General features: G+C 45.0%; 1 protein-coding gene across 1 annotated transcript; it reads left to right on the top strand.

The window, feature by feature from the left end:
- The first annotated feature begins 25,271 nt into the window (after window positions 1-25,271).
- Window positions 25,272-70,354, top strand: LOC8030129 (mediator of RNA polymerase II transcription subunit 16). Its single transcript, XM_029993326.4, has 22 exons — window positions 25,272-25,493; window positions 26,253-26,399; window positions 26,477-26,582; window positions 28,279-28,371; window positions 28,542-28,676; window positions 28,818-28,923; window positions 29,718-29,801; window positions 29,892-29,972; window positions 30,089-30,160; window positions 30,326-30,432; window positions 31,436-31,578; window positions 36,602-36,666; window positions 38,392-38,520; window positions 46,912-47,007; window positions 50,119-50,230; window positions 53,894-54,033; window positions 55,042-55,232; window positions 60,055-60,169; window positions 62,878-62,964; window positions 64,641-64,706; window positions 65,099-65,288; window positions 69,988-70,354. The coding sequence occupies exons 1-22, from the start codon at window positions 25,432-25,434 to the stop codon at window positions 70,100-70,102; spliced, it is 2,442 nt and encodes an 813-aa protein (XP_029849186.1). The 5' UTR covers window positions 25,272-25,431; the 3' UTR covers window positions 70,103-70,354.
- Window positions 70,355-72,089: the final 1,735 nt, after the last annotated feature.

Genomic DNA, 72,089 nt, shown 5'->3' with positions numbered 1-72,089 from the left:
AAGTTATGGCGACGTCACGCATGTACCGAACGCTTGGTGAGTTCGGTAAACCGGGAATAAGTCCACGCCCGCGACTTTGACGTTACCACGCCTCATGTGACATCACGAGTTTTGAAAGTGTTTGGTTCAGGATTAAAATGCCTACTGTTCACATGCTCGTCAGTGCATGTTATAAACCTCCTGACCTGTCTGATGTTTCGCAATTACTTCATGAGTGTTGTGGGAACCCATCGTGTTCCTTCCCACCAGATCGTGCGCTGCTGACGCCATGTGGCGATAGCATCGAAGGGGCGTCGCCGAAGTGGACAATCTCGTGCCCACAGCGGCCCTGCCTGAGGATGACGAGGCTAGAAAAGGGACGGAGAGACGACTGTTACGGCTCTCGGCTGTGCGGGACGAACGAGGACGGCTGCCTGACTTCTTGAGCGCGGGGCTTTGGTTGCCGCCGCTAGCCGGCGACCTGCACGCACCTGCGCCCCCCCCCCCCCCCCCCCCCCCCCGGCTTCTAGACTGCGGGCTTGGATTGCCGCCGCAAGCCGGGGACCTTCCCGGAGCCCCTGGATGAGTGCCCGTCGAAACCAACGTGGCCACTTGCCCGGAACCACAGGTTCCGATGGACGACGTTTGAGCGCCTGCAGACCATCGGGAAGCCGACCCCGGGCGTCGTTTGCGCGCTGCCCGCCGAGCGCCCGGACATTGACGTGAGGCTTGCCTCGTAAACATTGTTGGGTTAATAAACAGCTAACCTAAAGCGTGTGTCTGTCCACCCGAGGAAGGGGCGTTAAAGAACCGCCCACACTGTTTAGAAAACCTTGCATATTCGTATGCAAATGATATCTATGTAAATACAGGAGACTTTAATCGGATAGCATGGCCGGTTTTTCCGAATCTGATATCCTTTGACACGTGGTATAACCTTTCCAAACAAAGTCGCGACTTCGTCGACGTGATAAGTGCATTTTTTCTTTCCCAAGTGGTTGACCAGCCAACCCGGAACTCGGCTACTTCTAAACCTGATTCTGTAGTTTCAGTTAGTATTATGGAACCATTTAGTGATCATGTATCTATAAACGTTAAATTAGCTATCCCAATAAAAAAAGCACAGTTTACTGATAAAATGTATCTACAATTACTCAAGGGCGAATCTACAGGACATGTGTTAATGCCTAGAAGGATTTTCAAGAGCATACAGGGTAGACTTTGACTCTAGAACAGTGGAAGAAAATTAGAAATTAGTTAAAGATAAGATGCTAGAGTTACGCGATCAATTCATTCCAAAAGTTAATATTCGGTCCTCTGCTGAAAAACCATGGTTCTCAAGCCATATTAAAAAACTCCTCAATAAAAAGGAGAGACAATTTCGACAGGCTAAAATATCGCGTTCTTTGATTACATTTGCAAAGTATGACGAAATCCACCAAATGTGTGTAAATCAAATAAAGAAAGCGAAAAATAAGTTCCTTAATGAAGACCGACGCGGTCTTATAAAAACTAACCCGAAAAAAATTTGGAATGCAGTTAACCCCAAGCACGCTTCCAATCCCTTTCACTTTACTTATTCTTCGGGAGACGAGCTGGATGCTGTTGACGTGTGTGAACGATTTGGCAATTTCTGCATTGAAATGTTTTTTGATGAGGGCTTTCCCTTGCCAGATATTTTACCTGAAGATAGTATACTAACTCAAATGGCTCCAATTACTATGTGTGCCACTGGTATTCAGAAACTAATAGAAAATCTTCCAACAAATTCAGCTCCAGGCCATCATAATATTTCAAAGAAACTGCTTAAGCTCTGCGAACATGAAGCTTCCACCTCTTCTGTGTTTACTTTTCCAACAATCCTTACGTACTGGTAAAATTCCTTCCAATTGGAAAGAAGCAAAAGTCACCTCAATATTTAAGAGCGGTCAAAGGAATGAGTTGACGAATTATAGACAAATCTTTCTGACAATTGTACCTAGTAAGCTGATAGAGCATGCAATTTTCTCAAATATTATGGATAATTTCTCGGTCAACAACTTGCTCTTTGTAAACCAGCACGGTTTTCGGCGGTATCATTCTTGCGAAACCCAGCTCTTTGAATTTGTCACAGACCTCCATCAGAACCTTCGCTCTAAAACGGAAACCGATGCAATGTTTATCGACTTTCAAAAAGCATTTGACAAAGTACGACATCAACGACTTCTTAAATACGCGCTTTGCAAATTTAACCATCTATCATACAGTGGATATCGAACTCCCTAGTCGACCGCTCGCAAAGTGTCTGCTATGAAAGCGAATCCTCATGTCATCAGAAAGTAAAATCAGGAGTACCACTGGGAACCGTGCTGGGCCCACTACTTTTTTCTTTTGTACGTAAACGACTTGTCCGCTACTATCCAGTCCACCATCCGTTTGTATGCCCATGATTGTGTGATTTATAGAAAAATATCTCGCATTCATGATTGTATTGAACTTCAGAACGACTTAATTGCAATTGAAACATGGTTTCTAAAGTAGCAAATGAAGATAAATATTTAAAAAACAAAAAATAAATTTTAGTACTAAGCGAAGTCCAGCAGTTTTTAACTACACTCTCTTCAATGGGGTTCTTGAACATGTGGATACATATAAATATCTTAGGGTTCATTTGTGTCTTTTGCAATTTTACCCAAATACACCATACCATGCCTCGCCAATCCAGCACCTTTATAACGAGCTTTCTGTTCCTTATCTTGACATCTACGCAGATACGTTTTTAAAAATGGTGAAGCATTTATAGTGTGAAATTTTGTTTGTGTTTCTTGCATTGTGTTTTCTTTTGCTTTTAGCGCTTTGTGTTAACTGTAGCGTCTTGGTATGTGTGTATTGCGTTTAACTTTGTGGCTAGTATTGATTAACCTGTACCTCAACAGACAGATGCATCTTTAATGTGATGGTTATCTTGTTTATAGTGTACCAATAAGCAGGCCTTGGTGGCCGTTTTTGGACACTACCGGAAAATAAATTATATTGTTATTATTATTATTATTATTTCACATCAAACATGTATTGGGAAGCCCACATAAGTGCAAAAGCAAACCAAAGCCTCGCTTTTCTAAGACGAAATCTTCACATGGCCAACTGGCAAACAAAGCTTGTAGCATACACCGCCCTCATTCGATCTCAACTTGAATACGCTTCTTTAATATGGAATCCACATCAGTTTTATTTGACACAAACACTAGAATCAGTGCAATACAGAGCCACAAGCTTCATTCTTAAAAAAACTGCAAGCGCACAAGCATCAATTCACTAAAGGAAAAACTCGGCCAACCACCTCTAGGAAAATCTCAAGACTTGCATCATTACACACTTTGTATTACCACTGCCCATCGAAGAGAGAACTGTATTGCCGGGCTCACCACATATTTCCGCGCATACTGACAATTCGCAAAAACTTCATTTGGTCACTCCACGAAAAAACCTTTTTAAATTCTCACCATTACAGTTAGCTACATACGAATAGAACTCCCTTCCTGATAATATTGCAATCATCCAAGAATCCTCTGGTTTCAGAGCTTCTCTTAGCATTTACTCAAACGCAAACGACCGTAACATTTGTTTTCTTGTTGTATTTCTTTTATGTTTATGTTTAGAATAATGTTGTACCCCCCCCTCCCCCCCCCCCACCCCCTCCCCGAAATCTCTTCTTCTGCAGAAATTTCATTGTTCAGGTCTTGGTCAAAACAAGGATGTCAAATACGATTGTGGTAATAATCTAGCAATCTTGAAGTGTAGCAAAATAATTTAATTTTACTAAATGATGAATTATAGTATCGTCATACACGATATCTATAATGCAGATTGTGATTCAGTTTGGTGCTTTCTTTGGTGAGACCAGACCGAACAGCAAAGTCACACGGAAAAATAGGAAAAACAAATCCGTCGTGTAGAGCACAAACATAAATCCGGCGATGCACATTTCCCAGGGGGTTTAGTTCACGAGGATGTTTTGTCTACGCCTCCGATCCGTGTTCTTTATGCGGCGTTCATAAAAAGGGAGAAATCAGACACTTCGCCCCGCGGAGTACGCGTCACGTGATGGTGACGTCACGCCTTTCTGAGGCGGCGCGATGACGTCGAGCTCCGCGTCAGAGCGTCGGACGCGCGGAGGAAATGCTCAGACGGTACAAAAGTACAAACACTCGTCGCGCTGGCACCGCGTCGGAGGCATGCCGGAGGCGGGAGACACCTCGCCGGCTGACGGCACGCAGCCGCGTCCGGGTGTTTCTCTTTTGTGCGAACGCCGCATTAGTCGGTGGTTTGACACCGTGAGAAGTGCTTGGTACACTTTATCACACCCTCACTTCAGTAGATATTCAACGCGTATAGGTTGATTTGTGTGGATTTCATCTTGCCCACAATATGTGGAGGTTCGGGCACTGCTCCTCATGAAAGGAAAGTTTAGGCAAAATTTTGATGTGATTTTCCTCAAAAGCAGTTTAACATATTAATCAATTGAACTAATAACTGAAACTACGAGTCAGAAACTTTTTTTTTTTCTTGAAGCTATTAAATTTTGTCTGAGAGAATGAGAGGCTCCACTGGCAACACTGAAAACGTGACGCCTAATGTGTGACATTTGCAATGACAAACTTCGCCATTTGCATTCGCGACAAACTGCACCCTCTGCACCTACCATTGTTCGGGGAAAAAAATTATTTCTCTATGTATGTGTATCTGTACTTCGGAATACTTTCTTGACGTTTTTGTGGAAGTATATCGGGGATATCCCGTTGCATTAAAGGCAAATGCATCTATGTTTCTCAGTATTTGTATCTCTGGTCATTACTGCTCGTGGCAGGGGTCTTGCACGTTCGCGGAACCATGGTAGGCGGTACTCTTAAGAAACACAAAACGTGGATTTTCTCAAGGGGTTATAGCCTCTTTAGTTATTCTAGCCTCGCTTTAAGTACTGGGTTTTAGTGAGTCGTTTTGACTCAAACGGTTCGTCCCCGAATGATGATTTGCCGACGCCACTTCGCATGCGCACGCAAATGGCGCGAGGATTTGGGAACAGTTCGACCTAGAGTCACAGTTCGGCCTATTTTATTTTATAGACGGCCTCCTATATAAGCTTCGCTATGCCTGTTAATTGAGAGCACACGCCATAGAAATGGGCAGGGGAAGAAGACGACGAAGCTGCTGAACGGTACGTTCGTGGTCTTGTTTACTCCTCGATTTTCATGAAAAAGATAATATTAGCAAAACATAGCATCGCATCGTTGCAAATGATACCTTCTGGGAGTACTTCGCCGTACCACCAACCGCAAATCTGAGGTGTAAGAAGCGCACCTCCGCGGCAGGCGGGCTGAATAGCGCAAGATGTCAGCACACCGACCAACGAGCTACCAGCTGCGAACCGGTTTCAACTCCCCCCGGAAGAACAAGGCGACTCTATTTCCTTAAAAGGATCTAGAACCTTAGTTGAAAGCAGACAAAGAGCAGTCACTGCAAACAACGCCGAGGTTCAAGAAGTTCCAACAAAAAAACCACCGGTAAAAATATCACACAAACTCATGACGATCCTTCATCCCAAGATGCTACTTCCACGTGCGAACTGAATGAAAACATGATTGAATAGGACGATGCCGGACTCATCCAGGTGACTTACAAAAATAACAGGTCAACACGAATATCAATCATATTTCATAGGACCTCCAAAGAGTTCTCGTTCTGGCAAGTAAATCCGAATTCACTGGCAGATGAGGTGCCATGCGATCGCACAAGAAACATAATCTGTCACACGAAATCAATAAGGGCGGTGGTCTCGCAGTGAGTGTCGCTTCACTACCTGGAGCTAATAAACTGCTAGCAACTACTTCTCTGATGGGGTTCGAAATAAAGCCACCACGCCAAAGTCATATTCGGAGAACATGGGAAAAATCAGTGGAGTTCCACTACAGTACACAGTCTACGACCTTCTGGAGTACTTACTTGCAGGGACTCAAACCGAAAAATATAACGTTTCGGTTATGGTTACCGTTTCCTGTTGATATCGTTTTGTTTTGGTTCTTTACTGTTTTAATGTTTACGGTTTCGGTTGTAATTACACGCTCCTAAAAACCGATTTTTTTTTTTTTTTTTTTTTGGGGGGGGGGGGGGGGGGGTTTGCACTAATTTGTTTTATTAAAATGCTAGATTGTCGTTTTATAATAAACGATTTCAAGTAGTCTCGGGTATCGAACAACGCAAAATTCACAATAACAAGAACTCAAAAACATCTTAGAACTTCTAATTGGTCAAAAGTTGTACGCGTTTTTAGCTCCAACACTTCTTTACTACACCTATTCGCACTATATAGTTTAATACCCAGGCACACATGTTATCCCCGCTACTCGGGGATCATCGCATTCTATATAATACAAATAAAAATAAAGATCGCTACTTTGTTGTTCGGCAGCGTTTGTAAACAACCCTCAGAAAGTTCCCACTGGATGCTGGAAGAACCATTCGCACCTTCTTGTCACAATGTTCATTAAAACCTAAGATGTTTTTGCTTTAGAGGTGTGGCAAAGCCTTTGTAAGAGGCTTTGCCCACACCGAAGGAAGGAGCAGAACTAGAGCCATCCCCGAGTAAAATACTACTAAGCGGAATAAAGTAATAAAAGTGTGAGCTGGGCCAGTTGGGGAAAGTCAAACATGATGTAAATGCAATAGGACAAATCAAGGAAGGCTAAGGAGAGAACGAACAACACAGAAAGCTGTAAAAATGTCCTGCGTTTGTTCCTTTCCCTAGACTTCGTTGTTGTGCGCTGTTACACCTACGTCGTGTTTGCTAGTTCCGAGCAAAGGCATGTGGTTAGAGAAGCGCACTTTCCTTTCTGTTCGATTCTCTGACGCCAGAAAAATTGTGCATTTATATAGTAGTGCCATTTGTCTGCGGGGTTTGGAGGCGGAGCTTCTCGTACAGATACGTATACTGCAACTAGGGATGTCCCGTCGTCGGACCGGACTTTTTTGTCGAACCCCAGAGTTCGACTGGTTCGACGAACCTTCAAACTTTAAACCAGATTCTACAAGGATCGACTTTATGGACAGTGTGGTTAGACTTTGATAGACGCATCTCTAGGTTTAGAGAAAATGTTTTTATGGACTATAGTTGTTTTATATTATAAATAGCTAAAATCAACGGAACATATTTCTAATCACTTAAAAGTTAATAACACAATTTATTATTGCTATATTAACAAAACAACCAAACTGTCCTGTCCTTACTAAAAGTAGAATGTTTGACTTGATCATATGGTCATCACCATCCAATACAGAATCAACTGAGCCAGTCCTTCGCGCATGCGAGTAACAGTGGGACCCTAGTCGACCATTTTTGAACTTCGCAATAAAAGTTCAAAAAGTTGAACCTGGCCGAACTCGAACATCAACCCTTTCGCGGCATCCCTATTTGCAGCGCCATATTGCATTAAAGGGGAGCTCCGCTGATTTGTTTATAGTCTTCGATTTGTCTGGAAATTGAACGACCGCATCAATAACCCTTTCTCAACTAATAGCCAAAATATATGATAAAAATAACATCTTCCTCCGAAGGTATTGAATTTTCAAGTTACGCCGGCCTCGAGGTTTCCGGGAAGCGACTCCCTACTGGCAACAATGAAAAATCCCTACTTTTCCCTATCCGTGTACGTCACCGGCGGGCCGGCGGACGAGCGACCCAGGCAGCCACGAAGCGGCTTTGAGCGCCAGCGATCAAAATCTTTTTTTTTTTACATTTTTAAGGTTGAAATTTTTTTTGCAATGGGTATCAATCTCTTACCTGCTGTAGATTGTACGAACAGTGCCGGGAAAAGCTTCTTCTTTAACCTTGTTTTCGTGGAAAAAAACAAAAATGCGCTCCCGAGCACTTGTGTGTTTGTTTTGTGTTTTTGTGTTTTTGCGCGAACTGTGTGCCGAGAGATTTAGTTTCGCCGCATGGAACATCCTTTTTATGCTCGAAATAGTTTATAGAGGTACAGGGTTAAGTACACAGCTACATACTTTATAGCCGCGTGCAGCGAGTTTAGTATCCTTCTGCGGTTGGAGAACAGCTTCAAGAGCGGCGAGCGCTGACTCAACCCGGCTGTAACCACTACAGTATCCGTCCAAAGAGATGCGCTAATGATATCGAGAAAAATAGTGCACATTCTAGCACTACAGTCACCATTTAGCGCAGTCACATTTGTTGTTCACAATTCCTTCAGTGTTTTTTTTTTTTTTTTTTTTTCATATACACTACATTTGTTTTAGACATTGAAGTAAATCGGGCTACTCTCGGAGTTCCACTTACGCGACCGGTCTGTCGAAGACCGAGAAGTGAAACCTCTAAAGTTAAAGTATCAGTTTAGACATGATTTTCAACACAGTGTTTTTCGTGCCAGGTATTACAGAAGTCTAAAGAGCATGCGTTGAGCTCCATGAATATACGATCGAGCCATTGCCAGGTTTGTCAAAAGGGTGGCATGCAGTTTTCTCTCACAGAAGAGCTGGTGAAAACGTCTTTATTCTATTCTACTGCGGAGAAATAAGATATAGGGCTGAAAAGTTTTAGAAGTATGAAAATACTAATATCGTTTAAAAGAGGCATGCAAATTTACAGCTGATGGAGGCAGTGCAAAAGAAGAATCTATTATATTAAAAAAATCTTATATAGAGTTACACTATTTCCTTATGCGCACTCGTGGATGCGTGTTTGATAAGCGTGTTGCATTCTTCACCAAAAATTAAAAAAAAAAAGTACAATTTCTTTTTTTATTTTGAACTAAAACTTTTATGATGCATTTTGTATTTTACTCTATTTTTCAAGCAAATATCTTTTATTTGAAGATAAATAGCGTATTGGGTGCATTTTATACGACTTTCATTGAACCTTGATGTATGGCTTGGTGGTTGCGGAGTTCTTCTAATTTTTATTTTAGCGCGAATTTCACAAACAGAAGCCTGTCGTCTAATCCCCACGAATGCAGTTCATTTCATACATTTCAATGTTTACGAGAATCACAGCCTACACGTGTTAGGTCACAACCAAGCACGGGCATGTTCATCGCTTTGGAGGGCGAACAAATTACGCACCACATGCGCGAGAGCTGAAAATGGCACCGTACAGAAGCACTTTTCTAGAGTGGTCTATAGATATTTTGATAAACTACTTAAGCATCAAGGAGCCTATGCATTCTACAAGGGTAGTTACACATGCTGGCGTCTGCAATAGTAACTTTTCTAAAGAAATTCTGAAACAAATGGCACGTTCCTTCAGGTATAAGACGAGGGTGTGGGGCACCTGTATCCACATTTCGAGCATCCTTCGTGGTGCTTGGGTAATTCGTTAAAAAATGCATTGCTTGGCTCGTCGACGTTTCTTCGCCAGTGTAACTGCCAGCTTCTGATAGAAGGAGAACGAATTTGCTAGCGATTTCACGAAACTAACGAGCCGTGGGCTTGAGCGTACCGAGTTACAAAAACAGTTTTCTCAAAATCCCAGTTGCTTCCGGGTTTTTTTTTTTTTTTTTTTTTACTTTTATTTTTTTCTTGTTTAGCACGTAGGCCAAGGTAATATTTTGAGCAAATATAGATTATTATCAACTTCAAATAGCACGAACGCCCAAGTTTTCTCGCTGTTAACGCGAGAAAGGCGTGCGCGAGCGTACCAGATTGCCAGCCGCGCGCCTCACTGCTCATCGGTAACGTCACGTTTGGATGGCGGGGAAAACTGGGGAAACACTGGGGAAAACCTGGGGAGAAGCATGTATTGGTTTTGGCAGCGAACAAAATATCACTTCTTTTCACTGCCTTGGTCGCATTAAGCGCGAGACACATGGACGGCAGAATCGTCCGATCCGACGTCCGATCCGACGTCCGATCCGACAGTCCGAACGCCGCTCCGAATCGCCGTACGCGACAGTTTGAAACACACGCTTCCGACCTTGCATGCGACACGACGATCCGTTCGGCTCCGCCCAGAAGATCCAGGCACTCCAGCGGAGGTCCGCGTTCATAGATCTCTAGTACCAGATTGACGGTTTAGCTCGCACGAGCGAAGTCAGGAGCTTGTTCTCGCTAGCGCGTGCATACTTTGCCGGGGCCATCTTTCTCGAATGGGTCAGCGGGATCCACGCGTCCGGCTTCCCGTCGCCCGTCCCGTTTTCTTATTCGTCCCGCCAGACCCAGTACGTCATCATGACGTTCGCGCTAGCTGTTCTGTCATTGGCTGGACGCATCCGACAATCCGTCAGCCGTGCGAAACTATCTGGCGCGTTGGACGCACGTCGGATCGCCGATCCGACGCCTGAAGCGACCAAATTTTTCGGATCAGGCAGTGTTGCGATAGGCCTTGGCGAAGGTCACGTCCTTCCTTCGCCTCCCCTTCTTGTCCACCCGGCGGGGTTTGGCCTTCGCATTTAGGATCGGCGACCGGCCGTCTGAGCCGTTGTTGACAGAACACGTCGCCTGGCGCCGCGTGGACGCCGCCACACCTGGGAGCGGAGCTGAGCCGGACTCTTCTCTCTGGCTGCGGGGGTGAGTCCATCCAGGAACCAGCTGCCCTGCCGAGAGAGGATTCCGGGGGACGACGCCGGCGGCGGGACTTCCGGCCGAGTACGTTCGGCTCAAGTTTTCGTCCGGCGCCACTTGCGGATTATCCCGCTAAACCTTTCCCGAGCCAGGACGCCGCATAATGAGGGGATCATCTCCATCACGGTCAACGTCTCACGAGCTGACAGCGGACCCTTCGTCACCGACTCCTGGCGCGGCTTATCGAGGTCAAGAATGCCCCGGCGCCGGATTGGGAAGCCCGTCCGACGCTGCAGTGTGTGCGTGTATGTGTGTGCGCGCTCGAGAGGAGTGGGGGCGGGGCCTGAACGTGACGTCCGTTGGCAGTTCGGCCACCATTGGCTGCCAACCGCTGGAACATAAACAGCGACTGTATAAAAAGAGCAAACGAGAGGCCGCGAGTGTGCTCTCCGACAAACAAGAAACGTCTGTACATATGTATTAAACAGAGTTTATCGCGAGACACCCTCCCGTCTCATGATGTCCCTGCCTGGAGTCGGCCTGCGGTTCCTGTCCTCGCCTGGCCCTGCCTGAGGCTGCCTGGGGAACTCCTCGGTCGCAACAACTGGTTGGCAGCGGCGGGATGACGTGCCTGCTCATGATTCCTGGTACGGGTGAGTGCTTTGCAATTTTCCCTTGATTTGCCAGACCTTTTACTCAGTGTTAGGAACGCGAGTGGAAGGCTGCCCTTTCGGCTCAGAAAAAGCGAAGTTCAAGCTGACTGAGTTAGATAGGGGAGGGAGATTGCGACACTCGGGATCATGGAAGTCAGTATGCTACGCATTCCTGAGTTGGTGGCGGTATGCGAGGAGCTTGGTATAAGCGTGGGGCAGGCAAAGCGAAGGAAGCCGATCATGGAGCTACTTCGCGAAAAGGAAGTGTCCGACGTAGAGCTTCAGGAGGCTTGGGAGCTGATTCGGGAGCGGAACGAAAGAGCGAAGGCTGAACGGGAGCGGGACGAAAAGCGCGAACGCGAACGCGAGAAGCGGGCTCGTGAATTGGCGGAGAAAAGGCTCGAGATTGAAACGTTGATGCAGGAAGTTCGGTCTCAGAGAGGAACGGTAGTAGTAGAGGTCACAGACTCGAAGTACCTAGCAGCGACATTTCCTCACTGGTTCACGTACGAGGGTGATCCGAAGCCACGAGAAAAAGACCTTGTGTCCAGGAGGGAAAGAGCGGTTGCACCAAGCGGAGCTAGAACGCGTCAGGTAGCGGCAGAGACGGTGGGTCAGAAAGAAAAGGTTGAAGAGGAAGAGTTCAATTTAACCGACGACCAGGGTCTTTGTGCCGACGGGACTACCGACGCCGTTCCGCACAACGCCGACTCCAGACCTGAAGCGCTGGAAGCTGGAGGGGATCCCGCCAAAAGAAGAGAAGAGGCCTCTCAAGCATCTGACGTCTGCTTCCTGGGGGACGAAGACAAGGCCAGCATGGTGATGCCGCCGCGGAAGTCTATCCAACTCGAGGAAAGCAACGTGGAGAAGTCAGCGGATGGGGAGGCGGAGCAGGAAGTGGGTCGTCCTGGCCGTCCCCCGTGGAACTCCGAGAGCAAGCCGGGGCTGGACGAGCGAGACCAGAGTCAGGGGTGCTCAGAAAAAGCGTCCTGTTCGAGCCGTCCTTCTGGAAAGAAGGAACAGAAGAGGAAGCAGCGCAGGGTCAGTGTTTTCCGTCCTGCTCCGAACGATTCTGATCAGCAACGTCAACAGAGGCGCGACGCGTCGAGCCAGAAGCAGAAGTCGTCCAGGCCGGAAAGGGGGAAGCGCGGAGGCACCCATCCCAAGGATCCATCAGCCGGCGGCGGCTGCAAGAGAAAGGGATCCAAGGGGAGCGCGGAGAGAACCAGGCTGGATGAGGAAAATCCGGAACAGGGTCCCTCGAAAACCTCGTCTCCATCGCAGAACGACATCGGGTGTCCGTCCAGACGGAAAAGACATAGGAGGAAGAGGCAGCCCGAGATCAGCGTTCTCCGTCCTGGTGCGAACATTTCTGATGAAGGGCATTTTTGGAAATCTGGCGAAGGCGAGTCTCGCAGAGGGGAGCGGTCGTCGAGACTGGGACACAGAAATCCCGCGGATATTCATCCTAAGGAAGTATTGACGGACAGCGGCTGCGAAAGCAAGGGGCTTGGCTGCGACAAGGAAGAGTCAAGTCTGGGCAAGCGAGAAAATCCGAAGCGCAGGCGGTCCGAGAGGTCATCCCGATCATGGCACGGCAAGTCTGATGGCGACAATTCAGGCGCCGACATGAGCGGGCCGTTCACTCAAAAGAGACCCAAGAAGAGGAGGCTGCGCAGGGTCGGTGCCCTCCAATCCGGCCTGGCCCCATCCAATCAACAACGTCACCAGAAGCTGAAGAGGAGCAACTCCAGAAAGAGAAAGCCGTCGTCTGGGCTGGGAGACGGAAATCGTGAAGATAACCACCCCAAGAAAGCACCAACCGACAGCGGCTGGAGGAGCAAGGAGCACAGCGGTGACGCTAGGAAGCCAAAGCTAAAAAAGCAAAGAGGTTCGAAGCAGCGGCGCTTTAAGAGGCTCAGTGCGCGCAACTCCAGAAAGTTCTCTTCGAGGCCGGGAGAAAGCAAACGCCAGGACACCTATCCCAAGGGGCCATCGATCCAGACCAGAAGTACGAGCAACGGGCCTGGAGGCGGCACCAGCAAATCTACACTAGATGCGGAAATGACGGGACAGAGCCGCTCGGACGAGAAGAACGAGGGCTGCGAGGAGTCACGCAGCGTAAGGAAGCCAAGAGTCAAGCCGTCGCATTCGTCTCATGCCTCCACGACGAGAAGAGAAGATGATCGACAGAATGCAGGAACCTTGCTGGACAAATCCTCAATCTCGTCCAAGTACCTCGGGTCCTATGAGTGCGTGCTCTCCTCGCAGCTTGTTCTTCAGCGGGAGATTAAGTCAGATGCGGAAATCAAGTCAGAACTTTCCGACTGTGGCTTTGAGGAAACTTTCGAGTCTGGGGACCAGGGCTTTTCTGGTGAGAGTGGCACCGAGAACAGACTGGGTGTAGGTTAGAGCGCAAGTTCTCGCCAGTGAAAGCGGACGAGGCAGAGGCCGCCAGAAAAGGGGAAAGCTTAATTTGAATGTCTTTTCCTGAAGTCGGCTTAGCAAGTGGTATGAATAGCTTTTCTTTTTTCGGGAGTCTGAGTTTTGCGTGTTGTTCGGCTTCAGTTCGTTGTGTCGGCGGTAGAGTTCTTTTAAAGCGGTTTTATCCTCGGTATAGTTTGCCTTATGGAGGACGCGCTTGAATTTAATAGGGATATGTCCTATGTAAGTTACGTAACGGTACGTAATGTATTCTTTTCACGGGAGTCCGTTTTCGCGTTTTGTTGAGCCGCAGTGCGATGTGTTAGCAAGCTCTAAAGTTTATCTCGCTTCACGGTAGTAAGCCTTCGAGGCGAGGTAAAAAGGGGCACAGCTAAAAGAGGAACACTGATTATCTAGGCCGGGGCTTCTAAGACGTGAACGAGCTCCATGATCGGATTGTACAAATTTGTAAAGTTTTTTGTTTGTTTCAAATCCTTGGAAAGGGTCATCTTGATTTTGTGATTGTGTTTTTACGTCAAAGCACGCTACCATGACTTTTGTTTCTGTCTGCCTGGTTTAGGGTATGGTTTACTTTAAAGGGCTTAGTGACAGCCTGAGCTCGAGTGTCGAGTGAGGGAGATTTTAGGTAGTAGGTGGAGGGGGGTTGTCTTTATTTTTTTTTGGTCTGGCGGATCGGGGGAGGAAAGCGAAGCACTTGTCGCTACTGGGATCGTGACTTGCTATGTTTGTCTCGCCCACGCCTTCCTCTTGTGGCCTGAGTTGAGGTCCCCCACTCCAGAGATTTGTACCCGACCCTCGCCTACGTCTCAAGGCAGGAGATGATCACCGGACCCTCTCCCAAGAAAGCGAGGCACTCATCGAGTCAGCGCAGCAGTGTGGGACTGCTGCCCTCCTGATGAGCTCAGTGGCGGCGGAGGTGTTGTTGCGAAAGGCCTTGGCGAAGGTCACGTCCTTCCTTCGCCTCCCCTTCTTGTCCACCCGGCGGGGTTTGGCCTTCGCATTTAGGATCGGCGACCGGCCGTCTGAGCCGTTGTTGACAGAACACGTCGCCTGGCGCCGCGTGGACGCCGCCACACCTGGGAGCGGAGCTGAGCCGGACTCTTCTCTCTGGCTGCGGGGGTGAGTCCATCCAGGAACCAGCTGCCCTGCCGAGAGAGGATTCCGGGGGACGACGCCGGCGGCGGGACTTCCGGCCGAGTACGTTCGGCTCAAGTTTTCGTCCGGCGCCACTTGCGGATTATCCCGCTAAACCTTTCCCGAGCCAGGACGCCGCATAATGAGGGGATCATCTCCATCACGGTCAACGTCTCACGAGCTGACAGCGGACCCTTCGTCACCGACTCCTGGCGCGGCTTATCGAGGTCAAGAATGCCCCGGCGCCGGATTGGGAAGCCCGTCCGACGCTGCAGTGTGTGCGTGTATGTGTGTGCGCGCTCGAGAGGAGTGGGGGCGGGGCCTGAACGTGACGTCCGTTGGCAGTTCGGCCACCATTGGCTGCCAACCGCTGGAACATAAACAGCGACTGTATAAAAAGAGCAAACGAGAGGCCGCGAGTGTGCTCTCCGACAAACAAGAAACGTCTGTACATATGTATTAAACAGAGTTTATCGCGAGACACCCTCCCGTCTCATGATGTCCCTGCCTGGAGTCGGCCTGCGGTTCCTGTCCTCGCCTGGCCCTGCCTGAGGCTGCCTGGGGAACTCCTCGGTCGCAACAGCAGTCGTATTGCCGGATCGGACGTCGGATCGGATGGATTTTTCGCACATATTTCGGATCAGGCAGTCGTATTGCCGGATCGGACGTCGGATCGGATGGATTTTTCGCGCATGTGTCTCGCGCTTTATCCCCTTCGCCGTTTATGAGGGGACTGGAGGGGAAGGGCTCTAGGATGATTATCTCTCCTGTAGAAAACTGAGCCCATATGTCGGTGGTGGAGTTTAGAGCTACAAGTTACAAACCGACGAATACAGGAATTTGTTACGGCAAGCTAGGAAGCGTGCTAAAGAAAAAGACAAGTTTGTTGGACCAGGAACGGGAACATTTTTGTACGCCAAAGAGAGGCTTCAGCTGTTATTCACATCGAAGATGAAAGAGACTCAGAAGAGATTAGGTAAACATAAAGAGTTCCTTTCATTCATTTAAACTCTTAGACTTGCACACAAAACGAGTCTTTGGTGAAAGAAAGTTAAACTTACTGCGCGTAGATGTGAGGAGTTTAAATAAACACTGTAATCAACTCATGGTGCTTTTATCAGAAGGAGTATCTTCCTTGGACGCGCTTATTTTAACTGAGATTAATGTAGAAGAAACAGTATGCAAAACGTTCAGCTTAGATGGCTTTTATGTATATTCTTTATGCCGGAAAAAACGAAAGGGTGGTGGACTAATTATGTTTGTTAACGACGAGTGTATATCGGGTAGATTTGACATTTTATTGGAAAATTCAGAAGCATGTGTTCTATCCATCCACAAAAGCGTTTTCTCTTACATTGTCTGTGCTGCGTATAGGCCACCGACCTCCAACATGAATCTGTTCATCGAAGAATTGTCTGCTCTATTTAGTAAATTCAGTATTATTGAATATTTCGTTCTCGCCGGTGACATTAACATTAATGTTTCCAAACAGGCTAAATGCGGTGTCTCGAGTTATCTTGACACTCTCTCTTCTTTTGGACTTGAAAATGTAATACATGACCTCACTAGAGAAGAATATTATTGCGATAAAATTACTAGAATGAGTATAGATTATACAGTTACCAGAGTCAGTAATTTGCATATGCTATCTGGTGTCATCAGAGGAAACGTTGCAGATCATTACTGCATTATTGATATGGAGTGAAAGGCAAACTGACTGTTTAGTGGGAAGGGACGGGTGGAGAATAATTTTGGGTAGCAGCAAAATTGATCATTTAATTAAAACATATGATTGGAGTGTGTTAATATCCCTCAACACCATTTCAACATATAATACTTGGTAGACTTCAGCTTCAGAATACATACCAAAAATGCTTCAGAATATATACCCAAGATCGACAAGGAAAGTAAAACTCGGACAGCGAAGACCAGAAAATGTGTGAATTACCGAAGAAATCTTGGAATTATGTCACACTAAGGCTAGCCTATGGAAGAGATGTAAACTGAAACCTGAAGACGTGCTTCAGAAACAAGGAGTTTCGCGAGGTGCGCCATACACTGACAGCCAAAATTCGATTGGCAAAAAGAAGGCATTACATGACCAAATTTAGCCAGTCGGTAAAAAATTCAGCGGAAACCTGGAATCTTGTCAATCAGTTAATTGGAAGGATGAAAAAAATTAATATGAATAATGAAATCAAGAAGCATTTCCCACGCGCTGATGACGGTACACTATGTTATCATACTCTTTTAATAGTTATTTTATTTTTTATCGTTAAAGAGTTAAGAGAGAAAATTATACCAGTAAAAATTAACTCTTACGCGCGCTCCCGAGTTCAGTAACAAAAACTCGGCATACTTGCCTCTAATGTGTGAGCATTTTCTTGTAACCGTCATAAATTCCATGTCCATAACAAAGTCACCAGGTATAGACAAAATGCGTGTGCAAGATTTACGCTACAGTATAAATCGTCTGAAACAAGTACTACTTAAAATAATTAACGGTTCCCTTACTACAGGAGAGATTTCTAAAGAGCTAAACGTTGCAGCGATTGTGCCTCTTTACAAAGGCGGTAATAAAAAAGATTTCGGCATTTACCGACACAAAACACAGCACTTTGGATCGCATAATTACGTCTTGTCATCCAACAGACTTCACAACTGGCACTATTGCAAGCGACATAACCGACCATACACCCATTTTTGCTGTTTCTAATACCCATAAGGTGTCACAATTGATAACACAAACTACTCAAATATACGATTACAACGTAATAATAAATACATTAAACACGAAGTCATGGGAGAGCGTATACCAGGCGCCAACGGCAGACCTAAAACTAGACAACTTTTTAGAAACACTCAAATCTTCCATTCAAATAGGTACGAAAACCAAAACCCTATCTCGCAGATCAGTCAGGAAAAGCCCCTGGTTAACATACGGACTACAGCGATCTATCAATCACAAAAACAATAAGTATACAAAACTAAAACGCAATCTATTTAATCTAAGCCTTCAATCTAAACACAAATTGTATAATGTTTGTTTAAAGAAATTAGTTAACGTAGCTAAGTAGCAGTATTTTTAGTAAACGTTCTAGTGCCATTAACAATCCCAAAGAAACCTGGAAAATTATTAACTCTGCACTAAATAAGAGTACTACCGAACAAACTGTGCCAGCCTTAAGCACCGACCAAGGCATAATTACGGACAAACAAGAAATTGCTAACACGCTCAATGACTACTTTTCAACTATCACTACAAACGTACAGTATCTTTCATGCACAAATCTATCCACTGACACACCAAATATAGCTCGTAATGACACGGCGTTTTTTCTTTACCCTGTCGATCCAGAAGAAGTTCATAATACCATTAACACGCGAAAAAATACTTCGTCGTCGGGGTGCGACGGAATACAGACGATAATACTAAAAAAAATGTGGTTCCATCATCGCGCACCTTTTGGCTGGTATTATCAACAAAATTTTCACGACTAGCTTTTACCCTGACTTACTCAAAATAGCAAAAGTTATTCCAATATTTGAAAAAAGGAGACAAACTAAAACCAGAGAACTATCGACCAATCGCCTTACTTCCTGTCATTACAAAAGTGATTGAAAAACTTCTACTAAAGCGACTGAACCTGTTCTTCGCTGAAAATAATTTGATCACTCCGTCACAATATAGATTTCTTAAAGGGAAATCAACAGAACTCGCGTTATTAAATATAGTAGAGAAAACAAAGCAAAATATTGAAATGAACTTATTAACAATGGGAATCTTTGTAGACCTAACAAAAGCGTTTGACCTAATTACCCATGAACTTTTACTACAGAAATTAAGTGCTTACGGGGTTCGTGGTGTTGCTCTCAATCTAATCGAAAGTTATCTATCAAACAGATGCCGATTTGTCACTTTAGCTGGCACTATTTCAACAACTAAACCTATTACCATTGGTGTTCCGCAAGGCTCAATATTAGGTCCCTTTCTTTTTTTAATATATATTAATGACCTGGCAGCCTATTTACAAAAAGATTGTGTTCTTTATGCCGACGATACAAATATTTTTATATCTAGTGCAAGCGTGACAGAACTGTACATGGAAGCTAATAACACTTTAGGAAAGCCAGCTAAATGGCTAACCCATAACAAATTATTCCCAATATAGCGAAAACAAACTACATAATTTTTGCCCCGAAAAACAAACTAATTTTAAACACACCTCAGCTTTCGTTTGCAAGTATTTACCTAACTCGAGTGTACCATACGACATTTTTAGGACTAACACTTGACCATCAGTTAACATGGCACCAACACGTAAAATACACAACTAATAAGATATATCGAAATATACCAATTCTATATGAACTACGGCACATATTTTCCTTACGAACCCTCCAAATGCTTTATCATAGCTTCATTCATACTTTCGTACGGGTTATCCATTTATGGATTGACATATAAAACAACACTAAAACCCATAGAAATTGCCCAGAACACGGCACTACGAGCCGTGTTCTGGGCAACTGTTTGTTAATAGGCGCGAAAGTGCTCAATTTGCGTACCGCTTCCTCAAACTTTTAACAGTTAATCAATGCCTCGATTATCGTGTAGCATTATTAACATTTAAGTTCATCACCAATCAGATAACATGCTCTTCAATTAGTTTTACTCATCAAGATGTCATGTATCCTCTGCGTTCCCATTCCCAAGCGTAACTGTCTGTACCATACATACGAACTGATTATGGTGTGTTCACCTTGATTTACATTGCTACTAAGACGTAAAACTCTCTGCCACCCTGCCTAACTGCCATGTCATCATTCTATATCTTTAAAAAAGCCATACGTGCACACATACTATCTGCATGATTCATCAACAATTTCTATGCCCCCCCCCCCCCCCCCCCGATTCAATCTTCTCTCCTAGGCACACCTTTCACAAAATCACACACACACACAAACACACTGATATTGTCCTTTTTTCTCGACTTTCTAGCTTTTCTTCTCTCTCTTTTCACTTGGTTTAATATTTCCATTATGTACATACCCTAATTGTGTTTCGTTTTTTTTTAAATTTTATATATAATGGTGTTAACTTGATCGCTGACTAACCCTTTATTACCAAGGGGTCCCTTCAGCAGTTTTCTTCCAAGTGGACCCTCGTCTGAATAAGTGTAATTATCTAACATCTTGTGTACAAAAAAAAAAAAAACGATATCAATATTGGCAGTAATTTTGCATATCATGAAAATGGGTTCAGATAAATATGAATACCTTCTGTGAAAAAAATATTCTCTTATTAATGATTCGCAGTGCGGTTTTCGGTAAAATAAAAGCACAACAGCACATTTGGAGGATTTTCGGACTACATCAACTATACATTAGATAGCAAAAAATTGCTCTTGCCTTATTCCTGGATCTATCAAAAGTTTCCGATACCATAAATTGTACTAAATTTCTAGTAAAACTTGAAAGAATGGGCTTTAGAGGACCATTTTATGATTTTTTTCATGAGTACTTTACAGACAGATTTCAACTGGTGAAAATATAAAATTGTGTTAGTAGTAAAACTCGGGCTCAGTGCTGTGTACCTCAAGGGGGCACTTTGGGCCCGTTGCTGTTTAATATTTACATAAACGAGTTAAGTGTATTACCGCTAGAGTCTAGAATCTTCTTATATGCAGTCGATGCAGTTCTACTATTACCATATGACATATACGAAAACGCAATTTAAATATTTCAAGAAGACGTGGATATGTTACTGCAGTGGTTTTCTGCCAATATTATTTCAGTAAATAAGAACAAAACAAAACTTATGTGTTTTCGTAATCCCCATAAACAGGTAAAGCTAACGGCAGGTGATTATTTAAATTGGGGGCATGGCAACTCTTGCGAAAGCATTAGCGCCGAGATGTTTCGGTGGCGCCCTCTTATGGTTTCCCTCCGTGACGTCACGACTGGGATTTGCCTCGCCGTGACGTCACCAGTTGTTACCCTGGTTACTTACCATCGGGTGCGACGACGAGTTCGATGGTGTGTTTAAAAAGCACAGTAGAAGCTAGGAGCCATCGCAATCCGAAACTTACACCGTCAAAGTTGACAATCTGACCGTGCTCATATACCCATGGTTTGGCCAATCGTGGAAAGCTGACCACAGCGACGTTTTTGGCCGCGCACTTCGCTAACAGTACTTCCATACGAACAGTCTGTAAAGTACTTAGGCATATTTTTGACGGACATATTTTATAAAACCATCACATAGAATTTTTTTTTAAAGGCTTCGCGTAGTACTAGCGTATCTTTACCGGTTAAAGAGCGATTGTGGTATAAATGTTAGAAAAACTGTTTTTATGGTCTTAGGAGAGTTGATCTTGCGATACGGTATTACTGTTTTCGGTCAATGTGCAGGAAATAAAAAGCTAGGAATTGATAGACTACTCAAACAGATTGCGAGTAACGTTGCGTGCGAAACCACATATGATAGCCTAGTAATAAAAATATGAAAATGAATAAACTAAATATAATGCATTTTTCTAAACTGTATGAATAGGTAATATTAAACGATAAGAGCTCGAAAATTGAGGTCAAGAAGGAGAAACCGGAAATGCACAGAAAGGTACGTAATCCCCAGAATATTTACGAACTACGAAAAGAGAATAAAACGGCATTATAATTCCTTCCCTTTTTAATAAATTACCCGGTAATATGATTAGTATATCATCCATGCGAACGGCAAAGAAAGCTCTTAAAAAGGGGTGTCTAGAATGTAAAACCTGATTTCCCTGTTGTTTAGTGCGTTTTTTTTTTTTTGGGGGGGGGGGGTAATTTCTGTGTTATGCGATTTTGCTGTTCATTTATTGTTTATTATTGTTTCACGTGAGGTCATATGGTGTTTAGAATCTGTTAGTATCTCACTGTTCAGTGATTTTGTTTTCATTTGCATGTGGAGAGTAGTTTTTTACATGGCGCACATATTGCTATGCTTTACAATTCTACTTATTTACTTTATAGTGTTACCTGTAGCACTGTGTTCTATTCCTTTTATTTGTAAATGTCATGGTCTGCCTGGTTCCACGTACGGACAAGCAATTTTCTTCGCTTTTGTGGGCCAGTTACTGTAAGTGTAGTTTAAGGAGTAAAAACATTGTTAATATTATTACTAAAAGGACGAGCGACGGAGTCACAGACGAAATTAAGAGCAGGTTTTGTTTTCTGCCAGCTCTGCATGATGGTCAATTTGCCTCGTTTCTTCATACTGGCCACTGCAGGTCAGAAACACTGTTGTTTTGTAAAGATCCGAACTGGATGGACATCTCAGAATTCTAACTTTTTAATTAATACTTTGAAGGGCCCACTTGCTTAATAGATGTAGCAAATTTAGGAGTGTGGAAGATTTAGATATAGAGACTTTTCATTATAAGGTCGACCACTGATTCTAGTTAAGTATTCTTAATTCGAAATTTAGATTAATTGAACGGAAATATATTACAAGAAGCATTATTCGCTGACGGTAACTTACTCAAATTGCCACGACACTTCAAGATCTCTCCTTGTGGTAATTCTTAAGAAAAACTAATATTTTGATTGTTCGGTTAATATCGGTTACAGTAAATAATTTACTGTTACAGTAACGGTTTCAACAAATAAAAAAAAAAAAAACGGTTTCGTTCCGGTTACAGTTACTGAAAAAAATTCGTTCCTAAACGGTTTTCGGTTTCGGTTATGATTTCGGCTTGAGTCCCCGCTTACATGATGCAGGTGTTACGTACGTCCAAGGGCAGGTCGCATAGAGGAGTCAAATGGACGGCAACTCAACGCCTCACCCCAAGGACAGCTTGATTCTTCGTTTCATACAAGACCGTCCGATGCTAAATCGTGTGTATTTAGGTTTCACAAGTTACCCTGTGGAGGAATACTTTGGAGCCCCAATTCAGTGCTACCAATGCCAACAGTTTGGACATATCGCACAAAACTGCCGGAGCGCAAGACGTTGAAAGTTCTGTGCCGGTCCACACCACCACAAGGACTGCAACTATCGCTCTGAACCAAACTGCGCGAACTGCGGATGTTCTCACACGACAACATAAGCCGGCTCCTCCAGCAAGAAAGCTGCCACCGTGCTGAGGAAGCAGGAAATCCTGAACGGTCGCGCCCCCAATCGTAGATCGCCACCTCCGAATCCGGGGACGGTACACCAGCCTGAAACACCAAGTCAAAGAGGAATATCAACGCCTAAGAAAGAACGGACGCACTCACACGCTTTGCAACGACCGTCGAAGAAACAGGCAAGTACCACAAGTGAGAAAGCTCCATGTGATCCAGTGACCCCTGCACCAATTTCACAGAGGACATCTCAACAGTCAGGGTCACTGGGACCTACTGCATGCGTCTGTCGCCCGCAGAACTTCAAGACCCTCAACTTCGCATGTAAAAATGTCGACCACTTGTGACACGTCCATCAGCGGTACAGGCACACCGGCCACCCCACCATATCAAGGGATGAATCCACAATAGCTTCTCCAACTGGTCTTTCTGGCAGTGAAAACAATCATAAAATCACTTTCCGATGCCCTGGACATCTCCGAGGTAAAAGCGCTTCTAGATATGGAGCCACTTTTACTGACTTCGAATAAATCCATGTAAATTAATGAAGAATATCGCCGAACGAAAATATTTTAGTGGAACGCCAATTCTCTTCGTACAAAAATGGGCGACTTCCGGGAGCTCGTCGCCGAATTTAAGTTTCCTGTTATTGCAACATCTGAAGGACACACGGATGACCAATTCAAACTCGTTGGCTATGTGTTATACAGCTCAAAACGTCCACGTGGTCCAAGTCGGGCCTTGATTTGTGTGAATAAGCAGTGTACGATTCGACCTTTTTATGCACATCTTCATCTGATGGGCCAGAATATGTTGCATGCAAACTCAGGTTTGGTGAGAAAGTATTATCGAACCAGCCATAGCTATTACCGAAAAATATATCACGTCCACCTTAGATGCTGTTAAAGGGATACTTCAACGAAATTTAAAATATTCCCGTCATGTTCAAAAATAGGTTGAATATGATCCACAATATCCGTAAATGACAATCGCACGTTTGTATTTTGATCCTGTTGGCTGTATTTTTCGTTATAAACGGCCCACTCTGGCAAGCGCTCGGAGAAGGCCCAGCTTAGAGCACGTGACATCCAACGCAATCGTGACGTAGGTCGTCTCAAGACGAGCAAAGCTACGGCGAGGATGACGTCGAGAGGATGGCCTAGTCGTTCCAGCCACCTTGGCCTCCACTCTGAAAACTGGGGGGGGGGGGGGGGAGCAAACGGCCCCCCTTGCCCCCCCCCCCCCCCCCCCCCTCGGGTTGGTGTCCGCCCATGCGCACAGACACGAAAGGATAGCACAGCGACGTGGAGTCCCCGTGGTGTTCTCTGCGCCTTCAAAACTAAACTCAGCTGCGGTAAGAAGCATGTCCGTCCCTTCTCGTTTTCTTCCTCGAGTTTTAAGGCCCGTTCACACTCTTGCGACTTCTTAAACCTGGGTTCCTTGAAACTTCTTAAACCAAAAAACACACTGGCGCCATCTATTGGGAAGCAGTGTAAACTCGACGGTCCGGCATATATTTTTTTTTTATTTCTCGCGCGTTACCCTTTCTTTCTTGGCTCGAAAAACTTTTGTCAATGTTATAAACGAGCCTTTCCGTGGGTACTACGCACATTTGACCTCGGAAATCCCGCAAAACCTTCGCTCTTGTGAAATGCAGTTCCATGGTCACCGCATAGATGGCGCCACAATGCCAGTGTGTTCCCTCATTCTAAAAACATTTAAGAAGTTTTAAGAGATCTCGTCTCTCTCAGTCGTACTCGGTCGCAAGAGTGTGAACGGGCCTTTATTATCACAAAAAGGAGTTTGTGCCGCGCGCGGTCGGCGTGGTGTACAAAATTCATTTGCCCTTTGGGAGAGTGTACTTCGGCCAATCAGGGAGGTGCATCAATGATAGGCTCAGAGAACACGGACTTTGGAAAAGATCTTCACCGTCGGGTAATTTGGCCATTCATTGTGAATTTGCAATAAATGTGGGTGTTCCCCCCTTTAAAAAAAAAATTCACGAGTCACCTGTTGACTGTGCAGTTATCAGGTGATTCGTGAAATTTTCGAGGCTTATTACATTTCTAAGTATAAGGATGAGTGCGTCAGTGCTCCCTCGCTTGCGCTCTTCGATAAAGAAATCGCGTTCTTGGAGAGCTGTGACACGTGCCCTTTAGGCGATGGTCCGATGTATGTTTGTCTTGTGTTTTTACGCCGGTAGGTGGTTTTCCAGAAATAAACCAGTTGTCAGTCAGCGCTCGGTCTGCGTGTTTCTCTTAACTACTTTCAACGGTTTCAATCTGTCACCGACAATAGGTGGCGCAGACGACCGCCCAATACGAACAAGCCGTTTGCATTTCTTCATTTATCTAGCCAGTTCGCAGTTAACAGTTAGCTGAGCCAAGCCGCTGAGCACATATTTCAAAAGCCAGAATCCATCGCAAGCCAGTTTGCGCGTACGCGGGCTGCTGTTGGTCGTTCCGGTGTTCGTGCATGAGAAGTCAAACCGAGTTTGAGGTTTTAAATTCAGATGGGGTGTTCTTTTTGCTGAACTATTTGACACCAGCCTGACTTCGTGAAATCGAACATGGACCACGTGTACTCTGTGCTCAAGCGGTTTCCAAGCTCGATACCTACAAGTGCTGAATGGTGACAACCTTATTTTCGTTCTAAACACATCTGCTGTATCCGTGTCTTATTTAAACCAGCTCATACGCTGTGCACGGTTTGCATTCACTTTACTTCGTAGTTTATAGAGGTGGTGTGAATAATGTCGTACAAAAATTGCTCGCTAGCATCGATCGGTGCCGCGGCTCTCCTGTAGTGAAAGTTCATGCTGGTTCAGCTGTAGGTTGGAAATGCAGACAGTGCAGTCCGATTGCTAACGTGGGACCTCTAACGTGCATCAAGCAGCGGTGTTTAGAGGACCGCACGCAGGTACGATGCTCATCTCATCCTGATCGAAGTGGGCAGGGGCGGGGATGGTGGCCAGTATTCCTGGGTTTTGTAGCTCGAGCATTCGCTCTGCATGCTCCAAGATACGATGCGCGAACATATTCGGCCGCTGATCATTAAGTGACGTGAGGCGAAGGTCATCCACACTTAAAGACCGACGTACATACAGCCTCTGTTTTCTGCAGAAAAGACAGTCCTTTTAGCACCCTTTTCTCCTAAACTGCGTGTTGGGGCAAGTTGAAAGGTCGAGAGGATATGGCGAAGAGGGGAGTGAGAAAGTGGAAAGCCCAAAGTGTACTCCTGCCTTTAACATACACTTCTTTTTTTTTTTTTACTTTGCATAAGGGGAGGAAAGTTTTGAGTAAATGCATATCAATGGCCGACCCGGTCACAGTTTATTGCATGTTAAAAAGGTGTTTTGTGAAAACTCGTTTTGGTATTTGGTATTTGCAGGCTCACGGAGAGCAAGACGGTATGTTCCGTGTCCAGCCACAACACTCTTGCCTTCACGTCCTCGTCGGATGTCCAGGAGCCGGTGGGGAAAATCACATGCTTCCATGTGTACGTCGTCGACCTCAACATGCCCTGGGACGCACACAAGTGAGTGTTGTGACGGAGCTGGACGGTTCCAGCAGTCGTGCGTGAGGCTTAGGTTCCTAATTTTCGGCATTTCATAGGGTGATGACACATTCGGAAGAAATAACCTGCATAGAGTGGGATGTGGGAGCTTCGAAGCTTCTGATCACAGACGCTGTTGGCCAGATCCAGCTGTGGTCAATGAAGGTGAGTGGTCTATACCCTATCTAACTAGATGTGCACACTAGTGTGGAAGCTACAGGTGGGATAAAAAGGGAGGGTGCTTTTGTACAAACTTTGGGTGACGTGTTAATCTCTGAGGTGTGTAACAAGTGATGGGGAGGGGGGGGGGCACACAAAAGGAGAGTCTGGGTGTGAGGGGAGTTCCTCTTGCCCTCCTCTCAAACTGGTAGCGTTACACTCTCATTCCTGTATCTCTGGTAATGCCGCGTACAACTAGTTAGATATATTTCGGTAACAAACACTACTTATAATTTTTGTTTTTTTTCCGAATTCCTTTGAAACAATTCATTATGGACATGCTTTTGCTACATTTCATTCTTGTAAATCCATAACTGGAACATAAAATGGGAAGAGTTGGTTGTCTTTAAATGTTTTCTATTGGTTTGCTTATCTATTGTAATAACTATCCCAGTCAAAAGTTTGTTGGCCAGATACTCTTCCAGCTGGTTTCTAGGCATCATGAGTCAACGAAATGTGAATGCGGTTGTTTATGAAAAATCATTAAATAATTTGTTTGTGAAATTTATGTTTATGAAATATTGTGTATACCGTAAAATACCGCAGAATCGCCCACTATTAACATTTCCCAAACTTAGGAATTCCACAAATTATATGTTAGGTGCCCACTCCTCCAATGCATTGGCATCAGCAGAAAATACTCACCCCGTTGCGGCGGCCATGACACCGCCAGTGGCGATTAAGGGGTATCATGTGGAAATAAATGTGCCTTCTCTAATTCTGTTCACCCTGCCTTCAAAGCTCTTCATTGGCCACCATCTTGGTTTTTACCAATTTTGCAAGACAAGCACTTATGCCTAGATTAATTCAGTTTTCAGTGAAAGTGGGGTGGGCACTTCCCTGGTATGTTACGGTAGTTGCACGCTAAGGAAAGTTAACACACTGGAACTCGCTGCCAGATGCTATGTGGGTGAATGTACTGGAAGTGTTTTTACAAGGTGCTGAGATGTTGCGAGTACATGGGGAAAGGGGTCAATTCAGAGTAAAACGGTGTCAGTAGCATCATGAGCTGAAAGAGCTTGTCACCATCTGCCACTGAGCATGAGGGATATCCCCTGTCTCCAAAAGGTAATGGAGCATAAGAGACCAAGACTACATGTTCCTGTCACCTCACCAACTCTCTCCATTGCTGTGCTTTCAACACACTTGCTTGCCTCAATGACTCACTTATGGTCTAAAAATGTAACTGCACCTTCCGTTCCTCCCTGGCTCTTTCTCTTGTCCGCTTTATCCCCAATACCTTTTCCCTCGATTGGCAGTGATAAACAAGTACATGGCAGGAAGCCCAGCTGCAAACTATGTCAATTCTTTACAGCGGAGCTGTTAAGGGCTAGGTTCCCCAGGATTGTGTCCGTGTATGTCGGCACAAACCTACCTGGGCAGCTGCCGCCATCTATAAGCGACGGCGGCAATCACACGAAAAGTATGGTTTCCGCCGTCGCTCGTAGATGGCGGCAACCTTCCCAGCTATAATAGAAGAATGGATAGTTGGGCACGTTGGTGGGAATTCATCGTAGGCTACGACCAAGAAGAAATAGGCTGAACGTTTTTTTCTTCGGTACACACTCACATTCACTCGTTGTGCCCTTCACATTTTTTGTTTGTTGGGAGTGACTGACAAGGCATTGATTGTGGCTTCCAGAATTACCTGCTGAACGACTGGACAATGATTGCATCAGCATCATTCCCGGGAGAGTATGTCCTGGTTGGGGCCTGGTTTCATAATGGAAAAAAGGTTGGCAGCTTGTTATTTCGATTTGTGTTCTTGGTTTTATTCACCTAGTCTTTCTCTTAAAACAGCTTTCAAAGATTTTCTTTTTTTTCTCGGGTGGTAGAATTTTTTAAAATTACTAAATGCTTTTCTTGTTGTTTTGTTTCATGCTCAACTTTGTGGTGTTATTCTAGATTGGCCTAAACATGGAGAAGAAGGACAGCATGCTCTACCTGGAAAAATATGTGCACATTCGGTTTGGCCCATCGGTGCGCCAAGTTGGCGGAAAACCAAGTGAAGGCTGCATCGCTGTCACAAGCTCTGGTTTGGTGGGTTGAAGAATGTGGTACTTTATTAAGTAACTATTTCTCAGGGGTACCTTTCTACTTTGGTTTCATTCTCCAGTTTTGTTGGTACTTATGAAATAAAAAAAGATAGCAGCAAACTTGAGATTCAACTTGTCTTTCTAGGTATGCGTCGTGATACTACAATCGGATGAGACCGTTGTCACCGGGACTGAAATACTGGGCCAGTACCGAAACAGGCTGAAGGTGGTTGATCTCTGCTATGGAAAAAGTAGGCACTGTTTGCGCATCATTGGGGACAATTTAATATTTCCAGTGCTTTTACAGTGAGAGCTGTTATGGGCTCTTCCCGCTGCTGGAAATGACGTCTGTAGTTGTAGTTATAGTAGTTGCTGACATAGTTTGGCAACGTAGGGCGTCCGTCGTCCACGTTGCAAAATCCTTAAATAAGATTGCCCGCCGCCCACAGGTATCAAACCTGGGTCTGCCGCATGCCAAGCGAAGACATTGCCACTGAGCCACGCCACAGAGCTAGCGAGCCACTTTAAACTTGCGGGTCTTGTGTACCCGACGCCCACCGCACGCGCTCTCTGGAAAAATACACATAGCCGACATCAAGATGCCGATGTAGCACTGTCAATGCCGAGAGCTCATGCCTGGAGACACGCTTTCACGCGCTCTGGAACGAAAAAGAAACAAGTGTTCGGAAGAGATCAGACAGGAGCGACTCCATCTCTTCTTTGCTAGGCACAAGTGGAGAGAGCATGCCAAACGCAGGCCAATGTGTTCCAAATGCCGGCCAGTATGCGCGAGATAGAATACGGGTTTAAACCAAATCTTCGCGCTATGTGCTTGCGTTTTCTCTGTTGTCTGCTACGGGTCACACGTCTATTTTGTTTCGAACGCTTTCCTTCTTGCACCCCACGGTTCTTGAATGCAATGCCAAGGCCCAACGACTTTACCATGATTTGTCGTAGCTATCACTGTGACTGTACTGGGAACTAACGCAGGACTGCCACATTTTTTTTTTTCGCTAATTTTGGCATGTTTTGTACTGTTTTGCAGATGGCGATTTCTTGGTTGTCACAAGTGACGGACTGGTGCAGTCTTCTGTGCACTGCTATCGGATTGCTCTGAAACTGAACCAGGGTAAACTTCTCTCTGTGAAAGATGCGGGGAATGAATGATTTCTTCCGCCAAAATTTCCAGCATAGTGGCTTACAAACTGCCTGCTTTCAGACAAATGCATTGTCAGCTGCCAGCCGTTCTCCAGTTTTTACCTGAACTGCCATGTTTCCCCGCAGTCCCGAGAAAAACCTAGTGAGTTTGTGTCAGCTGCTGCTTTTTTGGTGCCTCGAATTATGAAAGTGCCTGTGGACCTGGTCATTTGTCCCATTGCATCATGTAGTAGATCCTGTATATGCTCCCATTTCCAGCTCATACCCGCGTGACGCACCTGAACTTCGTCCTCCGTGAGGCGGCAGATGCAGTTGCCGTCTCAGTTTCAGGTGGGGCCTTTGCCTCTCTGGCATATTCCTAGTCTTTAGATGGTTGCACCACTTTATAGGGTGCCACATGCTTGCCACACGCTTGAGCTCAGTGTTTCAGAGTGACCGGTACTCGCTGGCACTCCTGATGGTGCTTTGGTCGTGATTCAAATGTGTTTCCTGAAGGGTGTGGTGGCAGCACGATAGAGCTGTGGGAGCTGAGGGAGAAGCCAGTGCGATTTCACAAGGTACTTCACACCCCGTCTTCTGCCGAGACGGCCACAAAGACTGTGGTGAGTTGCGATAGTAATGCTACTATGCTTATGCAGTTCTAAGCACCTATTTTGTCCTTACAGATTGAGGCTTAGAGAAAATTGATTTGCCTACATTTAAAGTGAAGGCACACTTCAAAATATGGGCAGCCACAGTCGCTGCCTTTCTGAATGAAAAGGGAAGCTTAGAGTCACATAGAAACAATTATAAGATTAATAATTTTTATGGCATGTCTGAAAAAGAGCAGCAAAAGGTGATTAACCAACACCACATGATGAGGATTTCTACTCTCATGTGGTGCTACAGCAGGAGCAAGAAAACATTCATATGCCATTTAAAAGGCAGCTGGTGATTGTTTGAGCGGAGAACATTGTAAGTGCACTATACTGTGACCTCTGCAGCACTTTAGATAAGGGTCTTGAGCATGATGGGATGGTAACTGTTTTACACCACTTACATTAATTATGTTTTGAAGACGAGTAAATATAAAATTAGCAACTTTTTCTTGTATCTTGCTTGCTTTTTCTTGCTTTTGTGCATTAAAATTGATGTTACTTTTTTGTATCTAAAACTGTGGAATGAATTGCAGTTTTCTTTTTGTGGAAGTGGCCAGTCAAACCAAATAGAATAAAATTCCCAAACAAATTGATAAACTTATCAGCCATCTTTATAATTGTTTAGTATCCCTTTAATAACTCCAAAATTTAGGAACTAAGGTCAATATTCGAAAAGCGATTAATCACTGGCAAGATGCGTTATGTCACATCCGAATGACTGCCAGCTTAAATTCAGTCCTTTGGTCACTGAGAGACAGATAAAAAAAGGGCAGACAACGTATGAGATGTTGTCTGTCCTGCTTTCTGTTTCTCTTACCCTTACTCTTTCTACCCCAGTCTGAGGGTTTATCATCATGCTGGCTCTTTAAGTTTGAGGTAATGCTCTGCACGTGATACTGCAGGCGACAGTCTTGTTTTCCTGAACGCGTGTTCGACCTTACGCACATTGGTATACTGTGCTTGGCAGGGCTGGCAGCACCATGCGTCCACGTCCTACAGCTCTCCCGTCATGGCACTCTGCACCCCTCGGCTCTCCATCTACGACATGAGCCCGCCTCCATCGTACATCATCGCTGCCTACAAAGATAACGTCATCAAATGCTTCTCAAGGTACGGAATTTTTCCGTAGTAAAGTTGACATTTGGGCCAGTTGGTAGTCTAAACTATTGAGGTACTTTGTATGCTAAATACCTCAATATGTAATTTTTCCGTGGTGGTGTGCTCACCCCATCGAGACTTCCCCGGAAAAGGAGCAGGCCGAACACAATGACTTTAAATCTCTGTTGCACTCAATGAAGGAACACAAAATTGTTGACAAAGGACAGAGAACGTAAACACCTAAAATACCTGTCGTTTTACATCCTTGCTTCCTCGTCACTGTTTCCTGCACACTTGCTCTGACAAGGTAGAAACAAAAGAACTCTTTAACTAGAGCTCTAGGTACGGAAGGGCTTTTTGGTTCATCGTCTATGTAAAGCATTATTCATTTATCGTCACAGGCAGAATGTCCGGCCTCCAGCATTTATCGTCACAGGCTGAATGTCCGACCTCCAGCATGCAGTCCTTGCCTTCTTACATGCTTCTGCTGTGCCTGCATACTCAAGGTACACAAGATGATGAAGCATGGTAGAAGGTAGGAAGCTTGTGCTGGCGGTGGGACAACTGGAGCTCCTCCCTACCGTTTTCACATAGTCAGTGACTATAGTAGCCGTTCTGTCATCCCCCATGTTACCGTACAATCTCGTTGCCGACTTAGTGGCTTTTTCATTCGCCGAGGCCTTATCCCCCCGTGTCTGTCGAAAAACCCAATCTTGATGACGGCGGGCAGTGTTCTTCGTTTTCTCCCACAGCAGGTGATCGTGCCAAAAATTGAAGCTTGTGAATCAAAAATTATAAGAGAAACCTCTCGATGGGTTCAATGGATTTTCTTAGGTTGGTTTGGCGACTCTGAAATGCAGGAAAAAAAAGAAAGCATTCATTTTGCTGTTGGGGCAATATTATTTCTCCACTCTCTACTTTAATTAAGCAGAACTGGAAATCAACTAAAAGTACACAATTTCAAATGTTTTGACGAGCTACAAAAGCATCACTGTTTGATTTTAGCCCACTATGTTTTCAGAAAGACAACATTGTGACTAAACTAATAGCTACTACCGCTGCTGTTAAATATATTTTCTTGTGACGGTAGAAAGAGCAGCTACTTGGATGATGTTTAAGGTAACTTTTTTGGAAATGAGACCATGATTCCCTGGAGACAGAAGGATATTGTTTATCTGGACTGCTTTCTTTTGGTTAGGGCTACCGGCACAAGCAATCTCGGAGCTTCTTAAAGGGGCCCTGCAATCATATATAAGCGTCTACCTTTTTTGCGGTTTCCACGTCTCTTGGGGTTCGGGCAAGCCAGCGGGCACAGAGAGAGTAACTAAATATCAGTGCGTCATATTTTAACCGGACGACACGGAAACCTCCACCGACGAGGGCGACCCGCGGTACCGAAAGCGTGCAAAATGTGACGTCTTTGGTCCTGGGCTTACTACTGGTCAGAGCCGCTAAAAGCTTCTGTTGAGCCGAAATACAAAATATAAGTGGCGCGAGCCGTTTTGATGATTTGTAAAAGTAGTTTTTGTTCAGTATTTTAGATAAAAAAAGTGAAAGCTGCTTACAACTCCCTGTAACGCCGAATTAGAGCGCAGCTCTTGAGGAGGAGGAGGGAAGGGCCTGGGGGGGGGGGGGGGGGGGTTAAACTAACCAGGGGGGGGGTCACGTGACCCCCAATGCCGATGATGTCATCAGTGACGATGACGATGCGGGTACCGATGACGTCATTAGTGACGTCACTGATGACTTCACCAGTGATGATGACGATGACGATGCGAATGTCGGTGACGTCATCAGTGACGTCGCTGATGACGTCATCAGTGATGATTACGATGACGATGCGGATGTCGGTAACGTCATCAGTGATGATGACCATGACGATGCGGATGCCGGTGACGTCATCAGTGATGATGACGATGACGATGCGGATGCTGGTGACGTCATCAGTGACGATGACGATGTGGATGCCGGTGACGACATCAGTGACGTCACTGATGACGTCATCAGTGATGATGACGATGCGGATGTCGGTAGAGTCATCAGTGATGATGACGATGACGAGCGGGTGCCGGTGACGTCATCAGTGATGATGACGATGACGATGTGGATGCCGGTGACGTCATCAGTGATGATGACGATGTGGATGCCGGTGACGTCATCAGTGATGATGACGATGACGATGTGGATGCCGGTGACGTCATCAGTGACGTCGCTGATGACGTCATCAGTGATGATTACGATGACGATGCGGATGTCGGTAACGTCATCAGTGATGATGACGATGCGGATGCCGGTGACATCATCAGTGATGATGACGATGACGATGCGGATGCTGGTGATGTCATCAGTGACGATGACGATGTGGATGCCGGTGACGACATCAGTGACGTCACTGATGACGTCATCAGTGATGATGACGATGACGATGTCGATAACGTCATCAGTGATGATGACGATGCGGGTGCCGGTGACGTCATCAGTGATGATGACGATGACGATGTGGATGCCGGTGACGTCATCAGTGATGATGACGATGACGATGTGGATGCCGGTGACGTCATCAGTGACGATGACGTCATTGGGGGGTCACGCGACATCGGCGGGGGTCACGTGACCTCAGGGGAGTCACGTGACTTCGGGGGTCACGTGACCTCGGGGGGGTTACGTGACCCCGGTGGGGGGCTCGCGCGGTGCATTATGGGACATTTCCCATGATGCACCGGTGTCACGTGACCTCGGGGGGGTCACGTGCCCCCCCACGAGGTCACGTGACCTCGATGGGGGGCTTGCGCGGTGCATTATGGGACATTTCCCATGATGCACCGCGCGGTTACGCCGACGCCGACGCCGCTCAAGCCGGAAACGGGCCCCTAAGAGCTGCGCTCTAAAAAGAAACAAATGCATTTCATGAAGTACGGAAACAAGAAATTACACGTCGACATGCCCGCCACCAGGCGGTGAAAAAGGTTTGAACCCCTTGTCTGATTTCAATGACATTTACAGGGCCAGGGGGGGAATGACTGTGCCACTTAAGCCATTTTGCGCCAGGCGCATGTGTCTGCGCCATGTTGCAGAAACTGTGCCACAGCCAACACCTCGCGCCATTATGCGCCAAATTGCAAAACGTGTGCCAAAATCTTTTTATTTTGTCTTGGTTTCGGTTTTATTGACTCGATTGGCAACAATGAGCGCGTTTAGCTTGGTCGTCCTTGCAATCCTTTGTTCTGTTTATTCTCCCTGTGTATCCCGAGTCGGAAGCGCGCGAAGGATTCTAAGCGCTACATTACCTGCGACTGAATTGTTATTCTTCAGCCATAAGCGGTTAACAAGTCGGCTGAGGTGAGGTCGAGTCGTTAAGCGTCAGATTGCCTGAGGCTCTGCAGCCTAGGTTCCGGACGTCAGCCAGTTGAAAGCACATCAGCAAACCATTTCCTTTAGTACTTCATCGTTAGAAGTTGGAACCGCATTCTCGCAAGATAAATCATGATTTGATAGAACTGAAACGCGGTCCGATCCGAAACCTTGCCGGCCTGCAGCTCTTACGCGAGCGGTAGATCTACTCGGCATGCATAAACCTTGCTCCTGCTTATCGCTTTAAATACGATAACTTCGTTAATCGTAGTCTGCTGCTTCGATATCGAGTTGCACAATAGGATAAACTTGAAATTTGTTGCCCTGTTCCTCCAAGCAACTGCACGTCCGTTGCTTACGCTCGTCACATGGTTTGCACATATAATTACTATGTCGAGCACATGTGGATTGTGCGATAAGCAGTGCTGGTTTGCATTTTGAAGAGCTGAAAGCCACTCAGAAAATATCAAGGACGCTATCTTCAGAAACATAGGGTACTTGCTTTTTGATTCTCATTAAGGCTCACAAAGTTTAAAGTTTTCACATCTGTTACACTGTGATCCAATCTACCTAGGTCCCTAACCACTCATATGCATCTGTGCTGCTGAGCACGTTTGAAATTGCTCCCCTGCTTGTCTAAGACACAAGCTGAAGTGCAATGAAAACTGATCTGAGCTGCTCCTAGTCTGCTCCAGAACATAGTTTTAGCTGCTCCGATCCTGCTCCAAAGCAGGTGTTTCAGCTGCTCCCGTTGCTGTTCCCAAGTACATTTCATGAGTTCCACCCCTGCAGGTCTTGTTTCTGTTGATGTTAAGAACATTTCTGCCAAATTTTGTTAACCTGGGTGAAGTGCAAAAAAAAAAAAACAGCAAATGTTCAAAGATGAAAGTGGGCATATTTGCGTAGGAAAACTATCGTTTTAAAATTACTTATAAATTTGTTGTTTTCATGTATTTAATTGTTTTAGGACAGTTCAGAACAGATAGATATGGAGCTATATTTCTATATTATACCATCTTTCATGACAAAAAAAAGTCACAGGAACACAAATACTGCGTTTTAGATTTCCATCCTTTGTCCAAAACTTTAGTTTTTGAGCATGAAAAATGACAAAAATAAATAATTACAAGCTCATAGCTATCTTCCCCTTAAAAGTTCACCCCAGAAAAACTCATAAAAATGAATCCAAGTTGCGTAATAACAAAACAATAGTTTTCCTAAAAGTGAAATTTATGCCAAAAAGTGGAATGGAGAAAAATGCTTTCAAAGTGCTCCAACCTCTACCTTTTTTTTAGCATCGGTGGACCGAAAATAATTTATAAAAAATTGACTATGCAGTGTAAACTAATGAAACTTTCTGGGAATACTCTCTAGATGTTGATGGATGTAAATATGACATTTTCCAAAATCAATTTCTTTCGCAGAAATTATTTTTCCTGGGTAGTTTCCCCCCTTAAATGGTGAAGAATATATGCAATTTTTATGGCCAATATATACTCCAGATATTTCAGTTTAGTCATAGCGTTCTTTGTTAAGGATAAATGATCTCCATTGGTACTATCTCTAAAATAGTTTCTTTACCACATCTGCATTTGGGGGCATGGGCACCGATGGATGTCAAAATTCAAAGTTTGCTTAGTGCTTGTTTTATAAGTTGCACCGCAATGCCTTGTTGATGTTTCAGGGAGTACCTGAACTATGTATGCAGCATCAACATCAGTGCTGGATCTCATCGACGTGATGACCATGGTGAGTGTTGCTATTCTTTTCCTTCGGTCAAGAACCATGGTGTCAATATATCACCATGCGCATCGCTGAGTCAGCGTATGTGTGGCCGAATGGTTATCTTGCTTGGCTTTCGTGCAGAGGCCCCAAATTCGATCCCTGGGAGCGGTCGCTTCTTTTATTTATTCTTTCAATTTAGCATTCTCGTAAGTTCGAGAACTTTGTCGTCTGATCGAGGTATGAATGTTCTACGCTCTATACGTTCTACGCCAATTGTTCCAAAAACCCGTAAGGGTACAAAGGGTGCTCCGCATGGCGGTCCGGGATCAGTCTCGCGCTCGAACCTGCTGCTATGCCGACCTCGACGTTTGCGACGCTCTGCTGTAATCCTCTGTTTCCTTTTTGGTTTGGCACAAGTTCGCCACATTAAATGTTTCACTTTCCTCGGTTATCCTTTCTGTCGTCACCTCGTCATTTGTGACAATATAGCCATGCATAGTTACTTGGACTACCCAAAAATGTGTTTTGTCGTATGTCTGGACTTTCTTTTTCAATTACATAATAAATGGGCTGTAAAGCATTGGTCCTACCCGGTGCCTCATCCACCACCCACTCTTACGAAGCTCTTATTCAGGTTGTGCTACTTCGTTGAATTTTGGTTCAGCTCTATGAAGGAGACGAGAAAAGGTCGGTTAGATGTCTTTTTCAAAATGTCATCTTCAAAATTGACACCATGTGGCATTTTATTGGTTCCAGAGATATAACTGGGATTTTGTGTTTCTTAAGTTTAATTTTAAAAACATCACATTTTTTTCTTTTTTTAATTTGGCATGGTTAACAATCTTCTTTTTCTTTTCTTTATGAGCCCTTCAAGGTTACAAAGGGAACCTCTCCTCAAGACCAGTACTTACCTTTTGTTCTACTGTGACTTGTGTTAAGTGTCCTTGGCTTCTTTTTTTGTCACAGTTTTGTCAAGTGCATAATTAGAAAACAATAAAAAGTTTATCGCCAATTATTTTTTAAATATATATTGTCTTTTTTCAGTTGCATTTAAAAACGTTGAATCCTGTGCTTGGTGTGAACTTCTTTGTATGACAATTTCAAAGCTAGCATGATTTCTACAGTGCTGAGCCCCAAACGTCCGTGCAAGCATGTCTCAGCATGTCCCAAAAAGGCCGTTCGCTCGTGCAGATAGCTCTGTCTGGACCGTTCACTTAAGATCGGTTCACACACTTGAGTTAGGTTGCAACTGAGTGCATTGTGCAGCATCGTGCAGCATCGTGCTTACTCGCGATCACTCGTGACGAGAAAATGCACTGGCGCCTTCTATGAGACACTCGCGATTTGCGTATATTTCCTCATTTTTGTGCACGTCATTCTTTTATTACAGGCTTGGAAAGCTTTTGACGACATTATGAACAACCGTTTCTTACACGTGGTGCGTGCCTTTAATCCCGCAAATACCGCAAAACCTTCACCCTAGTTAAATGCACTCGTAAGGCTGCCTTGTATTCGGGGCCAGTGTGCTGGCGTGTCCTCTCGTCGTGACGCGGCACACGCCTGCACTAGGCTGCACGGCGCCTTCGGTTGCCACCAAACGTGAGTGTGTGAAAAGGCATAAAATACGAAACGGAGCTTGGTGCCTCGAGCAAGCCCCGTTTAGCCTCACACCTCATCCTTGTATCTTTGCTGAGGTTTGTTGGCGCACGGCCGGATCGACGGATTCGAAGGTGTGTGTCTCCCGTGCAGGCATCAAGTACCAGCACCTGAGTGCCACGGTGTCCCACATGCAGCTGAGCTGGACGAGCGGCGTTCTGGTGGCGGTGGACTCCCTCTCCCAGCTCTTCCTCTTTAGGCTCTCTCCTGTCACAGAGCCGGGTGAGGCACCGGGCTTAGTCGCAGTTTTACGATTTCTCTACATGCAATCGTTATACCGGTAGATCTTTGTGAGTGCGACGGTTTTAAGCACACTCTATACTGAATGCTAATAATCTGCGTCGGTGGTTGTCACTTTTTCTAAAATTCTCGTCTCGATATATGTTTTAAAATTTTGTGTCTTCAATGCGAGGGTTAGGAAAAAGAATTGCAAACATCTTATTTCTATGTATCAATTAATCACTCAATCGAGGCTTTTTTTTTTGTTTACCAACAGGTTCACGCTTTTGTAGAAACGCACGCAAACATATAAATGGCACAAATGCAGAGATTCTGGTTCATAAAACCACACACAAAAATATTGATGTTGGTAAACTGCGGATGAAGGTCAAAATTACGCAGGACGTAATTTTGCGCAGTTCATATGTATGCATGTACAGTAATCCCTCGTTATAACTAAATTGCTTTTTTTCGAATTACAGTCAAACCTCGATGTAACGAAGCCGGTAATATTCGGAATTTACTTCATTACATTGAAATTTCGCTACATAGAAATTCGAGGCTAACGTTAAAGAAAGTTTCCACAAATGTTTCTTGGGCGCACAAAACTCACCAAGGACGCCTCTATTTTCGTTGAAAGTAGTTTGTCACCTTTTTCTGGGGCACTGTTGGCATTATTATTGGCATGACACGTCGTTCACATAGCCTGACGGCCTGCATCGCGTCTTTGTCTTGCTGTGGGATCGCGAACCGCCTCAAGACATTCATTGCGTCTACCACTTCACAGTTACTGGGCACATCGCAGGTGCCTTGCTCATCAGGCTCGATGTCGTCCCCATCTTGCGAGTTCCCACGAACATCGCTAGCTATCACCTCGTCGGTCACCTCCTTCCCTCACAATGACAGCAGAATCGGCATATAGAAAGTCGTCGAGGTCTATGTTGTCAGGAGCGGCTCCTTCGCCTTCAAGGCTCCATTGCCCAGGACAATGAGAAACGCATGCTTTTAGTTAGGCCTCGAAACGAACTACGATGTGCACACGAAGCCGACGGACGGAACGGCGGCGGTCTAGTGTCTTCTAGTAGCCGTTCTGTACACCACACTCGCCAGATTCGATCCGTTTCAGCCTTTGCGCTTTTTGGGGGCCCATTTCAGCGCATGTGCTTTCCAAAATCTCCTTCGGGACCCAAAAGTTTGTGACAAATTGTCCATAAAATTTCGTTACATCGAAATTTCGGCAAATGGAACTTCGTTACATGGAGGTAAAAAATACATGGCGTTTATACACTTGCGGTTAGAAAAAGTTATGTACTTCGTTACATCGAGGGTTTTGTTACATAGAAGTTTGTTACATCGAGGTTTGACTGTATAGCTTTTATCAAAGTTCAACATGGTTTTGACCAATATGCACACATTTTTCACTGGATTATTCGAAGTGCATCGGCAGGCGACCACGCTTATTGCGAAGCCCAAGGTGTCAAAATCACGCAAGCCTACACGGAGGCGCACGGAGATTCTTGCCTTCCCTCCCCCTTCTCCACCTAGGCAAACGGCAAACTGGGAAAGCAGACTAAACGGGTGATGGAGGGCAGAGCTGGCAGAGTGCCACTTCCGATGCCGATGCACCGATACAGGCAGGAGCAGCTTCAACGTTCCGACGCTACTCACGGCGCTTGTGGCCAACGCTGCCTGACTCCGGTCGGAGTTATGTCAAGGGAGCGATGGAGCTCAGAGGAGGTTATCCTTTCGGGAGTCCCCAATGCGCGCCTGCACGGGTGTGCCTGCGGCGTACGACATGCACACATGCATCGTATGGGAAATTGGGAGTGTTTACAGAAATTCGTTTAGATCTGCAAAGTTGAGAAAAGTGGTCAGTCCAAGTCCGAAATCACAAAAGAATTCGACTTTCGAGCATTGGCTGTTCAACACTGTCTACCATTTTGCAGAACAAGCAAGGCATATTAGATGGCTTCGAGAAGTCTTTCATGCAGGAAAAAGCGTGCCTGTGACCCGAAAATGAAAGATCACCAACTGCTTCGTGCACATTGGATTTTCTATTGCAAGCATACTCGCCGAGCCGGCACACGATTTTCCAAGCTGCAATGATCTCTACAGGAGTTTGTGAAAACATGTTGGCAAAGCCACTGAGGATAGCGCTGACTTGTTCGCGCTTGTCGATGCGAACGTTTCCGTTGTTGCTTTTGCCACGGATGCTGCGATCATAGACCTTGCAAGCGGTCAGGGTAAGCACAAAGCGACATTGCAGAGGCACCTCGGGAAACGCCATTGACTGCAAAGGCGCGAAACATCCTACGGCTGCTTCGAAACACAATGGAGTGCAGCGGCGGTGACAGTGTTCTTGCAATGCCTGGTGCAGTTTTTTTTATTATTTAGTCATACTGTTAGCCGTTTGGGGCTGTTACAGGAGTGTAGAGGTACACATGAAAATAAAAAAAAACAAGACTTCCTAACGTGCCACATAAAAAGACAGTGCAGTGAAAGCACACATGAGTGTAAAACCAAACAAGTGCAGTAAATACACATAAAAAAAGACACGTGCTATGATGAACAGAACAGAGCACACAAAGACAAGGACAGAGAAAAGGAACATTTGTGCGTTGTTCTGTTCACATCATCATACCAACTCGCCCAACTTACAACACACATGCTATATAAGGATGACATAACAAACTTAAACTGCAAGTGTAAAATCTCCTCTATAGCATGTTTGCCAATACACATAAATAATAAATAATAATAACAGAGATAGTTAACTTCCAATGTACAGTTGGCTCAAGCATTTTTCAAACACGTCTATATTGACACTGTTTACTATTTCTTGAGGCAGAGAGTTCCAATCTGTTGTTGTTCTTGGGAAGTATGAATAATTAAAAGTATTGTTGTTTGCTTTTCTAATATAATTTGGCTCGAATGGTTGCTTCTTAGGAGCCTAGATAAACTGGGTGTTATGTAGCAGTTCGAGTGGATATTAAACATGTCATTCTTGAGCATACATAGAAATTTTAAACGTGCTATTTTTCGGCATTGAGAAAGAGGTGGAAGTTTCAGCTGCGTAAGCATATGCTGTACTGATTATGTTCTCAGTGATGTGATTGCTGTGCCAATCGTGCCAAACTGCGCCAAGGGGCTAACCCTGGTACATCCTGCTACATTTTTTCAAAATGTAGGGAATCTGCGCCAAGCCTGTGCCAAAGGAGCAATTTCGGTCGCCTTTCAAAACCGAAACTAAACTGAGAACCGTAATTGCGCATGCGTCAGCTAGGTGGCTCAAGCGGCCACCCAACACAAAGTACCCTGCATCAATCGTCCTTCCGGTCTTGCATGTTTTTTCTCGCCGTCCTAACCTCCTTGCCGCCGTCTCACGCCCTTCGTGCCCAACGTTGCTCGTGCCCTCGTCTCGCATCTTTTTTAATTTTTTCAACGATAGACGCGGGCGTGTGCGGATGCCCCGACGCTAGTGTTCCGGGTGCCAGCCATGCCATCATGCTGTGAAGCAAAACCACGTTTTTGGGCGGCGAGAGTTACTTTGTGAGCTAAAACGCTCACGCGACCACAGTCACCGTGGTCACGCGACGTCGCTGCAGATATGGCGCTTTCTAAACTTGTTCATCGACATTCCTGTCCTTGTTTAAATCATACACTGCTACAAAAATCCCTCTTTAACTCAAAGACTGCTTGTCGAAATATTCCTAGGTTTCTCTCGGTGGACTTTCTTTCGAGAGGGAGCCCGGTACGTGAAAAATCTGCCGCGAAAGAAAGTTGGTGAAGAGAGGTGAGCTAAAGCAAAGAAGGCAATGTGTGCACGTTGAACCCACACATCGCGCTTGTTCGTCTCGAGTTTGGTCGTTGCACAAAGCACTCCAAGAACTTTTTGACCCTGGCTCGCGATGTCATGCATCGATGTACTCAGGTTCTTTTTTTCTGTGTTTAGCTTGTACATCGCCTGCCGGCCTGGCAAGCACAGGCCACTCGACTGCTTCTTTTTTTTTTTGTATGCTGGATGGTTACATTTTGCACACTATTTTGGGAACCAGCTGGCGACGGAGGGGAGTGGCATTGTTTCAATTTGATTGAACAGCCGTTGTCTCCGCTCGCGCAACGAAGCACGTGCCACTGCAAGGCTGCTGAGGTTGCCCTCACGTGCATGGGAACATGACTGCATTACAGAGGCACCAGTTGGGACGCTTGCAATTCATTGTTTTACGTTTGCTTACTTTTGACGAAAATCTGGCACGTTGGGAACCAGTAAAACGGTGGCAAGCGTTCTTTTCGGAATTGCTCGGCAACGCCTATAACACTGTACACTTGTGGGATGTCTCAGCAGTAAAACACAAACAGCGAGTTCTGTCATAACGCACCACAAAGTGCCCTTCGTTTGTCCAGCAATTAAAACAAATTTTTTTATTTTTCAAAGAGTATCTGCTCCGAAAGCCACTTTTGCTGCTCCAAAACACTGTTTGGGCTGCTCCAAAAGGTCACTTTTGCTGCTCCAAAACACTGTTCTGGTTGCTCCAAAGGCCACATGTGCTGCTCCAAAACACTGTTTTGGCTGCTCCGAAAGGTGCTCCAAAACGGCTTAGGCTAATTACATCACTGTGTTTTGCAATACTTTGGTAATATAAATCTAGCTGCCATTCGTTGAACCTTTTCAATTTTGTTTATTTGATACGCTCTGAAGGGGTCCCATAGGACGGAGACATACTCTAAAGTTGGCCGTATTAGCGTTTTGGAAGCTGTAAGTTTCGTTTCGGAAGGAGCGAGTTTAAGGTTGCGCTTAGGGAATCGGAGCTTCCTCTTGGCAGCCACGCATACATTGTCGATGTGCATGTTTTATTTTAGGTCAGAGGATATTATGACAGCCAGGTATTTACATTGAGGAAGTGGGAAAAGAGGTTGATTATGAAATTCGTATACAAAAGGAAGGATATTTTTCTTTTTCTTAGTTATTACAGAGAACACTGCCTTATTGAAGTTTATTTTATTTTCCATTGCCTATACCGTTTTTGCTCTGACTGTAAAGAATTCCACTCCACCTTGTCATCATGACAAGAAACATTCGAGTACAGCAAGCAGTCGTCTGCAAACAAGTGGGCAGTAACGTTTGACTCAATTTTTTCTGATATGTCGTTGATATAACGTAAGAACAACATGGGTGCCAAGACAGACCCCTGGGGAATACCCGAAGGTATGCTTATGATTCTTGAAGTTAATCATTTTATCTCCACTTATTGGGTTCTATTTTTGAGATAGGCTTTAATTCATAAGACTTTGTTTTCGTTTACACCAAGTGTTTGTAATTTTTGGATAAGTTCGTCATGAGGCACACGGTCAAAGGCCTTTGAAAGATCTAAGCATGTCGCATCAATCTGCCCTCTGCCATTAATGGATTTGGCAAAATCATAAACTGTCTCAGCAAGCTGCGTTTGTCGACAGTGATCTTCGAGAACCATGTTGGTTGACAAGAATTACGTTTGAGTGTTCAAGAAAACTACACAGCTCTTTCGATACAATATGGTCGATCACCTTACAGCATGCACGCGTAAGCTGTATTGGCCTATAATTTTCTATGGAGTGCTTGTCTTCAGATTTATGCACTGATACAACCCTCGCTGTCAGCCAGTCTGATGGTACTTCGTCCTTTTCTAAACTTGGGCTCTAAATAACAAGATCCTTGGAAACCCATTCTGCATAAGCTCGAGGAGAACTGATGCCCAGATGAAATTATCGGCAAACTCCACTTAATTATTTTTTTTTTACTCGGTAAATCTATCAAATGCTAGGTGTTATTTCGAGAATAACGCGTGAATTTCCTTCGTCAGCTGGTATATTCATTTTGTATTTTTCATTAGTACGTAGTGAGCTTGAATTTAGTTCTGTTGTTGGGAATTGTATTGGTACATAGTGCAAACCAAGCAAAAATTGGAAACATGCACAGACATTTTTTTTTAAATATTTATGATCGCTACATTGGCTGCAGTGTTTTTTATGAGTATAACAGGCTTTTACGACGATGTGGTTGTACTACACTAAGCTCGAGAAGATTTGAGTGCGATGTAATGTTTTTGTATAAATGCGTTCATGGTAGCATTGATTATTCAACCCTCACATCAGCTATTAATATATGTACCACGAGTGCTTTTGAGGGTAAATCCCACTTTTTAAGTCAAACAAATCAACCCATCCAGTCTCATGAACTGCATCCAACATTTTTATAACACCATAAGCACAACCATCATCGACATTTCCAACTCAAGTGTTCAAGCGTTTAGGCGTTCAATGGCAGATACTTAACTGTCACCTATTTCCTGTTCTTCCATAATAGGTGTTAGCTGTTGCACTTGCTCTAGATTTCTTGTGTGTGCTCCTTTTGACCCTGTGCATCGTTACTGAGGCTACTCGCTGTTCATGAGCATGAAAAATAAACAAAGTAAATGAAAATCAAATGAAATCTGCCGCGAGATGTTCATAACCAAGGTTTGTTTGATTAAATATGTGGTCAGAGTGTTCCACAGGCCTTCAAGGCTACTGGCACTCTTTTTTTTTTTGGCTCTATCGCTTTTATCGAATTACTGCTCTTATAGAATTTCTTGCCATCCTGTTGACTTCGTTATAACGAGGGATTACTGTATGTTTGTTAGTTTTGTCTTAAGGTTGTTTGCACGTGCACACACACATAGCACCTAAATGGGTGGCATGCACATACTGCAGGGGGCGCTTCTCTAGCTATCATCATCATTGGCTGTGACATAGCAGATAGGAGTTCAAGCTAACGGAGCAGACGACGCAGATTCCTTAGCTCATCGGCTCACTTCATGCATTGTTCGGGTCATGCGGCAAAACCTGTTTTTGGTGGAGTGATAATTGTGGCATGACATTTTATCGTAGCAGCATAAATGCTAAACAAGCGCTTATGCTGCTGAAGTGCTTAAATGACGGGATGGTGATGTACTGTCCTTTACCTCAGTACCAAAGTGTTGGATAATGAAAATAGAATATCCATGGCTTTACACCAGTCATCACCTACCGTAACAAATGGGGTGTAATTTTTATTATCTGAACGAGAGCAAACAGAGGAAGGAATGGCTCATCAAGTTAAAAATATTGTAATCCAAACTTCAGAACCTCGCGTTTATAGTAAACACTTGGATAAGGCGACTCTGTGTGCCCTGTTGGTTCCACTGCGTTCTGTGGGTGCTGGTCTCTTATTACCAGTTACGAATTTATTCCTTCTTTTGGTCGACGCGAAGTGCGCGAAAAACACATTCGTGATCGAAAACTGTAAGATATTGACCGTTTTACTGCAAGAGGGCAAGAGAGAAGAGGGGGAAGGGCTACCGGCGCTTTCCCCCTTGCTGGTGCGTTAGAAAGAATGGAAGTCCCGGATGAGAGGCCTCGCCGGTGTTGGTAAGAGGCTTTGCCGGTGTTAAAACAGAGAAGAAAGATCGAACAAACTTCTCTGTTTTAAACTCCCAAACTTAATTACAGCCACGGGCTTCAATGGTGACAGTCCCCCAGTCATCGGGACACCATTGCCCGGTTATAGGGTGCACAAATAACAACAGAAAGCATTGAATACAGTCTGAGGACCTATGTAGCTTGTACGGAACCCGGCAAGGCGAGTGTGGCTGCAGTGTCGCTGCCGGCAGCTTTCCACGTGACCCCGATCTCCGTTGGCACTGGGTTGTGTCCGTAAACCGAAAAGACTTTTCCCCAACGCCATCCTCTCGACTGTGCTCGGAAGATTTCGTGAATGGAGCGAGCACCGAATTTAACGCTGTACCGTCAGTGAACATGGGTTACGCTCGCAAGGTGCATGCAAGTTTTCTCGCGATAATTGCTGTTTCTGCTTGTAACTTTTTGTAACTGAACTTACCTTAATATTGATCATTTGAAGTGGTAGTACTGACTCGATTTTATTATCTACAACACTTAGTTGTAGGCTCATTTCCACCGCCGGGTGTGACTGAAAATTGCTGAAAAGTTAGTTCTATCGGTTTTCCTGAATAACAATCTTCTGCACGATACCAGAGAGCCGTCAACCTATGTTGACCACCACAATGCGACTAGATTCTTATTATTTCCAAAATTAGTGCATAATGTAGCTGGAGAGAAACCTTCATTTTCTGTTGCTGAAAGTTGAGACATGCTCATGCATTGATTTTGAATCTTTGAATCCTTAATCAACTCGCTCTGGCAATAGGCCCATCTTGACTTTGCTGTTCTCAGTTCTCGACAAAAGACACACTCACTGAAACAAAATTCTCAAATAAAATGTGTTTATGTATGTATGTGGCCTAGAGGGTATCGGAATCTTGGAAATTGCATCTGTGAAACGGCTTCCAGGGTATCGAACGAATGTCTTTTGGTGTCCAGGGAACCCCATCAGTCCGAGCTACACGGTGACACTCCTGGAGCATTGCCTCATGACCGGCACGGACTGGTGGGACGTCTTGCTCGGTCTACGTCCTGGTGAGCTGGTGCACCAGTTTTCAAAATCTTTTATTTGAGCTTTACCATGACTCTCTTCCAAGAGCTATAGCAGGAGTGGTACAGTTCAAGAATATGGTCATAACCGTGGCACTAATGCTCGGAGAGCGACCTGTTTACTCAGTGAGTTGAGTTCATGACTACAACTATCGAGTGAAGAATGTCTTACTTATATGTAATTTTCTAATGAAGTCCTACTGTGAATTTTCCAAAGAAGAAAAAAAACAGTGTATATTCCTTGGAAACATTGCGATTAGGGGCCTGAGCAGTTTTTCTATTCACACTGCACGGCAGAGTAGGCATAAATGCAAGAATATTGTGTGTTTGTGTTTTGATAAATGGTGAGATTTTAATGACAAGATGAGTGGATTGTATGACACTAGCAGTTTTGATTACAGCTTTTGAACATTGATAGAAATACAGGAAACGCCGGCGATCGCATGTTCTTGTTAACTGTGGCGTGCTCTGTGCTTAAGTTTTTTCCAAATTTTTTTTGTTGCAGTATACAAAAAACAATTTTTTTTTCTTTTAGGTACATAGAAAGTCATCTACGTATCTAAAAATTCTGGTCTTGCCATATGGGTCGGCAGCATTGTCACAGTTACTTTTTTTAAGTAGCTGTGATAATGCCATTTTGGACAAGCTGGGAGACGACGGCAAGACCAGAATTTTTAGATACGTAGATGATTTTCTTATCTTTAGTGAGGCAGCTGAGGTATCCTTAAGAAATGCTATATCTGAGATGTTGCTTGTCTTGGTGCATGCACGGACGGTTTGACTTTTACTTTTGAGACTCCCTCTGAGGGGAAGCTACAATTTTGAGACATTAAATTTAGTTTTCTAGAAGACCACATCTGTTGAGCTTATGAACCGAGATCCAAAAAGGCTATCCTTCCATATGGGTCGGCTCACTCTAAGCTAGTTAAAAGGAGCGTCGCCAAAACATGCTTGGGGCTGCTCTCGAAAAATCTTGCGAGCATTCCATTCAGGAAAGTTTTGCTCGACAGATCGCAAAACTGCAAGGTGCCGGCTTTCTGCAAAGCTGTTTAACCGAGGTAACCGAAAGTTTGTTAAGAGGGCTCAGAGGAACAGGCAAACCCACTTGCGAAAGGCCCAGCGTGAGGCCGGCGGTTATTCTTTACTTACCCAGACTAACTTCCTGGAAGACAGTTGCACTTGACATTTCTACTATGTGCTTTCCTTGGGCTTTTTTCACTGTAAAGTACTTAAAAAATTTTTCCCTCAATTAAAATGAACCGTGGTCTCATCCTTGGCAAAGATACAGTAAAAGGGTAGGTTGCCTAGAGCTGCTAGAACTTACTCAAAGCTCCAACTTTTTGGTAGGCATCAGCATAAGGAGTACCCATCATGCTGGTACTTTACTTATCTTTAAAACATCTTGAATAATGCTTTGTAGCGTTTTTTTTACTTTACTCAAGGTCATTGATAAGGTTCTGACTGATATTTGTCTTCAAGCAGCTGTCTTTGAACCTAATTACGAAAAACCATGATACACGGGTAAAATAAAGTACAGGACAAACACAATATTTGTCCTGTCCCTTATTTTACCCTACTGTAAAGTTCTGAGAGAAAGCCCGCCACTTCTATTCTTCCTTGAGGTTGTCCGAGAGGTCGTCCCAGACGTCGTTCTCGAGGCCGTCCTAGAAGTCATCCTCGAGGTCATCCTAGAAGCCGTCCTTGGGGTCATCCTAGGAGTCCTAGAAGTCGTCCTTGAGGTCGTCCGAGCTCGTCCTAGGCGTCGTCCTTGAGCTCGTCCTAAAGTTGTCCTTAAGGTCGTCCTAGACGTCGTCCTGTAGGCGTCGTCCTAGAAGTTGTCCTTGAGGTTGTCCTCGAGGTCATCCTAGAAGTCGTCCTTGAGGTTGTCCTAGACGTCGTCCTCTAGGCATCGTCCTAGACCTCGTAAAGATAACAGCTTCATTGGTCCTCCATCTTCATGTGAAGTGGAAGGGTTCTACAATTTTTGATAAAGGTTTGCTATGACATCCCCAAGGATAGCTCACCCCATGTTTTTCACCATTTATCTCTACATTTTGGGTGGGCATTCTTTCGGAACTGAACTTTATGGTAGTCTCGGTTTTTTTTTTGTAATTAGGTTCAATTTACACCAGCTTCTTTGTGCACTTTTTGTTTCTCAATTTAGGCTACATAGTTCATCACACTTGGTTTTTGGTGGGCTGTCTTGTTTTAGCACATCTTCAAGGTTCTTGTCTTTGTGCACTACAAACATACATCTTTAAATTTTTTTACTTTCCAAACTGAGAAATTTTATCACAGTGCATTGCTGAATGTTTTTCATTTCCTATTGAAGTCGTCAAGCAATGTACTTTCAGAGACATAAGAATCCCATGTACCTCAAAAAAGTAATTGCTATACTGTAGAAATTGTCAATTTAGTTCAAGAATAACCACTGGCCAAGATAAATTAATTAAAAATACTCTATTTTCCAGTCCATAGGTTGCACCTTTGTATGCGCCACAACCCCCTATAAATGGCTGATTCCACAAAACAGTTGGTAGCTAGGTCGCACCTTTGTATGAGTCTGCACAGTGGCATAGATAAGCTCACATAGGTGTATTGTGATCGTGATACATGCAGAAGAAGGAGCCAATTTTAATATGATCACCAATTAATCAAACGAGAAATATCACCCCTATGATCTTTGTGCAGTATAAGGTTCCTGTTTATAGAAGAAGTTTATATAAGTCGCACCATTGCATAAAACACAGACAAAATCTTTGGAAACAAAAACAGCAACCTATGCAGCAGAAAATATGTTAACTGAATTGTCATGGCCATTTTGCCCATGCCCCTCAAAAGTGTTCCATAGACAGAAACAACATCAGGCGCATAGTGTTGGTCTGGTGTCGTACAGGCAGTACTTTTTTAATACTGCTTAAATTTATTTTACACATATTTCTCCATTAGGATAGCACCAAACTGCCCATTTGTTCAAGTTGTCATTTGGTGCTGAACACCGTGGGGGTAAAGACAAGGGTAAAATTAGGGACAGGTCGTCATTTGAGGCTGAATATTCCGTGAATACCGGTACCGGCACAAACCTGTTCTTTTCAGATGTAATAGAGACTGTCTGCGCTAAGATGACGGAAGTTTTCAACAAGCAACCACCTGGCATTCAGCAGTATCTGCTCAGCAGGTTCCTGACAGTCAAAGGATCCCTCTACAGGTTTGTTACTTGTTCCTGAACTCTTTACTCTTTGTTTAATAACAGAATTGTTTTAATCATTTGCATTAACGTTTTTCGAAAAAAGTTTGTTGTACAAGGTTCAGAAAGTACAAAGTTAGTTTGTCCTAAAATGACATCTTGTGTCTGCTGTACGACTATTGGAGTGCATCGCACCGTGGTGACTACACAATTGCATGCCAGCCTTATGCTCATCCAGATTGAAGCTGGCAGGGGCAGAAATAGAACTTAAGAACAATCTTTGTGTTCTGTAGCACAAACTTTCACTTCGGGTGCTGAATTTTTACTTCAAAGCACTATGTACATTGTATACATGATGGGGAAAACAGCTCAGAAAACATGGACTACAAAGAGGAACAAACACGACACGACAATGCTGTACTCGCAACTGAAGAATTTTAATAAAGGAAACAAAGACAGAAAAAACATAATACTATTTTAAAAGATTGCACAAAAACAAAGGGCCACTCTCGCCAACCGTGAAGCGTGTCAATAAACTACCCGTTCACTACGTGACTCATTTTTCGCCGCAGGAAGAAAATGGCCTGACACTGCCAACGATGGTTCAATAAAAAAAATTAGTGAACCGTCATTGGTGCTGTCAGCCAAAGAGATTTCCTTCCTGCGGCAAAAATGAGTCACGTAGTGAACGGGTAGTTTATTAACACGCTTCACGGTTGGCGAGAGTGGTCCTTTGTTTTTGTGCAATCTTTTAAAATACTGTGTATGTTTTTTCTCTCTTTGTTTCCTTTATTAAAATCCTTCAGTTGCGAGCACAGCCTTGTCCTGTCGTGTTTGTTCCTCTTCGTAGTCCATGTTTTCTGAGCTGTTTTCCCCATCATGTATAACGTCAACCAACTTGCCCAGTTCACCACCTTACTACATTGTATACTTAATTTCAGCATAACTTGGCAGACTGCGGAAGCTATGGCTCGCGTAAGCGAATTATATGGCAAAGAGAAACATGTGACCGCCCTCCACAGGTGCAGTGCTCCAATGTTGGAGTCCGCACCAGTGGTACAGTGTCTTATGCCTCGCTTTGGCACTGTTACTGGCTCGCTGGTGTTCAAGCTTTTGCCTCTTTTCAAGTTATGCTGAAACGAAGTATAGGAATACTTTATCTACATTAGACCTAGATTGTTACTGTTTTCTGTAAGCTCCTTTCTGACTTATATTGCTGCTGCAATATTAGCTTAGCTTGCTAACCACTTTTCACTCCGAAACTGCCGGGCTGACTGCCGTAATATCCCAAAAGATAGCCCACCTAAAATCGAGAGCAAACAGGTAGAGCCCTGCATATCTACGGATATTTGCAGTAAACTGGCGGATGTGGATAAAAATAAACCAGATTTGGGCAAATTACGGATTGGATGCGAATGCCAGGGGCTGCGGATGCGGATATCCGTGGGTTCGGATCCACATTTTTGCTGAGGCGGCCGATAAGACGTGTGCGACCGCGCAGTGTTGAGTGAATAAGTGAGTGATACTATCAAGTGCATCATCGAATGTATTGCGGGAGAAAACTACTCTCTTAGATAGAAGGTGCCAATTGGGGAGAAAATTGTTCTTTTCGTCAAGAAAGTTTTGATTCTCACCAAAGATCGCTTTAGAACATTCTATCTCGCCAAAAATGTTGTCCCTATAAAAAGTAAAGAGTACAGAAGCATCAGTCGTTATGGGAAGCTTGTACTTGTTTTGCAGGGAAAGAGCGGAAAACATTCTTTGGGGTGCAAAGAAAACCCAAAACGTACAAACCACAAGAAAGTAGATGCCTCCAAGTGGCTTTTTCGCCTACAACTAGATCGAGGAGATTGAATTCAATCCACTAAAGTGGTGGAACGTGTCAGCACAAGTTTACACACCTCATTCTTGCAGCGCAGTTGGTGCATTCCGTCCCAAGATCAAGGGCACCAATGGAGAGAGATTGCTCATTAGTGGTTATTAATTTAAGACGGGCGAACCAGTCTGATTCTGTCTATGTTGACGATTTTCTGTTTCTTCTACACACACGCGCAACGCCTCGACAAGCGAAGCGTTGCGTGTGTGTGAATTTTCTTTTTCTCAGCAGTTGGCACGGACAAAGTTGTTTTTAAATACTAGTATATAGTTCCAAGCATGCAGTTGAGGGTTAATGTATAAAACTAAAACCGATGGGAGATGCGGTCATTATTGAATATTTTGATATTTTTACAGTGGTGTACATGCGCCTCAGCACATAGGCACGAGTAGTTTGCTGCAGGGAGTGAGCACATTTCCTCTCCCACTTTTTTGTTGTTTGGCCTGAATAAAATGACACAATTTTTACAGCAAAGCTGTTAAGGGCTAGTTTCTCCAGGATTGTGTCCGGTACCAAACAAATATCGACACCCGTGGTCGACACAACACTCTGGTAGCCGCCGTTGCTCATATATGGCAGTAGCTGTCCAGAGTGTTGTGTTTGCCAGTTGTCTGCTTGTCGCTGTCGCTCATAGATCGCGGCAACCTTTCCAGCTTCGGCAACCAGACAACTGGTTGCTGCCATCACTCATAGATGGCGGCAACATTTCTTCGGAGGAAGAAGAGCGGGAACGAAATAAGCGGCGATGTGCGCAGCAGCGCGAATGGTTCCGCAACCGCCGCAAGGCCGCTATCGCCTAAAGTTCTACTGCATTGAGCGCTTCAGATTCCCTTGCAAAAGATGAGCAGATCGCTCGCCTGGAAAGCCACTGCCGAGAACAGAAGCTGCAGCTCTACTGCTCTTCCTTCTTCACCAGAGTGGAAAGGCTGAAAGATTTAAGAGTCTGTCCTTTGTTAACTTTTATGTTTATAAATTATGCGTCTGCTTGAAGTGGGTGTTATACAGCCAAAAGAAAAATAAATACTATTAAAATTTTCTTCTTTTTGAGCGTATCTTCTGGACAGAGTGTCAGTGTCACAGACTCCCAGGACGTTCTCATAGCTGCGATCATCTTTCCAGTGATGCGAAGTGCCTCTGGAAAAATGATTGCTTATTTTATAAATACGCAAAACTTACTTTCATTGTATTCTGACACGAAGGGTTATTTGTACAAAGGAAAGTAGATGGCTTACAAAATATCATCCAGATGCTTTTTTACAATTTTTATTCATGCTTGATTTTATGATGTAAAATGAATGCATGGGTGGAGGGTCAGATGCATTTCCAAATTTGCGGATGCGGTTCGGATGCGGATACGAAGTCTGCGGATGTGGATCGGATGCAGATGATCAAACTGTTGTACACGCAGGGCTCTACAAATAAAAAGAAAATAAAGAGTAGTGGGGCTAGCTTTTAATGTGAAATCGAGAAAAGTAAAAAGAAAAATAAGCTATTTTTAGGTCATGTGTGTCTGTCAAGCTGGTTATTGCAGCGAAGGGCAATGAATCGGAGATGACTGTACTACCCAATCAGCAATGATTGCTTATACCCCGCCATAGTTAACTAGCCTCATTTACAGCGAGGCCATCACTGACCTAAGCACTATGATTACTGAGAGTGGGTGCTTAAGAAATAATAGCAAGTCAAGCCAAAAATAGGGGTGAAGCATCTCCCAGAATATTACGCTACGTAAAAGCATAGCTCGTTGTAGCCGAAAACGTTTGCAAGGCTCAAGACAACTGAATCTACATTACCCACGGTGCTTGCAGGTGCTTAGCCAATGGGCAGGCGAGGGCAGGTGATTGCCATGCCCAGATCATGCTGAACGCAGTGTCTGCCGTTATGAAGGGGCTTCTCAGGCCGAGAGATTTGTCCAGTCACGAGAAAGGACCTGCCGAGACATTGACAGGTAAAAAAAACCAATGCTATTTCATAGCGCCAGTCCTGTTGTACGTGTGCCTTCTTTGTCCTTGTCAAGTTTGCACTGTTTTAATCATGTCTATTTCATAGGCTTCTTGGTGACCTCCTTGAAGCTTCCATATTTTGCACTTGGAATGTATCTCTATTTTTCTTCTTTCCTAAGTCTTTTCTTGGCATAAGAATTCTCACCCAATAACAGGGTGTGGTAACGCAGCCAGTGAACATGATTTTGTTATAGATAGTTGTAGTCGAGACCCTCGACTTGAGCCATGGTACAGTTGTGGGCAAAACCAACAAAACCGCAAGAGCGTGTGACCTTGAACTATGTGCGTGCATCACTCCAGCAGCGAGAGGACTCACTTCCATCGAGCGTTGGTTGGTTGCGAGATTAGCAACTATCAACATCAGCATCGGCTATCAGCGGCACACCCAAGCAAGGCGCTGCCGATGATTACAAGGTCAAATAGTCGGACGTTGATAGTTGCCAATCTCACTACCGGTCAACGCTCAGTGGAAGTGTTTTTTCTCCCAACTGGCATGACACGTGCTCGTAGTGCGAGGCCGAACACATACGTGGCCTCGCCGGCCTTATTCACGACTGTGCCTAGTCTTGACGGTGGTTTCAGTCAGCTTTGTGTGCAATGGTAGAGGGAAACAGGTTGGAATTTTTGAGTGCCACGGAAACACGCCTGGCAAGCATTCTGGATGAGTTGTTTAAAGCATCTGTTGGGCACCAGTTTGTTTTTCTTTGTACGAGCTCAGAAACAGGTTGGCAGACTGGAGAGCATGCAGTATTAGTAGACAGAAATTGTCATATCGCAGACTCGTAAGAAGTCCACACAAAACATTAGTAAAACCGAAAAGTGTGGCAACTGGTGGCCACAAATGTTTTGCGAGCTCTTGGTTCTTACTTGGCATTTTCCAAGATTTTTCGCGCCATAACGTCAACTCGCGACTTCAGTCTCAACGGGCGCGTTGCCCTCTTTCCTCGGTGCAGCGGTGATGAGCGGCCGGGAGGTGATAGCCAACCTGGACAAAGTGCTGCTGCACTTGGAGACGAAGGAGTTCTCTGTGGAGCCCCTGATCCTGCAGTCCCTGCAGCAGCTCACCCAGTGGGTGGCCGACCTCACCCTCCACCTCATGGCCTCCCTGCCCCAGCAGGTCTACAACCACATGCGCTTCCCGGGGGTGAGATCCTCTCCTTCCCCGTCCTTGGCCGGGACTGCCCGGAAAAGGCCCTCGTATTATGCTGTTACTAGTGGCTCCGTGACCCGCCCAAATGGCAGACATGCTGAAGCTTGGCGAGAATATGCGGCAAGATGGCAGACGCGTGCCTCTCGCCACCGCTTTGTGCTGGTACTACATTCGTTGTGGGACACTGCAAGGCACGCTCGCAGCGACGCGGACACAAGATAGGCGGCAGCACATGATCTCACTAGTGACGACGTTAAAGCTGGTAAGGTGCAGGTCTTGTCCCCCAGGTGCCCTTGCTCTAGCGCTGTACTCGCTTCGCCGGGCAGCCTGGCTGATGTCACGTGCATGGTTTGTGTTTTACTTGCTTTTTGTACTCTGCCGGATTCGTCTCGCAAAATAAGTACTATTTCTTAAATTCTGGGGCCGAAACCTGACGTGCCAGAGCAGGCAACCGTGATTTTGTAACCTCTTTCTCTACGGTGTGTGTGAGGAAGAGATTGAGCACCGGACGAGAAATGGAGAAGCAGAAAAGCATTGGCAAAGAAATAGCGCTAATCGGCCCCGTGTTTGATGCTTTTAAAGGGTTGTCTGGGGGAGAAGGAAGGAAAAAATTAAACAACCGCATCTCCACGTGGTGAATGATGTTGATTGGGGCGAAGCTCTGGTGGTGCTTGTCTGCGTAAACGCTGAGCCGCAGCATGCCGAGCCTTTCGTTCGTTTACATCCATGTCACGCTGCGGTCAAATGCTAAAATGCGTATATAACCACGTTCCATACCACACATTCTCTTTCTGACATGGATGAAAACTAACGAAAGGTTTGGCATGCTGTGGCTCACCGTCTACGCAGACAAGCACCACCAGAGCTTCGCCCCAGTCAACATCATTCACCACGTGGAGATGCGGTTGTTTAATTTTTGCCCTACACGAGCACGGGAGCACGTGCTCGTGAGCACGAGCACCCGACGCCGGACATCGGACGAACATGCGGACATGGCTAGCCCCTAAGGAGCTTCGCCCCTAAAATGGGTACGGAATTTGCTCTTTAATAGTGGCTCACTCGCCTGGTAAGTCGAAGGTGGCAGTTGCAGTGGGTGTCTTATTACAATTAGGGCAATATTTACTTATCATTTTTTATTTTTGGGCATTGAATCAAACTTTTTGGCCTACTCAATGTAGGCAATTTAGTGGACTTGCTTTTTGAGGTCACCTTAACTCGGGCTATGTAGGTGCAGATCTTATCGCTAAGGTAAAACACTTCACTTTCAAACTCGTGGTCTGTAACCAAATTTTACTTTTTTTTGTTGTTTCTTTTATTAGAAGAACATGCTAGCACAATTCTACAATTTATTTAATCATTTTAGTTGGTTTGGAGCTTTTACAATCAACTTTTGTGTTCTTTCACAGATGCCAAAGTTAGGACAGTTTGTTGACATCATTTGAAGGATAATGACCAAAGTTTTTCCAGCAAGAGAGCAGTGTCTGCCAGTTTATTGGATAGAACAAGTGCTCACGAGGGACGGTGCAGTCCATACATAGCACTCGTTTCGGTCAAGGGAGTGGCATTTCAGTGCCATTGCTGTCCAACAGACTGCCACTTGAAAGTGACTTTGGCTGAGGCCATGGAATGTCTTTTAATATGCTTATAACCAAGCAAACCAATTGCTCATTTTATATGACAGCCTCTAGAAAGTGTCTGATAATTGTGTGTGTGTGGATTTAAGAGGTTATTATTTGCTTAGATTACAATTTGGGAGCACATTATGTAAATGCATTTGCTAAAGCGGTAGCTTTGTATAGGCCTAACCATGCTCAAGGTCATGACCTTGCCCTCAAGGTCGTGTTTTTCAGGTCACGTGACACCCTTGGCGGAAGCTCAAGGTCGCGTTATGAGGGTCACATAACGCCCATGACAAGCACTGGTGACTTAGTAAGCACTGATAGTGCAAGCTCTGCTCGTGCGTGCGAGAAAGAGAGAGAAGGAGGAGAGGGAGGGAGAGGGAAAAAGAAAAAGGCAGGAAGGGGGGAGGGAGCGCCGGTTGGACAAGCTCTGTTTGCTCGAGTGAGAGAGAGAAGAAGAGGGAGAGGCCAATAACGCTCAAGGTAACGTTATCGAGGTCACATAATGCCCGTAGATGTAGTGAAGCATTAGCTCCAGTTGGTAAAGCTCCATTCGTGTAAGCGCTGGTTGCGTAAGCTCTTAAGCGCCGGTAGTTGAAGCTGACGTGACCTGATGTCCTTGACATCTGTCGCATCAAGTGATTGATGTTCAAAGCATGGCCGGTGCGTGAGGCCAGACCAAAGCATATAAACCAAATTTATTAATGCGAAAGCATGAACTGTCCCATGGAGTGCAGCCGGCGTTGGCTGTGACCGCGGAAAATGGCTCCTGAATAAACGGCAGTCAAAATGACTGCGCGACGCATAATAGTTCCAAGGAAACGCCACCTCACAGAGGAGCTCTCTCCTCTGGCGCTGCAGCCCGTGCGCCAATAAAAGGGAGAGGGTGGCACGGGCATGGCCGCCGCGTCAGGCGTAGTTGGTGAGGGGGCGGGGAAAGAGTGAACAGAACTTTTCACTCCGTCTGCGAGGCGCACCGCTGCACTCGTCTGCTCTTCTTAGCGCCAAGGAATATGGCAGCGCCTGAAGCATCTAAATCGGCGGCGGCCGCAACCTCGGTTATACCGAAACGTGGCTGTCCACGTCAGTACATTGCAGACAAACTAAGGGAGCGGACATCAAGGCTTTCGCATTCACAGCTCATACAAACTGCTTAGGTGTCCTCGGGATTTTTTCAAGTGGTAGCTTTATAGGCCCTACCATGCTCAAAGTCGTGTCCTCGTTCTCAAGTTCATGTCCTCATGATCATGTCTTCAAGGTCGCGTAATCAAGGCTACATAATGCCCATGGCTGAAGTGCATGGTCGCGTAATCAAGGTCACGTAAGCGCCGGTCGCGTAAGCACCGGTTGCGTGAGCTCATAAATGTTGGTAGCTGAGGCTGACATGACCTGATGTCCTTGAGGTCATTGCAGAGGTCGTCCTTGTGGTCGTCCTAGAGGTCGTTCTTGATGTCGTCCTAAACGTCGTCCTAGAAGTTCTCCTAGACGTCGTTCTTAGTTCGCCCTAGACGCCGTCCTTGGCATCGTCCTAGATGTCGTCTTTGATGTCGTCTTCGATGTGTGCATGCCGTATTACAACCATTTCATCACCATCACCATAACCTTTCCTAATTATATTTACTAACGACGTCCGGAATAGTACCAACGCAAGCTGCCACAGCCCAGCGCAGTCAGGCAACACTGACATACACTCTCAAAACCATGGACGCGCGCTGTTAATCACTTCGTTTGAGACTGCCGCTGAAAAAGTCTATATCAAGTACTACAAACTGCAAAGAGGCTGATGCAATTTTTTTTATATTATATTTCTTGCTTTTTTTTTCGTACGAGTACAAGGTTTTCAAGCTGCCTTGTCTTGGAGCATGTATACACAAACTCAGCTCTGCAACGTCATGGCACGGTGATAGCACGTTGGGCACACTTCCGGTCTGGGGCAGTGGGTGGAAGTCACCATGCGGGATGTGCATCCTTGTGTTGCTTTGGAGGAAACCAGACGAAAACCTCCCTTCTCATCAAAAAGTCTGGAGGTACACCTAAGCACTTCTTATGAGTTGTGAATGCAGAAGCATGAATGTCGTTCTTCGCACCACGGCCGCTTCTGATCCTCTCGGCACCGAGGCCACTTCTGATCCTCTTGGCACTGCGTGCCCGCGTTGGAGCAGAAACGGCTGAGGCGCCGAGAGGATCAGTGGGCGGCTCGGCCGTTTCTGCTCCGGCGCGGGCACACAGCACCATAGGGTGGTACTAATTGAAACTGATGTGCGGCAGCTTCATATCATTGCCGTTTTGCGTGGCTTTCTGCATAGTTTCAAAGCTGGGATGCCTCAGGCCGCGGCTTCGGGAATTAATGTGTTGTTTGACGTGGCAGATGACTTCGGCTCGCTCCATGGGACAGTTAATGCTTTCGCATTAAAATGCCGCGACTGGGGCTGTACCAAAAGAGTCAGGAAAGGTTTGAAGGTCAGTTTTTATCTGTTAGCTGCCTGCTCGGTTCGTCCGAGATCTTGGATAGGGGCCGTGAAAAAGGAGAACCAGATGCCGTCTGGCCACGATTGCTTGTGCGGGAAACACTTGACTGAATTCACGGATACTTGTGGCTAGGGTGCCTCAATGTCCTTCTGTTCAGGGTGATGCCACCCTTTGTGGTACCCACTGCCGACAGCACGCGCTCACTGGTAAAATACAAAGAAATCGACGAAAACAAAATGTCGCCATAGCACAGTCAGCGCTACAAACGCGTGCAGGGTCACGCTCTTTCACGCACTTCTGAACAAAAAAGAAAAATAAAAGTGTGGGACAAAATGGCCAGATGTCTCCACCCTAAGCAAAGCGCACATGAAGGCACCCTACTTGTGGGTATCAGATTTACTTGTTTTGTTCTATAATGAACGCGAAAAAACCGCCAAGTTGTACAAACCCCCTGCGGACTACGTTCAGTGCGTCTTCAAGTTTGCTGAGGTCACTAAAGTAGTCGGACATTTCTTGAAAGATGTAGAATTAAGAATTCCACCGCGAAAAAGAGCACGGGGACTCGTACTGACGATGACAACATTGCATTCCAATGGTTTGTATTATGGGCGACGGCGAACTTCTTGCTCACACTCCATCGTGCATACACAGCAATGGTAACATCCACTAGCGGCACTCCGATTTGTTTGTAAACATGAATTGGTCTATAGCTTTACTCCCTTTTGCAGGGGGGCCTCATAGCTGACCCCAAGTCCTTGAACATGCTGCGCGAGCTGCTGGTCATTTTCCGCATGTGGGGATTCATCAGCGAGAGCTGCTTACCGGCCTACACCAAGATGACAGGTGAGCTCCCTTCAGCACGCTGCATGCCTCCACGCATGGGTTGGGGTCTGGAACATGTGCAAACAAAAGCTTTGGGTAGATTTAAAAAAAAATTGTTGAAAATGCAAATACTATTAGCATTTATAATTTGATTGATTTTTTAAACTTTTTTGGGTGTTTACGAGACATGTGTTTGATGGACTTTTGACATTTTTCGGATAGAGCAGGGGCTGAGACGACTTCCAAAAGCTGTTGCACATGCAAGCCTACCATAAAGTACTGAACAAGCACCCATTCATGAAATACGATTCTGAAGATAATTGCATTGAATTCTCAGCTCTGTGGTTGTTAGAGGAGAGGTGTTTCTGTATATTTTCTGTGCTAAAATTAATTTAGGATATCTTTTAGAAAGCCAAAAAATGGGACCTTGCATAGGTGTGGATTCATGCCCAGTAATTTGCAGCATGTTCCAATTGCGCCTTACTTCCACTCAAAAATTATGATCCAAGCAAGATGCTAGTTTGGGGTTTTCATTTGTTTCTTGATGCAGCGTGTTTAAGGGGCGCTAAAGCAGTTTCTGAAATCGTTTTTTTATGGAGCAAACTCAATTTACATGCCCTAGGCATCCAAAAAGAACTTAAAACTACAATCATGGGACACTTTTTTTCTTTATAAAAAGCTCTATCAAATATTCTGATACACCCTTAAGATTTGTATCAGAAAAATGTGGTGATGCTATGTTTGGCGGCACTTTGGGTGAAGAAAAAGGCCCCACGTGATAGTAATTTCTAGTTTTCTAGGATGCCTAGGTTGCATAGATGAAGTTTGCACCATAAAAAGATGATCTCAAAATCCACTTTTTTTTAAATAGGATGTTTTTTTTAAATAGGATGTTAGCATTATGGGGATTTACTCTGAAATCGGCCAGAAAAATCGGCACCTGATTGCAGCGACCTCAAATTTTCAACAAAGGTGGATTTTAATGGTGAATTTTACCTTGTGAAATTTCAAGGCATAGCTGCCTTCCAGTGAAAAACGAGACCAACACCTATGACATAGGATGTTGGTCTCATTCAATTGTGGACACCGACGCAGACATACAATTTTAACCGAAGATTGTGCTTGTGCTGTGTTGCTCAGAAGGACAAGTGGAACACCTCGGGTTTCCTGCATCTGACAAAGGCTTAAAATTAGGGGTGTGCGAATATTAAAATTTTTGTATACGAATCGAATATGAATAAGACAAAAAAACAGCCTTCAAATATTGAATCGAATTTCGAATATGTTTCTAGTAATGAAAAAGTGCACAACAAGAGGTAACAGCAAGTTTCATTGCCTTTTTAAAATAAATCAATGCAACTGCATTTTACTAGGCTGCAGCAGGATAAAGATACTTCTAGTAATGCACTCATTACAAATTATCCTGTAGGAAAATTAACTGCTCAACGTGTTCAGAAAGTAAGCGCTCCCTACGCGCCGTGACAATATTTCCGCCAGTAGAAGACCCTTTCACTCGGGAAACCTGCGAAATTTCACTAAAGTTAGAAGAAGCTCGACTTATGGACAGTGTTGCCCGGCTGCTACACAAATATTTTGAATCTTTGGAAACAAATAATTTAGAAAGTATTTTATATTTCATAATATGTTTACCAATGCTTACACCATATAAAAGCGAAAATATGTGCTTTTAACGCTTTCATTAGTTATTAATGTGAACCAATGATGCCAAAAAACCCAACAAATGTATTGCACTTTTGCTCCGCTAGGTAAAATCAACTAGTTGTTTTTCTTTAATGTTTGCACATGCGCACAAAAGTTGAATTTCAATCAAACCTTTGTCGAACATCACGTTGAAAGTTTGAAGAAGTTGAACTTGGTCGAACTTGAACCTGGGCTGGTTCGCGACATCCCTATACTCCGTTTCACCTTATGTTGTACCGCAGCGAAGGCTAGAAGCGCGAGCCCAAAGCGTTGGCAGCTGCCCCTTAATGCACGAGAGCTTGTGCCGCCGAGATGTGCCCTAGAACAAGGAGCTCACGCTTGTAGCCTTTCCTTCAAGGTGAAATAGCGTTTAGTTTTGACTGCGCGGGAGTGGCAGGAGCTGTTGTCAATGGCGATGCAATGTTCTGCTCGCACCTAGCTTTTTCTTTTTTTTTTTTACTTTTCAAACATTTATATTAGATAACACTCTCGAGATTTATTTTATATCTATATTTCACTCTCGAGGTTTATTTTCTTGTATCAATTTATAGAACGCACAAATACATCACATATTGCCATAAAAGTGCCACACAACAAAGGGCTTGGTGAAAAAGAAACCGAAACTGATCCTGTCTTGCTGCCATCGGACAGATAGAAACGGAGCAGACCGATAACACACGCATCATACGACTTTCTCAGTGAATAAACATATTCATAGGGGAATGCGTAGCAGGCAGATTATTGGTTACTTGCTCAAATATTCACAGTTTGTGCGAATTTTCATCGTTTTTTCCCGAATATTCAGCTTTGGCCGAATATTCGGGAACTTTTGAATATACAATTTTCAAATCGAATATGTTTCGAATAAGGAAAATATTCGATTCATATTAAAAATTTAGAATATTCGCCACACCTTTACTTAAAATGTGTTTGATAAATAAAAAAAAAAACTATTGAAGTTGAAGTTTGCTGCTATAGGTGCCGTCTCACTTGTCCTCTTGGCGCTCATTGAATGGCTTTAATTCCAGACAACTTGGACATCTTGTCTCTGCTTTTCAAGCTCCTTACAAAGACACTGCTGAATCATGGTTCTGAGCCTGATGAGACACTCCTCGGTAAGCAAGGCCTTCATGTAGGCTTAGCCAAAGTCACTGGATATTCTCATAGTTGGGTGTTGATTTGGCTGTCTGGCAGCAAAAATGGACTCCTTTGATCACTTGCAAAGTCGTAACAGTTACTGCAAAAGTATACCCAAAACACAGTTATAGTTAATTGTGCTAAAACATACCTAAGGTATGCTCTAGATCAGGGGTAGCCAAGCTGCGGCTCGCGAGCCGCATGCAGCTCTTCACGTGTTAAAATGCGGCTCACGGCTCTCCCCCCACCTCCCTCCCAAACACATGAGCACTTCCCGAAAAAGAGAAATGGAACGCGTTTTAAATCGAAAGACAGGTTGTGGTTTGGTAGTCTTGTGCTACTGCTGCCTTACGTACAGTTGGACTGCTCTTGACTTGGATAGATTAAAAAGAGTTGAGTTTTGTTTATTGCTCTAAACAAAAGTTCGCCCCCCCCCCCCCCCCCCCCCCCCCCACGGCTCTTAGAAGTTTCGTGGCTTTTGTTTGTGCCTCTTAGGTCGGGTCAGCCTGGCTACCCCTGCTCTAGATACTTTCTTTTTTACCTGGATATAGCTGCAGCTTGTAGCACAAGGGGCAAAAGCTCGCGCTGCACAACTTTTAGAGCCTACCTGTTTCAATCTAAATGAACATTGTACCAATGTGTGGCTTGTATTGCTACTGCACAATGTGAGTTAACCCCTTGGTCACTAATCACAACTGATACTCGTGCCCTCCATGACGGACCAGAAAGCCTGACCATGGGACTGGTTTGTGTCTCAGTTGTAGACCGTTCCATTAGGGTCATAGCAGAGAGGGTAAAAAGAGAAAAAAATCCCCTCCCCCTCTCGCCCGCATGTCGTCTGCTCCGCCAAGTGGGCGGTACCTAGCATCCGGCTGGCGTACAAACTCTGTTTAAAATCGCGTCATTTTGGGAATTTCAAGCGCAGATGCACAGATTTTGGTATGCCAGTTATCGTGTATTACTATGCTAGATAAAAAAGACTAACAGAGTCCAATTGCGCTGTTATTTGCATGCAAATAAAAAAAAAACAATAGGGAAATCTGTGTGAGACTGGCCGCTCTCTCCGGCGAAAAGTGAATCCGGTGGCTGTACCTTTTTTACTATACAAAGTTCGTACTGGTGTAGGCCTTTAGCAACCATGAGTGGATGTCTGAAATAATAAATAAAAACATGCTCTCCTGTCGCAATACACGCAGTAGTTGAGGGTAGTTCTGCCGGCTGACTCAACTGCTATTTAAGTAACGGAAAAACGATATGTCAGTTGATCATTTACTGAAGTAGAACAACAGAGAGCTCTAGGCTGATTTTGGAGTAGCCATAACTATTCTAAGAACGCAAACCACTTCACAATGGCAGCCACGAGCGAGAGTTCGATATTCCGTACAGCCCGTTGATACAGCCCAAAGATGGAGAATGGCAACCTCCCGGTTTGTCGTCTGCTAGCGGAGTCGGGCGCGTGCCCTCTCTCTCGTTTTACCCCGCCGAACCCGCTGAATTTCCCGGATGTATGGAGAGGGCGCTGCTGTCGAACAAAATGGTGCCGCCCAAAGAGCGCTAAATGGAATGGTCTATAGGTAGCTCGTTTTTTGCGCTTTCCGGCAGATGGCGGTGCTACCACTATGCCTTTTCTGTTATTGTTGAACTTGTTTCTCAGATGAATGCTGTCTCCTGCCAAGCCAGATACTGATTCCATCCATAGACCTTGGGAACCATGCAGAAGGCAAGTACTTTCATCAAAATGCACATGGTTTCGGTTGCTGTCCTCTAAATTCTCCTCATAGTGTCATATTTTGTCTCTCCTGTACTCATTGATAGAGTGAGAACGGCAGGGTGCATTTTTAGAATGCCCTGCCTCGAGCACGTGCCTCATGCCTTCCGCCGTGCTTCGGCTGTGAATGCGCTCCAAGTGGATTTTACCACTTGAAGCGTTGAAGCTTTGTTGAAGGTAGGAAGTTTGTGCCAGAGGCGGAACAACTAGAGTTCCTCCCTGCCGTCCTTACCTCGTCAAGTATCATACGGCGAACACTACCATAGCTGCTGATTACTGAAGCACAGAATTTTGCTCAGTGATACACGTATGTTCAGGAGGGATGTTTCTGTCTGGGTGCACAGGCGTGGCCAGCCCAGCCCTGTTCCTGAACTCACTGCCGCTCCCATTCGAGTTTGGCATTCAGCCGGACTTCTTGCACATACCGTCGAAGCTGCACGCCGTGGAAGGGTCGGTGGCCATGCCCAGCAAGGTGGACATCGTGCGGCACATTGGCCTCGGCAGCAACCCTTCGGCCGCCAGACATTGCACCAGGTGGGCAGGGCGCCAATCGTCCATTCTCCTGTTCGCAGATCTTTGCGATTTTTAAGGACTTTCATAGCCTTTAATTAGCTGCTGATCTTTAGAGAAACGAAATACTTACTAGTCTGTACTAGACAATATCTACTTACAAGAACAACATCTTGCTGGTGGCCAGTGATTGATTAATTGAGGCTTAGCTGATCAACCCCTTATCAGTCTAAGAAAACTTCTGCCTGTTTGGAGAATTCATTGAACTTTTGTTCTAATATTTATGTTGTATGGTTTGTCATTTAATCAGCCTCAAGAACGCCGCCATTAGCTTAGCACACACGTTACACACTCAGATGACGATAGTTAACTGCAGTTTAGAGAAAAAAAGTTATAAGCGATTGATGTAATTATTAATTTCTTCCATTCACCTCTTTACTGGTCTTTTAATGGTGGCCCCTGAAGCTATGAACTGCTTCCTACATTTTGGGCACCCCCTGGATCAAACTCTTCACAATCATGGACTAACCCTTCCCCACAAGGAGCATGGGCAGTGCCTCGCCATGTCAATCCGTACGTTCCACCCATGGTATTCGGAAAAGTTTCAGATGTCACCTCATCAACCGTGCAAACCTGCAAATTTCTCCAGCCACAAATTGCGGAAACTCAAACTGGCAACAACAACATAATCACACCAGCTGCGAGCAACGTCTAACGGCAATGGAACAACGCATGGACAGAGTCGAAAAATCCCTCGAGGACATCTCGAAAACCCTACGAGATATCCTCAAACGACTAAATGATTAACTTGCCCAAACACAACAAAGAAAACAAACCAAAACGTAAGGCGATATTTCCTTGGGTTCTACAATGGAACTGCAGGGGATTTAATAACAAGGCAGCGGAACTTAAAGAAAGATTAGAGAAAATGAGGGAAAACAAACCACACGTCATCCTCCTACAGGAAGCAAACGTCGAAAACCTCAATATTCGAGGGTACACTACATATATTCATCCCACCATCGTCCGACGATCCCGCAACTACCAAAGCCAACAATCCACTGGTACAACCTATGGCCAAGCACCCTCGTCTTGAACAGTACAACACAATCACAAATAGATACCTCGCAAATATGTAACGGAGCCAGAGAAGTTGTGGGAGTTAAGTTACGCATAGGCAATCAACAATTCGATATCTACAACGTCTACATTAGACCGGGACAGAAAGAAGGAGACGACGCAGACTGGTTCGATGCCACAGTGCAAGGCACCACACCCACACTCATCGCTGGGGATATGAACGCCCAACACCCACAGTGGGAGTACAAAAAAGCTAACAAACGAGGACGGAATATAACCAGCAAATGCAAGCAACTGAGGCTGGTCCTTCTTAACGAGCCCGACACCCCTACAAGGATCGCAACAAGCACGAGGCACAACGACACAACCCCGGACCTCACCTGGGCCACGAAGAACTTCAAAGCCTCCTGGCATACGTTGCCAGATCCGATGGGCAGCAACCATCTGCCCATAGTCATTCGACTTAAAACAACCACTCCAGCCAAACATCAGGCGAAATTCATGAAATGGGATGTCTTCCGCACCGCCTTAGCCGCAAGCAAGGAAGGACACCTTGCCACCCGTATCCAGCGGGCCCTTAAGGTCGCAAAGACAGTATACCAGATTAAAGAAGATTCTCCTATACCCGACCTTCATCTCCTCAATCTCTGGGCTAGTCGCCTCCAAGCGCTCCAGAGATACCGAAAAAATAAACAAAATCGAGCACTTCGGACCAAACTTAACTTAGCCACGGCAAGGGCCAAAAGATACACTCTCGAACTTAGACGAAACAGATGGTGGGCACACTGCAGCTCCTTCGGTGAAAAGACTGGACTAAAGAAGGTATGGAACACACATCGAGGAATGAACTGCAAAACCAAAAGCAAAAACACCGGTTCCAACCTCGCATTACGGCTAAACATAACAGAAGAAGAGCTAGCAAAAGCAGCGGGAGAGAGTTTCTTCCCTCAACCAGCCAAGGAACCACCGGATACTTGCTATGCGCCGGAACCCATAAACGCATTAATGCCAGAAGACTCCCCCTTCACCATGGGTGAGCTCTTGGACGCTCTAGCGAAAGCAAAAAGCAACACAGCTCCAGGCCCGGACCACATTACCATCACAGCACTCCGAAACCTTCCGGATGAAGAAATGCGTGAGCTCCTAGACAAATACAACGAGATATGGGAATCCGGTCAACTTCCCGATGACTGGAAGATATCCACCGTAATTCCCATTCCGAAATCGGGCAAACCCAACAATGACATCCAGAACCTCCGACCCATCTCGCTAACCTCCAACTTATGTAAAGTAATGGAACGTATGCTCCTGGCCAGAATAACCTGGATCCTAGAGTCACACAACAGGCTACACCCCATGCAAACTGGATTCCGTCCACACCTGTCCACACAAGACAGTCTAGCCATGATTCACAATGACATAACCAAATTTCAACCTACAGTACAGCCTCGTACAATAGTGGCGATCGACATCAAAAAAGCTTTCGACTCCATCCCACATGAAACAGTCATTCGAGGAGCAAAAAATCGAGGCCTACGTGGACGAATACTAAACTTCATCAAATCCTTCCTTCATCGACGCAAATTTCAAGTTCACATTGGAGGCACCATGAGCCCCCTCACAAGAAACACGGTAGGAGTTCCCCAAGGAGCAGTCATCTCCCCTGTACTATTTAACATGGCCATGGCTGACCTAGCATTCCACCTGGAGGCAATTCGAGACGTACGTTACACTATATACGCTGACGACGTCACCTTATGGATCAACAAAGGCACACCCAACATTCAAGAAAGGTGACTTCAAGAAGCCCTGGATGTTACAATGAACTTTATGCATGAAACAAATATGATAATCTCAGCCGAAAAGACTACCTACACAGTCGTCGCCTCAAAAAGGGCTAGAAAGAAAAACATCGGAGACACCATTAATTTGTACGTTGATGGCACCAAAATTCAAAGACAACCAAGTGTAAAGGTCCTCGGTCTCACAATCGACGAGGATGGGGGAGCACGGAGCTGGCTGAACCAGATTAAGATACAATGGAGACGCGGCCTTAACCTTGTCAAGAGAACAACAACCAAAGCTTGGGGGGCAGAAGAAAAACCTTTAAAACTATTGGTACGATCACTGCTCGTCTCCAAAGCCATTTACGGTTATAACTACCTTCGTCTTACCAAGACCCGGCAAGATCAAGTTGAAACCCTTAACAAGGCAGCTATGAGAGTTATCACGGGTTTGCCCAAGATAACCCGCATTCCCGACCTACACAAAGCGGCTCAAATAAACACAATCAAAGAACTAGCAAAAGAAGCACAAAACAGTCAGAGAGACCGCCTCAAAAGAACCGAACCGGAAAGAATCATCCTTAAGCACCTCGGAGTAACGGACTTTGAAATTCCAGCTATAGCCACTTCTCCTCCTCCATGGGAAGACGAATGCATAACAGAGATTAAGCCTATACCCCAAAACCAGAGCAAAGAGCACTGTAATAAAAGAAAAAATGTTGCTAAAAGACACATAAAAAAGATAGAACATCTCCTTCAATGTAAGACCAATAAAGTCATTTACACAGACGCGTCGCGAAACGAGGACGGTAGGACAGCCATTGCTTGGTACTCCTTCCGCACCGGCGAAACAAGCGCTAAAATCCTCCCTTATACCCCCAGTGCCAAAACCGCTGAACTCCAAGCAATCTTTTGGACACTAGAAAATGCCCAAGAGGATGAGCACCCCACAGAACTCTTCATCTACACTGACTCCCAAGAGGCTGTTAGAGAATGCAGGAAAGCCAGCAGCCGTAACAAGACTGTGAATGACATCAAAGCCGCAGCGCGCTATCTCCGAACTAAAGGAATCACCCTCAAAATTTCATGGATTCCGGGACACCAAGATATCTTGGGAAACGAAGAAGCCCATGAGGCCGCGCGGAGCACGCTACAAGCAACCTGCTCCGCACAAGGCCTCCTGGACTCCTTCGCCACAATACCCACCGAGGACCCCGATCCCGATGAAATAAAGACACTCGCAAGACAAGAGCGGAAAGCGAGGTTGACTGCTCTACTGCCAACGGAGGAACACCCGCTCCCATCAAAATACTCACGGTGGGAGCGGGTGTGCCTCCGGCGCCTCGCTACCAACACGGCCATTACTCCAGTTCTACGAAAGCGTTTTTACAAACCAACATCAGAAGACGACCCGGGCCCTGACCCTAACTGCACAGAATGCCATGTACCGGCTACCTGCAGACACCTTATCTGGGACTGTCAAGCTACAGCATGAAAACGACAGGAAGCGATCTCAAAACTTGCCGCCGAACTCACACCACAAAACTATGAAGACTGGGTTACCCCCAACAGAGGTCCTCCAGAGAGGAAGTATATATAACCACTTCCCTTTTTTCCTTTTTCCCAACCCCTACCCTCTACATCCCCCACTGGATAAGATGACTTTCGTCAAGGTATCCGGTGTCCCCTTTCTGAAATAAACATATTCTCACTCACTCACTCCTACATTTTGGGAAAGTGTAATTTCACTGTCCCACCTTAGATCAAGGCACGCGTAATCTGGTCTCGGGAAGTCAGAGGAGAGGAGCGCTGTCACTCCCCCAAGGGAGTATGTGGGCATTTTCCTCCGTCTGGTGCAGGTGCTTCTCCATCTCCATGGTGCGACCGGGAGTCAAGGCAGGCACTATCAGGGCCTGGGAGCAGCGCTGGGTGCGGTTTTGCCCCTGCGGAGGCCAGTGGAGGCTGGTCATGTGATTTCGCAGCGCCTTTTCTACCCAGTGCAGGGCCATTGGTGATATTTCTTCAAGGCAGTTGGCAATTTGGGTCACCTGTAAATAGAACACTGCAATGAAAATTAAAATCGTTCATCTGCTATTTTATCTATAGGTCTCATTTATATTAATGTAATATATAGATGTGTAAAAAATAAAATCTGTCTAGTATGTACACACCTGATAGTACGCATCTTATCAAAAAGGCTGTATTAAAACATATTTTCTTGTTTCATTTTTGAACTGATATTGCAACAAATTACCATATTTATCTTGAGTAATGGATGTGTCGTGTATGAACAAAGCCCATGCATCTACTTTCCTGCAAAGCAACAACAAATAATCTCGTTCTGCATAATAAACATAGAAAATAATAAGGTAGAGGAAACAATTCCCTGCAGAAATATCTGTGCAGGTTGCATTTTCGTGTGAAGATGTTAACTCTGCCTTGAAAATTGTAGGGCTTGTTCTGTTGATAGGTATATGTCCGAGCTTTTATTTTCTGTATAATTTATGCAATAGCTCTGAATTTAACAAAAGTTATCATTATTCAAACCAGGTAAATTGTCATAAAAGAGGCTAGGTTATGGGTTTCCTTGTTAAATGTGTAAGAATAAAAACATGTGTTGATGGCCATTTGGCTGTTCCTTTGCAGTTTGAAAATTTTTGTGCAAAGTTTTCTTGTTGTGTGAAAGGCATCTGAGCCTGGTGAAATACAGAAACACACGACCTGTGACGATCGCCCAAGTCTCAAAATCACTTCTATTCCTTTGGAGTCCAAAACCCGAGAAACGAAAGTTGGCCACAAAGCCGGTTTTTAGTTTTGTTCTGGGCAAATTAGCCAAGCATATATGCATATACAGGGTTAACAACGTTAATTTGAACAGACCTATTTTTAAAAAGAACCCGTGAAGTTACGCTAATCCAGTTCAGTTAAATCAGTGGTTCCCAGCCATGGATGTGTCGGGGACCCCTTGCGGACCCCTTCCAGCGGGGTCCGCAAGGGGGGGGGGGGGGGGGGGGGAGGGAGGGAGGGAGGGAGGGAGGGAGGGGTGGGACGTTAGTAAGTTAACATCTGGAGCATGAAACAGGTGCCTTTTATTGCTACGTAGCAGAAAAACATAAAACAAAAGTGCCACATCACTTCATTCTGGTCAGTTCATCAATACGTGGCACACTCGCGCTTCAAACTACAAAAAACGTGCCAACTAAAACAAAACAAAAAAATTTGTTGAGGGTATCGCGGACCCCAGAAGTGTCTTCGCGGACCCCCTGGGGTCCGCGGACTCCTATTTGGGAACCACTGAGTTAAGTTATATGGCCAGGGGGACATATAGTAGGGGATTATTTATCGGCTTCTTAAGCATCATCGAAAACTCTTAGGTTTTCCGATGGACTTGAAGCACGGGAGCGCTGGAGTGCACCAAAGTTTGCACTCATGCCACAGTCACAAGGTTAGGGGTGCGACAACGCGAGTGGTAACATTATCATCCGCGTTGTTGCACCGCTAGCCTTGTGCCTGTTGGACGAGTCTAGCGTAACATGAGGAGTTGTCCCCCACATTATGTCCCCCTGGCCGTATAACTCGCCTGCCCAAATTGCATTAGTGTACCATCCACGGATTTCTTTCAAATAAAGCTGTTACAATTAAAACCAAACACCCTGTATAACATTTTGTAAATAGTTCGAAGCATTAACTGTTTCTTGCATGATTCAAATCAAATCAAATCTTTTTATTCTCCAGAAATTCTGGAGAAGAGCCTAGGCAAAAAGCTCTTCAAGAACAGCTTGACTGGGCTCAGGCTCCCCCGTTTACAGGCAGCAGCATTCAATAGAGAAAACAAAGAATGAATACACAGTACGCACACATATAGATACATGAAAATAAATGCTACAATTCATTAAAAAAAAAATAAAAATACAATAAAAACCAACTACATAAAATACGACAAGATGTCTTTCTTGCTAGC

This window comes from Ixodes scapularis, unplaced genomic scaffold (assembly GCF_016920785.2).
Source record: "Ixodes scapularis isolate PalLabHiFi unplaced genomic scaffold, ASM1692078v2 PGA_scaffold0__279_contigs__length_252992795, whole genome shotgun sequence".
Classification (NCBI taxonomy): Eukaryota; Metazoa; Arthropoda; class Arachnida; order Ixodida; family Ixodidae; genus Ixodes; species Ixodes scapularis.
This window is presented reverse-complemented; position numbering and strand designations above follow the sequence as displayed.

Excerpts from the sequence above, each read along its gene's own strand:
- LOC8030129 (XM_029993326.4), top strand. The coding sequence starts at position 25,432 with ATGGACCACGTGTACTCTGTGCTCAAGCGGTTTCCAAGCTCGATACCT. Across the intron at positions 29,973-30,088 it reads GCAGTCCCGAGAAAAACCTA|CTCATACCCGCGTGACGCAC; the intron begins GTGAGTTTGTGT and ends TCCCATTTCCAG. Across the intron at positions 36,667-38,391 it reads TCATCGACGTGATGACCATG|GCATCAAGTACCAGCACCTG; the intron begins GTGAGTGTTGCT and ends TCTCCCGTGCAG.